The sequence below is a fragment of the Gorilla gorilla genome, chromosome 10, assembly GCF_029281585.2.
Source record: "Gorilla gorilla gorilla isolate KB3781 chromosome 10, NHGRI_mGorGor1-v2.1_pri, whole genome shotgun sequence".
Classification (NCBI taxonomy): Eukaryota; Metazoa; Chordata; class Mammalia; order Primates; family Hominidae; genus Gorilla; species Gorilla gorilla.
Genome location: NC_073234.2, coordinates 70,483,474 through 70,544,421, shown reverse-complemented (window position 1 = coordinate 70,544,421; position 60,948 = coordinate 70,483,474). Strand labels below are relative to the sequence as shown.

Here is a 60,948-nt window from a genome sequence, read left to right as displayed (position 1 = left end):
TAAAGGAAGCCCATGCCCTACTGCAAAACAGAATAGCTTCAAGAAGAATGCATGATTTGGCCCATGGAAAACAGATCAAATGTTTTGATGAATGGCATGTATAATATCAGAGAAAAGTAACCCTAGAAGGAACTGTTATATATGTCTTATTTTAAAATAATAGCATGAGCCCATGAAGAAATAACCATTCAAGAATTATCAGTGATGACTGTTAAAAAGCAGATATTTTACCTCTCAACTAAATGTTTAATTAAATAGGAACACTGAAGGTGCATGTAACTTTATTATTGAGGCACAACAAGGCATTGTAACTTGCCTGGACTTGAGGCAGTCAGTTTAGTAAGCTGAACGTTAATACAGTTAAGGATTAAGTGCAAACAATATACATTCACAGCTTGACTAGCGAGGCTACATCACAATTTATAAAGTGCCAGATTAGTGCTAATTGTCATTCAGCTTGATTTTTCACCTCAGGAAGGAAAACAAAAAAGTAAGGACCTCCTCCTTCCTCTAGGAACAAAAACATTTTCCTAAACCAATCAGTCATGAGGGCAAAGACTACTTTTCCTTCAATCCCACTAATTAGAACACCATCCGTTTATTGTCAATACTGTACTGACTTTCAATCTTGATAAAGAAGATAGCCTGAAAACGTAGAATATTTCCAGCTACTTCCATAAATTGCTCCCCTGTGCAGACGTAACCATATCTGGTCTCCCTGGAAGAGCTGAAGAATTGCATGATTGCTAGCAGTTTCATGGTCTGGAGCACCATCATTGGCATAGGCTGATACCAAGACCTCTTCATTCTTCATGAGGTTGACATACAGTGGCACATTCACTGCCAGCTTTAGCATGTGAAAAATGAAAACATAAGTGCCATTCACTGGACAATTAAATCTACCAAGCTGAAGATCAAAAGTTTCTCCTAAGTTGTTCAGAAGAAGATCAAACACAATAGGTTGGTCTAAAGTTCCAGGGGCCAGATTAGAGGTTCTGGCTGCTGAGAAGGCAACTCGCATCTGCTGAGGCAGAGGGTAGACGTGTACTGGCAGTATGGTGGCTGCTGGATTTGTCACTGGCACATCCACAGGGGTCATGCTACGGGAGTCTCCTTGTCCAGAGTCACCACTGTTAAAGGTTTCGTTGTCTCTTTCTGGGCTGCTCACCTGAGAAGAATCACTCCACCCTGCTGTTTTATTAGCAACAGTGAGTTTCTCATAATGAAGCAGTTAGCTTTGAACACAATATTTAACATTAGTCGGCTACTGAAACAGACAAAGATACATTTTATAGTAAATTCCAAAACAAAGGCAATATATAGCTAGATTATACTTTTCTAGATTTTTCTGGTAATAGGTTTTTACATACTCTTCTAAAGCCAGAAAGGTCCAAGATAATCTTGTCTAATTGATCCTTTTTTAAGATTAAGAAAATGTGGCCCCCAAAAGGCCAGATAACTTAGCAAAGTCTAAAACTCAGGTCTGAACACTTTTTACTTCATCTTCCTCCCATAATTCTTAATTTCTCAGAGATCATTCTACAAAGCACCTAATGTAGAAGGTCTCAAGAAAATGAAGACTACATAAAAGAACGAATTTTTAGAACTACTAGCCACTAGCCATTCAGAGATATATTGATATGGAACTAAGTCCCACGATGATGAATGCTTTTTTTATTTCCAAGTCATACACTTTTAATGTTTTAAGTGCCATACAAAAACACTGCTCAGACTAAGGCAAAGGCAAATTGAATACTAGCTATTTTTTCAGAAGGAAAAGATTGCTTTCCTGTGCCAAAGTTACTCTTCAATGATTTTTCTTCTCCCTTATACAAACTTTTAATAGTTCCTTCACATTTTAAAAAGTGTTATAACTATTCTGCTTTTGTCTCAAGTCACGGTGTCTTAATTTGTGCTTATTTGAATCTATTAATGCAGTGACACTACAGTAAGAAGTACCCATTATTACAAAAACCACCATCGTGAATCATCACATGAAAAATATTTGAAATCAGCATAGTGAATATATAAAGTTAAATATGCTCTAGTGTCAAGCAGATTTTTAAAAAACACCCACCCTTTTAATTCAATTTGCAATTGGTTTCCATAGCCTATCTAGTGGTCTAGTACCTCCCTTAGTACTTTAGTACTACATTCAAGCAAATTGAAAACCTCAACAAGATAAATGCTAAAAAGCAATGTGCTTTGGAAAGAACTTGGTAGAGGATGCAGAAAGAACTAGAGACATGTGCTGGGTAAGAAAACTATTCAGCTAATTACCCTTACCTCTCGAATTTGCTCGTGGACCACCAGATGTCCCTCCTCGCTTATAACACTGCTGGAAATTATCCTAAAGTGAACATATAATATTTACCTTGGCATTAAAAATGCAGGACTGTAATTGGTTATTACACAGGACTACTGGCTGGCAAATAAGATTAGTCCCCTTAGTTCTTTACCTGGCCTTCCCCAGCAACCAAAGAGGCTCAGATGTTTCCAAACACTAAGAAAAACAAAGCAAGGGCAACAGTGGCATTACTTGCTTCACCTGTTAATTAACCTGACCAATCAGATCTGTTAATACCTGAAAAACAACAAAGCACTTGGAGAATACTATGTAAAAGATACAATGCTAGGTAATGAGAGAAATTTTTAAATGTGGCATGGTCCTCTGTCCCTCATCTCAGTATAAAAGGACATCATAAAGCAAGAACACAGACTTTTCTCAACCTTGCTCTATTTATACACCAAACTGGGAAGACTAATACCAACTATGTTGGGGTTTGGGAATTTTTTTTTAAGAAACTGATAAAAAATTATATTGTATAAATATATTTATTGCCTAGAAATATAATCTAATATATTAAGAAAAAATGTTCCAGGGGCAGTACTTCAAAGAAACTCAAGTATGAAGGAAGCCAAACTTCATACAACCCATGAAAAGAATAATTAGTGGTGTAATTATTATATGCAATAAAAATTGAAACAGGACAAGAAGGTCCACAATAAAAATAATAAAGCCTCTTACTCCATACTCCCAGTCGCCCCTTTGCAATAGCAACTAGCATTATCAGTTTCTTGTTCCTCAGGAAAAATGTAAAAGAGCACACAAAATACTGTAATAGTGGTATTAAGAAGAGACAGTTCTTTTGCCTAAGTCTGTATTAATAAACATCCTCCCCTCACATACATTCCCTGAGGATCACATAATAACATCTAATATTTGCACGGCTGATATACACACCTGGCTCTGTAGTGCTAAGCACTTAGGTGCTTTAGTTCATTTAATTCTCAGAATATCTCATGGAGAAAACCTCAGTGTTAGATGAAAAACTAACAGATGAGGAATTAGAGCTCAAAAAGTTTCACTAACTTATCTGAGGTCACATGGCAAGAGAAGTGATAAATGAGGGGTCAAACCCAAGGCATTTAGATTCCAAGATGTTTTCCACTCTTTTTTTTTTTTGAGACAGAGTCTCGCTCTTCTTGCCCAGGGTGGAGTGCAATGGCGCTATCTCTGCTCACTGCAACCTCCACTTCCCAGGTTCAAGCAATTCTCCTGCCTCAGCCTCCTGAGTAGCTGGGATTAAGGCGTGTGCCACCACGTCCCGCTAATTTTGATTTTTAATAGAGATGGGGTTTTACCCTGTTGGTGGTCAGGCTGGTCTCGAACTCCCAACCTCAAGTGATCCACCTGCCTCAGCCTCCCAAAGTGCTGGGATTACAGGCGTGAGTCACCACGCCTGGCCTTCACCCTTTTCAATACTGCCTCTGTGTGGATATCTATCCTACCCCATGTAACTGTAAGTTCTTCAAGGATAAGTATTTTATATATTACCAACAGAACTCAGTATGGTACCATACACATACTCAAAGGCTTGTAAAACTTCAAAACTGAATATGCTGATGTATTATAGATTCAAATCCGTAAGTTCCCAAGTTTTGTTAAAGTGGAATTTCTAACATCCTCTTATGAGTCTTTTACCATATGTAGTAAAGAAAATATGCTGGGTTCTTCAACTAAGTACAAACAACAAAAAACTTACGAAAAAGGGCTTTGCTACATTTGCTATTTAGGCAAGTTAAGCTGAAGGCAATGTAGTAAAGTTAAAATCATGGGCTCTGGAGTAAGAAAGTCACGTTCTAATCTTAGTTTACCATTTCCTGGATAAGTGACCTTAGGTAAGTTATTTAACCTCTGAACCCATTTCTCCTGCGAGGTGGAAGAGCAAATGAGTTAATGCAAACAACATGATTAATAATGTCCTTAACACCTTCTAAGTTCCACATAACAAGCAATTATCATTTATCTTTCTTGGGTAATTGCAAAAACTTCCAACTCAACTCTTCTCCATAGGACTTACAAGTAGTTTTAAAACTAAGAGTGCACTTTCAGAAAACAAATTATGACTCTGCGATATACTTCAATCACCAGCTTAACATCAACAACTGTACCACTATTCAACTATGACAACTATTCTTACTTACCCTTTGGGAATAAGGTGCTCCAGAATACTCTCTAGCTTGGAACTGCAGCTGGCTATAATTTCCATTGGAAATTGAAGGGAGTCCTCTATAAGTATCAAAACCTAATAAATAAACAAACTTACATAAGATTATGGACAAAATCATATTAAACTTTTAAACAGTCTAATTCTATATTGCTTTAAAAGTTAAATTGATTATATAATGCCATCATTAGACTTATGCCCTCTTTAAGCAAACTCTACTAATATTGCTTCCAAAGTAAAACATATTTATAGAACATTGCTGTCTTCAAATAAGCCAGGTTTATAAATTTACTACTGCTAAATGCAGGGTGGGGTTGGGAAAGGGTGGTGGTAGGGCAGTTAGGTACTTAGGGCCTCTGTCTAGGGTTGTTTTGGTGTTGTTTGCTTTTTTATAGGCAGTGCCTCGCTCTGTTACTCAGGCTGGAGCACAGTAGTGAGATCACAGCTCACTGTAACCTCAAACTGTTGGACTCAAGCATTCTTCCCAGTTCAGCCTCCCAAGTAGCTGGGACTACAGGTGCATATCACCATGCCCAGCTAATATTTTTTAATTCTTTGTAGAGGTAGGGTCTCACTATGTTGCCCAGGCTGGTCGCAAACTCCTGGCCTCAATGATCCTCCTACTTTGGCATCCCAAAGTAATGGGATGACAGGCGTCAGCCACGGCACCCAGCCTGTCTAGAGTATTTTTGTTAATAAGTAGTGACTAGGATACTTGGAACCATAACAAAAGTTTAAGAGAATATCACTATTATAGTCTCAAATTCTATATTCTTCTTTGTGACATAATCTAACAAATAACTAGAAATAATTAGAAAATGGGCATCTTGTAAATATGATACACTTTTAGCAGAGTTAAGTCAACAAAAGAAAAACATTACTCAAATATGAAAATTCATCCTTTGTAAAACAATATGGTGAAACTTTCCACTTCAGTAAGTCACAAAATCAATCTGCTTTTCATACAGAAAATTAGTTCCTCTGTTATGGAGAACAGGTATATTAAAAATACTTTATTATCCACAAACAGGAAATTCTCTACTACATTGTAAATGACAAAAGGGAGCAAGGTTAGGTAAAAATGGTTTGAGTCAAGTAAACACACAGACAAAATAATTCAGTATAATTCAATTTTATTCAGGGCATACCTTTATAACCACCAGGGGACCGATAGGAATTGGTTATTAATCTCCCACCACGAGTACATCCTCTAACAGATCCCCGGCTATTGACAAATGGCTGAGTAGGTCTGGGAAATACATTCGTCTGTGCTGGGTAAAAGGCAAGGCTACCATTGCTTACTTGAATAGTTCCATCGGGATGATAATTTGCTGCTTAAGAAAAACGATTTTAGGGTCGAAGAGTTAAATGGTAATAGTCTTTATACTTAAAAGCCAATATATATCAAAATCATTAATACAATTTGCTGCCTTTAAAAATAAACAGGAGATACATGTATTCATGTATATAATTCATCTACATGACTCAAATATGTAATTCATATATATAATGGAATATTATTCAGCCTAAAAAAGGAAGAAAATTTTGACCCATGCTACATGAATGAACCCTTAAGACATGCCAAGTAAAATAAGCTAGTTTCAAAAAAGCACAAATATTGTATACCACTTATATGAGGTACCTAGAGCAGTCATTTTCAGAATCAGAAAGTAGAATGGTGGTTGCCAGGGGCTGGGGGGAGAGGAGGAGGAGGAGTTAGTATTAAATGATTACAAAGTTTCAGTTGTGGGGAGATGAAAAGTTCTGGAGGTGGACAGTGGTAATAATTACACAACAGTTTGGTTGTACTTAATGCCACAGAACTATATAGTTAAAAATGGTAATTTTTTATGTTATGTATACTTTACGACAATTTTTAAAAAGCAGGCTAAATACTCCAGATGAGGGAGTAAAAGAAAATGGATTCTAATTAATACTGTATCTGAGAAGGCACCTGACAAAAATATCCCTTACGTAAGTCACCTGCCCTGTCTTTCAACAGTAGAGGGGAGAACAGAATCAGGTCATCTATGCCTAGGTCCCAGAATTCATATTACTACCTCTTCATCACTTGATTAGCCAAGTACTCAGAATGCTCAATTCATTTGCTCCGACTTCAGTTAAAAAACTCAAAAGGGATCTGAAATACCAATACAAAAAATCTACAAGTGCTTCTTAAATTTAAATTAAGAAATGAGTACAAAGTTACCTATTCTTTCATGATTTAGAACAGCATGAAAGATCAAAACAGCCTCCCATCTCTAAGCAAACAGTACAATGAGCATACTAAGTCATATCTTCACAGTCTTCAATCTTTTATTATAAGATAGAAAAGGACAGATAACCATTTGTTAAAAGGATTAACAGAATGGTTTCAAAACCTTCATATAAGCAGCCAGATAGTGCCCATCTACCTCAATCACCGTCTGCGGTAATCAAAGCAAATACATTTAAAAATACAAACCTACTTCAAGGTTAAATCCGTCATCTAAGTTCTATCTCTACAAAAATTAAAATTAATAGGTAAACTTAACACAAAAAAGGGCATTAGGTTTTTCTCAACACTGGAGGAACATGTGAAGAAATAATGCTTACTGGTCAGGAAAATACTTCTAAAGTGTCACTACAGACTTCCTAGACTTGCTGTCCACTCAATTGGCTGTCCCTCTAAGTCTTCCAAATATCATATGCAAAGATCTTACCAGTCTCTTGAGAATGGACAGTTTGTTCTACATGTATAGATGGCAGTTGGCACTGGGGTGGTGTTTGTGTACTTGCTGTGGTAAAACTTTGATTGTAGCCAGGTGAATAAGGGGATTCTTTTATTTCTTGTTCTTTTCGTGGAGGCAGAGGTGCATTAACGTTAAATACCTTAAAAGACAAGGACACACTGAGTCATTTGGGAAGTTTCAAAGAAAATGCTTAAGGGTGGTATCCAGCAAAATTGTACATTCAAAAACTTCTATTTTGCAGGCAAAGGACTTGAATAGACATCTCTCCAAAGAAGATAAATGGCAAATAAGCACATGAAAACATGCTCATCATCATTAGTCATTAGGGAAATGTAAATCCAAACCATAATGCCATAAACTTTTATACCCATTAGCAGGGCTATTATCAAAAAGACAGAAAATAAGTGTTGGCAAGGATGCGGAGGAACTGGAACCCTCATGCATTGCCAGTGGGAATGCAAAATGGTGCAGTCGCCCTGTGGAAAACAGTATGCTGCCTTTTCAAAAAGTATAGAATTAACATATGATCCACTAATTCCATTTCTAGGTATATACCCAAAATAACAGAAAGCAGGACTCAAACAGATATTTATACACCCATGTTCATAGCAGCATTATTCAGAAAAGCCAAAAGGTACAAACAACTCAATTTCCCAACAGATGAATGGATAAGCGAAATGAAGTACATACATAAAATGGATTATTCAGCCATACAAAAATGAAATTCTGATACACTGTATAATGCAAATGAACTTTGAAAACATTATGCAAAGTGCAGTAAGCCAGATACAAAAGGAAAAATGTTGTAGGATACCACTAATATGAGGTAGAATAGGTAAATTCATAGAAACGAAGTAGAATAGAGGTTAGCAGAGCTGTGGAGGGGGTTACAAACAGGAAGTTATTGTTTAATGAGTACTGAGTTTCTGTTTGGAATAATGACAAAGTTCTGAAAGTAGTGATGATGATTGCACATTATGAATATACTTAATGCCACTGAATTGTATACTTCAAAAAGATTAAAATGGTAAATTCTGTTACATACATTTTACCATAGTAAAAAAAAACAAAAAAACACTCCTACTTGATTCGACAGATTTTACACCTAACAGCAAAAGTTAATCTTCCTGCTATTATGCTATCATAATAATGCTGAGAATAAAAGCTATACAAGGGTAAGGGGTCTTTTTTTCAAAAACTAAAGACGAATGAAATATTTTACCATTTAATGAATCTTTACCACGTGGCAAGCAACGATCTGTCCTTCTATGACTCTCTAGCTCCCTGATTCTGCTCCATTTTTCTTTACATCACACAGCACCTGATATACAGGTATTTGTCTCCCTAGCCCTCCTACCTCCATACTAAAATGTTAAGTTTCCTGAGCATACTTTTCTTTTTTCACTGCTACAACCTCAGTGATTAAGAACAGTGCCTGGTTTTGTAACTATTCTTTAATCAATAAATGAGTAAGAACCAATGTGTACCGGGTAGGATTCAAACAGGCAGAGAAAACAGATTGGCATGAGCAAAAGGTACTGTGACAAGAATATATAAGGCAAGCTCAGGGGACCAGTGTGACAGGTTATAACAGACTTGAAAAGGTACTGAGTGTCAGACAGAGTACTAAATTTCATTCTGTAATGGAACACTGCTTGCTTTAATTAGACAAAAGAAAAGGTAAAACCAATGTGGCTATACTGTGCAGGATGAACCGACAGGAAAAGAGTGAAAGCAAGGAACTATTCTATCTAGAAATAAGATATTCTAAGTGATAAGGTGAGTGAATTCAGCTGTCTGGACTCACCAGCCAATCTCCCGGGGTGGTGCCTGCTTTCCATGCTACTCCACTGGCCCCACTACCACCATCACTCCGAAGTGCTTGGAGTGGGACACTAAGCACCAATAGGAAGGGTACTTATTGGCTCACTAAGGCTTTTTCCCCCCCACAAAGAACTGTTTTATACTAGTCTGTGTTTAGAGAATAAACATATCAAACTAGCTGTAATATTATTTTTTTAAAAAGCCTTAACTGCAATTTGTAGAAAAATACGTAATTCAAAACACCACACAAATCTGAACAAATCTCCAAAAACCATCTTGAGATCAGGATAAAATAAAATGAAAGTTTCAGCAATGACAGAACACCCAAGTGTGTGTCCGGTATTTCAGGTTACTGATGTTAGGGAATAATACTAGTAATGATATTAGTAATGGTTAGTATTATTAAGCTGTTGCTAGAAATTCTGTTTCTCACCCACACATTTTGTTTGTTTAATATGGATCCTCAGCTTTGCCTGCTACTAATTCTAAAAGAAGGAATAATGCTCTGATAAAACACCCATTTAAAATTCTAGAGGCTGTGGATTTCCTATTCTTCTGCCACAAACAAGTATTGCCATTGGCCAAATATAATTCTACCAACCCAAATAAATTTTACAAAAGGCAAACTTTTCACATAGTATCCAATAATTATGTAAGAGAAACAATGGCTTTTAACAGGAATAATGAACTGCAATCATCATTCGTGTTTCATACTCACTGTCTGCATGGCTTGAAAGGGTGCTGTGTTAATGGTTACTGAACTACTACTTGCTGGAGGTGACTGGAAGCCCTGTTCAGAGCCCTTTGCCATGGGAGGATTTGGAGAAGCTAGTGAAGACGGTTGCTTGCCTGGGGGAATTGCTGCCTGGGGAGGAGAAATGCAGCATCAGCCAATCACCTGCCATATAACAAGCAGTTAACTTACTCTAAAACTCAAACTGGCATAAGTCAGCAAGTTCTTTAGGATGACATTTGGACACAGGAATGCAAAAGAATAGCTTTTGCTTACAATTTCAAATCTCAATTGCTGAGGATGCATACCAGTATTTGCTTTGCACAGCTTGCTGACTAAGTGAAAGAGTCTTACCAATAATCAGTCTAACAGATGAGGGGCTGAACTTTTTATATGCACCTAGTCCTTTTCAAACCCTGAAATGGTAGTTTCCAGTTAAGAACCTAATATTATTCAAAATTTATACATCAGAATTGGATTTAAGAAAAAACTTGGGTTAGTTGTTTAGTGTTAATTTTTCTCTATTTTAAAGACTTATTAGTTAGTAGGTTTCTAAGTCAGCTACCTAAAACAGAAAACAACTCTGATCCAATTTAAGTAATCCTTACCTAAGGAAGCCACAAGTTCTTGACATAACAGATTATAAATCCAAAGGCTTAAAAAAAATACCAAAAACCAATCTCAACTAGATTGTGAAGCAGACAGCTGTGAGTTACTTGGTAATAATCACTTCTTCCTCTTCTTAAAATGAGGAATGAGATAATTTAAATTCAGATCAAGTCAGCACCATAAAAACTAAGGATTATCTATATTTTCTTATATTCTATAATGAATACATATTCTTCTATAATAGTTAACAAAAAATACCTGATAGTTGCTAAATTACTCCTCAAAATTCATCCTACTATGTCCATCTCAAGGGTTTACTCAAACTTAGTAAAAACTGTAACTTAGAATTGAAATTGAAAGCACAAACATAATACTGTTAAAATGCTTTTATTTATTTATTTTTTTTGAGATAGAGTATCACTTTGTCACCCAGGCTGAAGTGCAGTGGCACAATCTCTGCAACCCCCGCCTCCTGGGTTCAAGCAATTCTCTGGCCTCAGCCTCCTGAGTACCTGGGACTAGAGGCATGAGCCACCATACCCAGCTCATTTTTGTATTTTTAGTAGAGATGGGGTTTCACCATGTTGGCCAGGCTGGTCTTGAACTCCTGACCTCAAGTGATCCACCTGCCTCGGCCTCCCAAAGTGGTGGGATTGCAGGTGTGAGCCACTGCACCCGACCGAAAATATTTTTGACAAAGTTAGCCAAAACAAGATTGTAACTCATTCCAACTCAATAAGTGCTAATATTAATAAAATAAAGTTATTGAGCTTTCATTTATACAAATAAGACTTTTCTCCTAAAAGTCCTTCAGTGTAAATATAGTGAGAAACTTGACTAAATGCTACCTACACTTTTCATTTTTTTAGATTAAAAATGGACATTTATTGCACTAGATAAGGCAATACCATATTAAATCTATTTATATGGCAAAGCTACAATAAAGTTACCTGTATAAGTTCCAAGATCACAATATCTATAGAAAGCGATACATTAATAAAGTATAAATGTTACATCATTCAACTAATCATGCCTGTAATTCATAAGATAAACTGGTTCTGCTATTCTTTAAGATACAAAAGAAATTAAGACAATTGGTCTTTTACCTCAGGAGTCTCTGAGGTCATAAACTCTGTTTCAGATCCAGAAGAAGCCTGATCGGTAGTAACCAAGCAAGCATTTGAGCTACAAGTAACTGGAGAAGTAGCCTAGACACAGGAAAATACAAAATATTGTAAAAGGCACATTTTGTTCACTTTATATTTCTTGGGCCCTGGCCTTCCTAATATGTTACTCTTACTGAACACGCACATGTGTCAAGCACTCTGCTAAACACTTTATACGTGTTAATATATTTAATCCTAACAGTAATCTGTGAGGTAGGTACTATTCTCATTTTATTGACAATTAAGCAGTGGCAAAGAAAGGTTAAGACATTTGCCCAAGATCATACTACAATTAAGTGGCAGAGCTGAGATTCAAACTCAAGTAGCCAGCTACACTGCCTGTCCAGGCCTGGTCACCAAAACTACACATCTCATCCCATGTTCACTGATTCTTGGCCCTGTAGTAGATAGCATTCACGGGAAGGTGAGCTCTGGGTACATTTAACACTGTAGGCACAGCTCTGCCAGAGATCATAGTAACTGTGCTTTCATGCTAAGTGCTATCAGCATCCTAAAGAGGCAGGCTGAAATATAAATAGGAAGAATAAGCTCTACATAAATCAGAATGGCACCAAAAATTCTAGTGAAAAATCAAGCTGATAGCATATGTAAAATAAAAATTGGGAGAAAGCACATTAGGAAAAAAAGTTGTGACAACTGTAACCAACAGAAAATGAAAAGAGTGGCTAGGAAAGAATTCTATCGCACAACAGGTATTCAAATACAGCAGAGAGACACCCATAAAAATCTGGCAATAGCAAGATCTAAAGTGTCAGTGAATCCACTCCTTTTATCTAAATGCTTCTATGTGGTTCTCAGAAGCCCAAGTAATAAAATAGGTGAACTGGAAACTAATGAAGGGTTACAAAACAGAGAAATTATGTTTCAGTCACCTTCTTGAAGGAGGCATTATGATATGTTGCTTTTTAGGAAGGAGACTGGGGATTGAGTTTTAAGATCTTATGGAAAAAAATATTTGAAATCCTTTAGAACATTTTATATTACCCAAGTAAATAGGCATAACTTAGATCTGGCAAAAATATTAGAATCATTATAAGATTAGAGTGTTTCTAAAACCAGGTCTTTCTTCTGGCTCTGTCATTAAAGTAATGAGACAAGTGCCCAAGAAAAGTAGAACTGGCTGTTGTGGGGAAATAACTAACTCTGTTGCTAAGGGAAGATTCACAGATGCTAAATTAAGGCATCTTAGGCCACTTGATAGTTAATCTTAAAATGGCTTCAATTTCAGTTAAAAGGTTCATTTAATAACAAAGACATTTACATTAGTATTTATTTAGAAGTGATGGCAGTTCCTGCTTCCAAATTAGTGCTTTTTAAGTAGACCAGTTGGAGGTGGGTTATTGGTGAATAAACATGATATTTGAAACCAATGTTCCAAAAAATGGGTATGAAGATTCATCGAGGAAGCTTTTAAAAATATAGGCAACACCCTAGAAAATTCTGCTCCAACAGGTCTAAGGTCTTATCTAGAAATGTATACCTTATGACATATAAAGTGGGATGGCTTCCGATGCAGCCATCCCACAGCCTCCACCAGAGAACTACTAAGCTAGACCAGTGCTTTTCAAAAAATTTAACTTGTCAATTGAAAGCCTTATGTAGAACCCTAAACAGCTAGAACAGAAAATGTAACTGCTTTAGTAAAAGCAGTGAGTGAATTGGAGGAAAGTAGGAAAAACCCCAATATACCCTGCTCAACAAATACAGTTTGAAAATTAAGGCTGAGTGCAGTGGCTCACACCTGTAATCCCAGCACTTTGGGAGGCCAAGGCAGGTGGATCACGAGGTCAGGAGCTCAAGACCAGCCTGGCCAAGATGGTGAAACCCTGTCTCTACTAAAAATACACAAAAATTAGGCAGGTGTGGTGGCAGGCCCTGTAATCCCAGCTACTCGGGAGGCTGAGACACAGAACTGCTTGAACCCGTGAGGCAGACGCTGCAGTGAGCCGAGATCATGCTACTGCACTCCAGCCTGGGACACAGAGTGAGACTCTGTCTCAATAAAACAACAACAACAACAAAAATTAACTTCTTTCTTCAGACACTTTACTATGTTAATAAACTAAATTACTTAAGTAGCTCAAGAGAACATAATATTCTTAGACAAGGTACCCTCTGATTTCTTCAGGCTTGCTCTCTCCTTACTAAAGTCAGCAAACCTGTACTATATGTTTTCAGCATAGTCATCAGGGAATCATTTTAGGACAAGTCGTATTTAATCTACAGAACTAGATATGCTTAGAACACTTTTAATAATTTCATTAGGTACATGAGAATCAGTAAGTCTGATTATTCTTTCCAAAGCAAGAGCTTCTTCCTTGAGCAGCAAAGAATAAAAGATTAATTTGGTAAGTTACCTGTAACGGCTCTTGAAGAAAATCACTTTGACTGGACAGATTTTGTTCTTTAGATGCTGCAAGGAGTAAAATAAACAGTAACTACTGAGGGAAGACAAAAGCTTACGCATATCAACTAGGAGGAAACTAAAGTTTACACTTCACAAAAAAGGCATTAGCTGGAAGGACTATGTCTCAAGTTCATCATGCACTTTCTATTAGAGTTTTAAAAAGAGAGAACTGTAGAAGAATAGAAAATACTATTTCCATCGGTGACACAGAGTGATGCTTTAAGGTTAAATGGGCAAAAGTAGCATTTCAAGACTTCCAAAAGAAAAGAACTAAGACATTTAAAAATAACTGATAATAGTGACCAGGAAGGTAAGACCCAGGCTACCATGTATAGTAATTAACTGATAAACTTAATTTTCACAAATTTCAAAGTCAATCTTATCTGGATCATCCGTTCAGTTTTTTTCTGATTATATATATTAACATACTTTTCAATTATATAGTTTGTTTTGTTTCTTCTTGTTAATATCCCTCACTTTTATTAATTACTCTCTATTTACTCTCACTTCACCCAGGAATTGCTACACCAATCTTCAAGCTGGTGTATACTGCTCACTAAAGCTGGACTAGCTTTATGTCACTCCTCTCTGGAGAGAAACAAATGTGGAGCAAAAAGCCTAAGCTTTGAAGCATCGGACCAGATTTGAATGCAGGCTCTTTTGTTAGTTACTGTGTTAATCACTGTTCTACACTTCACTGTGGTAATCACACCCGTAGTTAAGACCCAAAAGCCTCAACACTAGATTTAGAGTCCAAAGGAGTCAAGCAACTTCTAGTCAGAATTCACTCCAACAACAACATAAATTACAAAAACAGCTATGAGTATTTCCATTCACCCATCCAGAGCCTTTCTCCAAAAAATGAAAACAAGTCAGTTAAGTACACTAATGTCCTAATGGTAATTTACCCACATATAACTGGTAACAGATGGATACAGTTAGAATAAATTAATACACCAACATATTAGGACATCTAAAATAAAATCATTTGAAAAGACAACAACAACAAATAGCTGTTAGCTCAAGACGTTTGCTCCAAGTCTTTAGAATGATTACATACCTACGGGGCTACCTGGAGTAGCTGAAGGCGGTTGTGACGTTGGAATTGCACTTGAAGGTTTGTCAAAGTCCAGAACAGACTCCTAAAGATACGATTTTAAATAAAGAGTGGAAACAGAGATTACTCATTTAAAAGCTATTACCATTAAATTATTCATGATGCTGCCTATAGTCTATTAGCTACACATATCTAGCTACAGCTATAGGTATCTAGCTAATCACTGTCTCAGGATGCCAAAACTAGTCTCCATAGATAAAGAAATTAAGAATTAAAAATAAAATCTAAAGTAACTGCCATAACTTAAGGCTGTGTAGAGTGCTAAAACCACAAGAGTAGGCCGTGCGCAGTGGCTCACACCTGTAACCCCAGCACTCTGGGAAGCTGAGGTAGAAGGATCGCTTGAGCTCAGGAGTTCCGAGACCAGCATGGGCAAAAAAGCGAGACCTTGTTGCTACTAAAAATTTTTTGAAGAATTAGCTAGGCATGGTGGTATGTGCCTGTAGTCCCAGATGCTCAGGAGGCTAAAACAAGAGGATCGCTTGAGCCCAGGAATTCGAGGCTGCAGTGAGCTTTGACCACACCACTGCACCCCAGCCTCGACCAGCAGAGTGGGACCCTGTCTTTAAACAAAACAAAACAAAAGCCTACAATAGTAAATCTAAGGCCTAAGTCAGAAAAGAAACTCTTGACCTTACTAAGGTCCTAAACATAGCCATCAATCCTAGTCTAATCAGAACCCCCATTTTTATTACACCCAACCAAAGAGCGTCTATTTATCTCAACAATTTACTAGCTCATGCTGTTAAAACATTTTCAAGATGAGAAATCACGCTCTTGTATCTGCCTATCTCGGTTCTCCCAGAAAAGTTTCCAGTATTTTGCATACTTAAGCTACACATTTGCAGGGAGCATTTTAGTTCTTACATCTTCAACTAATCTGATGGTATAGGCAATTCCTACATTTTGCAAATAAGTGTTGGAGGTTAAATAAACAGCTGGTAAGTAACAGAATTTAAACCCAGGCCCATATTCAAAGCTCAGGATCTTTTACTAAACAAAAATACTTATTTGACTACTTTAGCCCTCAGTAATCTCATACCATTCTCAAATTCTGTGTATCTCACAACTTAAACATATTGTATAACACAATTTATCATTTAACTATTGATTTAACATAAATTTACAATCTTCTACAACTGGAATATAAATTCCTTGAAGGCAATGAATGTCTTATTTTCTGTATCTGTACTACAATGGTATCTAACAATACCAGGCACAGAGTAGGTTCTCACAGTTCTCAGTACTGATAATCTATAGCAGTAATGATCCTTGAGCAAGTTAAGCTTTTCACATGCTTAATTCATTTTTTTTTTTTGTTCTAACAAACTTAGAAAGTAAGAACAATAATCCTCATTTTTCAAATAAATAAACTGAGGCAGAATCAAGTAATTTGCCTAAACTCCAGGCTAGGAGAGCTAGGAGGCAGCAGAGCCAGGACTTGACAGAATAATCTATGCTCTTAATAATTTCACTGTAATGTTTCCAGTCAGAACCCCCATGAATATCATTTAAGATTTTGTAAATGACTCATACTTGCATAAAGTTACAAGTTCCTTGAATCTGAGTCATCAGATCCTGCAGTTTTTCTTTCCTCAATACTGGATCCTTCGGAAGGGTAGAGGAAGAACCTACAGGCTGATGCACAGGCTTAGGCACCTACAAGATAAACCCATAATGTGTAAGAGTGAAATGCAAATTCAAGAGCCTAATCCAGGAAACAGCTTATCACTACATCTTAAAGGAAAAGAAAAAACAGCAATGTTCACTTATCACAGGTAAAGTATTTTCTCATAAATACCTTTTCTAAATAAGCAAACTTTAAACAGATTTTTCCCCTTCACAATTTTCATGCAACTCTTTCTAAAACACAAAATATTCCTTTTAAAGGGAAGATCCAGCAGAACTTCCTTGTTAAGAGTGTTTTCATTATGGACATGAGTTACCATATGTCCCCTAGGATAAGATGCCACTGACAATGAGACATACCAATGATTTTTTTTTCCAGGGCAAAAATTACTACTACCACATTAAATGTACATCCCATTTTTAAGATGTATCTGATTTCAGAAATCAAAATGTAAATACATATATAAGTACATATATACCCATACCCTAAAATTGAGAGGGATACATATATTTTGTTATAAAGTAAGTACACTCTTGGGGGCTACTGATATTCATCCTAAATTGCTTAAAATTGCTGCACATTCTGAATTAGACCAATTTACAGTTACTTTTTATAGCTGTCAACATGCCAGTCTCCACTAGTTCCTCTTCTCCACCTTCTAATCAAAGAAGACACACAGCTAAGTTTGTCAAAGGTACCAGATAAAATAAGAGTTAAGAGACCGTAAGTGAGTACATATGGGACTCTTTTAGGAGGAAGGTATGAACATCAGTGATTAATTTCATGTTATCTAGTCTTTTGGCTTTGAACTCTATTCTGCACTTCACTGTACTTAGTCAATATTCTAGACTGCTCAGATTCCAAGAAAGACAGAAAAATACCATATTACACATAGAAGTATCCTCTCCTCTCAGTAACTGAAAAACCCTACAACTTCAATATAATGCTATCTGTGCCTCAAAAGCAAATTAAATATGTTTTGACCTTTCCAAATATGTAACACTGATTTTAAATGCAATTCATCAAATAGCATGATAATATTCTGGTATGATAAAGGTTCTGCATTGCTACACCTACTGGAATTTTAAACCAGGTTTTTAAAAGCAGCTTTGAGACATTAAATTGGGTTTTTAAATGTTTTTCAAAATAGTTATATTACAGTTACTGTTGTGTGATATTTGGTTAATAAAATAAAGCTGACAATCTTCTGTAGGGTCAGGAAGAAGCTAAAATTAATATTAGCAACTTGAGAGAGAAAGGAGAGCAAAATAGCCAAATAACTCTAAAATTTTGTTCCCATACAAAATTAAGCCAAAGGTAATTTACTTATAAAATGCAATGCTTTGCTTTCCCCAAGCAAAATGTTTTTCATATTATTATATTAGAGGGCCAATGGTTTATCAGAGAGCCTTTAGCTAAAATGGCACAGATGTGCAAGGAAGACTACTCCATAGAGATAGAGAACACTGGAAGCACAAGTTCACATATCTCAGCAAATGAGGTGGTAACAAGTTTGTATTATAAATAGTAGTAAATAAGTAATTTACAATTTAATAAAAGGCAACCCTAACATAGCACTGTACCCAAGAATTATTCAATGTAAGTGTTATCTACCTGAAATAGGTTATTTATCCTTAAAAGAATGTGGCCTTATGTTTTAACTGAATCTTGTACTCCAAAACCTAACTACAAAATATTTAACGCCAACAGTTTTCCTATCTTTGGAAAAATTCTCATTTTGAAACGGAAATAGAGAACTAATTCAAATCCTTTCCCCAATACTGAAATATCTGCAACCACCATAAACCTTCTTCATAAAGACCTGGGCTAAACTGAGTGACCATAAATGAGTAGAAGAGAAGCAAGAGAATATAGAAAAATATAACTTGTCAGAAAAAGTTATTCGTATAGCAGGTAAATGACAACAAATGAAATACAGTATCTCCCATCCTGTGACAAGCATTTACATTACTCACTTGTTCACATTATGTCATTATGGTCTTATCTAAACTATCTACTATTTTCATATCATGTTATATTGTTAAAATTTGGCATTAAAACAACATTTTATAATTGCAGAAATTTCATCTCAGATTAGGCTTAAAGACAGACTAGATTAACTCCCAGTTTTCAAGGGAAAACAATAAATTTACTCACTAAAGAGGGTGAACTATTTTATACATTAACTTCACATGGGTTTTGAAGAGAACTAAGGCCGGGCACAATGGCTCACACCTGTAATCTCAGCACTTTGGGAGGCCGAGGCGGTTGGATCACGAGATCAGGAGATCCAGGCCATCCTGGCTAACACAGTGAAACCCTGTCTCTACTAAAAATACAAAAAAATTAGCCAGGCGTGGTGGCATGAGCCTGTAGTCCCAGCTACTCAGGAGGCTGAGGCAGGAGAATCGCTTGAATCCAGGAGGCGGAAGTTACGGTGAGCAGAGATCCTGCCACTGCACTCCAGCCTGGGTAACAGAGTGTTTCTCCATCTCAAAAAAAAAGAGAACTAAAAAGTCATTACCACGACACCTTATTTATGCCTACACTGACAGAAGCAGAATGATACAGATCAACTCACATCTTTGGGTTCTGTGTTCAACTTCCTGGGCAGGGGCTGGTCATTTGGTACGAGGCTTGCTGTAGCTACTCCCCAGGACTTTGGAGAAATCTGTGACTGTGATGTTAAAGAGTGTTTTTGACTCTCAACATTGTTTTCCCAGGATTTTGGAGTCTCTGGCTGTTTTGAATCCTGTTCTTCACACATGGGAGTGGTCCATGACTTGGTGGTGTTCTGTTCGCTCTGCACGGAAGGTGTCCAAGACTTTGGAGTTTGCTTCTTTGGATCTTGTTCTTTCTGCAGCTGAACTGGCCACAGCTTTGGTGTCTCCTGTTTCTTTTGTTCCTCTTGAACATACCCTGCTTTGGATTTAGGTGTATCTTGCTTCCACTGGCTAGGAGATGGCTTGGATTTGGAGATCTCCTGCTTCTTCTGCTCTTCCGGCAGAGTAGACCTGAGTTTTGAGGTGTCTTGTTTCCTCTGTTCTAAGGAAACTGCAGGCTTGGATACCTCCTGGTGCTTACCAGAAGCCTCCCAGGACTTAAAGGACTCCTGTTTCTTCTCTTGACCATCTGGTTCAGTAAGCATATCCCAACGTTTTGGGAGATTTGGTTTTCTAGCATAATCTGCTTCCCAAGGTTGCTCTTCGCCTTGTTTGTTTGAATAATCTACTTCTGTCATATAGCGTCTGTTAAGAAACTAGACAGAGAAACAATGCACTTAAGTCACAAAATTCATAGAAGACCTTGGAGGGAATATTCAACTCTATTAGTATTGCTATGTCCTTTGATCTAAGTTGTTGCACTAATATGAAATTTCTGTCCTTATTCTACTTGAAAAGACTTTCCTACTTCTCTTTCCTACTTTCCTACTTTTCTGTCCATTCCTTTTTCCTCAATTAACAGAAATACAGACTTCGATACATCAAAAGTAGCAACTTCTGTTGGACTTGCCTAAGACTGGCAAGAATTGCTTGATTTGGATTCTTCTACCAAGGCTGTTCCGCCTTTGCCAGCCTTAGGACCATTCTCCCCAGTTGACTCCCTCAAACATTAAAAGGCAGAAGATAGTTCAACTTCAAAGTTAAATTATGTAACCTTAAACGTGACATTTCCTAAGTTACCAGTGTTTTCTTTATTTCCCTTATACATCAATGACACTGTTTTTGAATCTCCCACTCTTTTCGGCTTCCCATGAATTTCAATGTCACTTCAGAAAGAGAACAAATACCCTTTTCTGCTACCAATGTGAGTAAATTCTGGAGAGAGCAAAGTCCTGCGCATCTTAAAGTTCCTCTAACACAGGAGCCAAAAACAGCTATCATTTGGGCAGTTCGTGTGCCAGGCCAAATTCTAAGTAATTTAGAATTTAGATCAACCTCTTTAATCCTCAAAATAACCCCATGAAGTAGTCATTAACGTTATCCCTATTTTACATATGAGGATAACAGACACAGCTGGACCAGATTTCTTGCCCAAAGTCCCTAAGCTAGTAAACTGCAGAACCAGGGTTCAAGCTCAGGCAGTCTGGCTCCAGAGCCTTAGCTTCCAACCACAACCCTATGCAAAAGGCTGAAAAATCAACATCAGCAAATTGTCTTTCAGTATCTTACCTCTTGTGGTTGTATCTCTGGCTGGGCAAATTCCATTAGAGATTCTGGGATGATAAAAAGAATTTGAATAAATACTAGGTGAACTGTAAGTTTTTAGACAGATTACAACTATAATTCATTCTAGCAATATATTTCAGAAGACTCGTAACAGAAAAAGGGTAATATAATCAAGTATATTGATGGCAAGAGGAATTCTATTCCTTATTAGTCCAAAGCATGTGGTCTGAGGCTAGTTCAAACTAGTAGCTCTCCTTATGTAAGACACTTTACGAAAGTCAAGTTTCAGTTTAAAACTGATATCTGATTGAAAATAAGACTATTTCTTCTTACCCTAAAACACAGCTTTTTTTCAAGTTAGCATTATAGCTCATGTCCCATGGGGTAAAAATTGGTCATCTCAGCTTGAAATAGAGCCCTTAAAAACCTCTTACCAGCCAGTTTAAGGTTAGGAGGGGTAAGAGAGTGGAGATACTTAAGCACTGCACTTAGTATTAAGAACTAAGGGGAAATAAACATGGAAAATGGTTTCGCTCTTGCTTATGGCTACCAGAACCCTGCCTGGACTACCTCCTGAGAAGAGATATTTCTTTAATAAATCCAACTTTGGTAAACAAAAGCAGAAGTGCCACTTGCTCAAAGTATTTCTTCCCCAGGCAAATGATAATTTTAAAAGTATATTTTCTTTACTGACTTTAGCACTTTTTTCCCCTGAATCGGTATTTCGACCTTAGGTTAATTACATCCTCATTCCACTACCGTACTGGTTTCTACTACAACTTCCACTGTAAACAATTTTAAACAGAATTATCCTACTAGTAGTTTAACAGAGAAGTTTATTCAAATTCCATAAATGGCTCCTTTTAACCAATGTATTCTTTTGGGACAAAGTACAAATTAATATTTCTAATAAGTTTCACTGAGTAAATCATGGTGATAAAGCCTAGAGATGTTTTATAAACCTAGGTTTATCCTGTGGTAAGTAAAGATTTCCATGCATGTAGAACCTAACAAATTAAAATAAGGCAATCACTGCACAATACGTGACTCATTTGGGGTATTAAAAAATGCAACCACTATAAGGATTTTCAGAGGTCACAACAAACCTGACTCTTTGACAGATTCAGTCTTCGATAATTGTGTTTTTTTCTCTGATTGTATTAGCATTTCTTCCTCCAGTGGTACTTCCTTTTCCTTGGCACTTTTGGGAACTGGGATACTTTCAAAATAGCCTGAGTTCAGCAATTTAGACAGTAGATCCTTCAAGTGTTTGTCTAAGAAAGAGTGATTAAGACTTAATTGTCACATGACCTAACTGAAAATTACTGGGAATAGAAATCCTAATTTTATCCTAGTTGTAGTACATTGTTACAACAGTTTACATTGATGTACATAGTACATCCTTACAATAGTTTACAACAGTTTACATTTTCATGGTACTGACTGGAGAACTTGTCAGTACCATGAAAAGTAAATATGCAGTCCATCTTTATTTTATGCTGAATCAATATGAATTTTAATGAGATCAGAATCTCAAAAGTTCAGCAAGTCACTTAAGTTTCTCTGGACCTCCATTTCCACCATTTGAAAAATGACTAAAAATCAGAGACCCTAATCAAGTATGTCACAAAAGCACACATCTATTCCCTGAGATGAGAAATAAGTCATTTTTCCTATCTGCTCCCAAGACATCACAGCTAGCAACCACTCTACCTTCCCCAAGTAATTAAGGCTTTAGAGAAGTAAAAGTCAGTTCCTCAAAATCTATCTATTAGATTGGGTTAGAAAATCCTATATTGGACAATCTCTATTAGATTACTAATATTATTAATCTATTTTAGAAAACCCTATCTTTTACAAACTCTGAAGTATTTTTAAACTACAAAATTCCATCATGAAGATTTTACTCGAGTTATGCTGTTTGTCATTCCTACCACCTGACCATTTGATGATCAAGAAAAACCTTAAAATGATGCTGAGGTCACTACACTACAAATAGGTCTAAAGTCATTTTATTTTAAAAATCCATTAAAAACATAATCCCAAACTAAGCAGTTTCCGTACTTCATTTGAGTCTATTATTCATTTCACAGGAGTACTATGACATAGATTTTGAATCTATTATTCCTTTCATAGGAGTACTACGACAGATTTTGTCTTCTAAAAAAAAATCAGCTTTCAGATATAATTTACAGGCAAAATCCTCTTATCTTAACTGTACAGTTTTAACAGATATTTAGTTGTGTTACCACCAGAACCATGATATAGAGGATTTTCATCAACCCAAAAAATTCCTTACTACCCCTTTTGCAATTAATCGTCCTCTCCTGACCCCCTGAAAACCAATAACCCGCTATCATCCCATTATGTCTTTTCTAGAATTTCATATAAATGAAATCATACAATATGTACTCATTTTATGTCTGGCTTCTTTCACTCAGCGTAATTATTTTGAGATTCATCCATGTTGTTACATGTATCAATAGTTCCGTCCCTTTTTTATTGGTGAGTAGATTCCACTGCATGGGTATACCACATTTTATCAATTTATCAGCTGAATAAAGCTAATATGAACATTCATGTACAAGTACTTATATGAACACATCTTCATTTATCTTAGAAGACTAATTGCTTAGCGTTATAAGTGTATGCTTCATTTTATTAAAATACTGCCAAACTATTTTCTAAACTCATTTTGCATTCTAACCAAGAAATAAATTTTTAATTTTGATTTAAGCTTGAACAAACTTAGAAATCTTAAGATAGTTATAGGTATTTGGATTTTTTTTTAAAAGGAAGCAATCACTGGTAACAAAAATATTTACTACCTTCTAGTGAGTTTTCATTACTCTAAGCTAGTACACAAAGCTATGTACTTCATGTCCAGTCATTTGTATTTGGTCATTTGGCCAAAGTCTATTTAGCAAGCCAAAAGAACTCTCTTTCCACAGACCACTTCCAGATCAATAGACAACAATGTTTCAATAGACTATAAAACCATTCATATATTCTTAGGCTGATCTGGTAGATAAGCCTTGATATTAACAATGTATGAATTTAAGATTCTTAAATAGAACAGGTACTACCACACAGAATAGAAAACTGAACCCCAAAATGATCAAGCTAGTGTTGAAGCCAGTACTTAGCTCTATTTCCAAATCATATCGACTTGCCACTTCAAAACTCTCCCTGAATTCCATTTTAGTGACTAGGGTTATACAATAGCTGCTTTTAACAGAACTAAACAAAGGGATCATTCTCCCAATGAATATAGTGTTGTCAGACATGTAAGTTCTGATGGACTAACACAGTTTAGACCCTCAATATCATACTAAACTTCTAGACATAAAGTTTAGTATTTACTGCATAAGTCCAGAGTAGAGAAAACTCACATGTCGTTCCTACCACTGCTTTCTCACTACCTTCCAAAAGGTCCCAAAAGTACAAGGATGACTGCTCCATCTGGTCTTCAACACTGACAAGGAAAAGCAGCAGCAGAACAAAGTGGCTTTAGAAGTACATATATATGGAGCAGCAAAATTTATGCAATATAACCCATTAACAGACAAGACATTCAAATGTTAATTTTGTCTTTTTGCTCTTTGGAAATAAAAAAATTGAAATGTATACAAGATGACTAAATGCCTGCTTAAGGATTTCAAATGTAAGAATTTTTCCTTAAAACAACTAAAATATGGATTTTACCAAATAAACCCATTAAAGAATAGACCAAAAAGAGTTTAAAGCTGCCAATGCAGTATCATTAGTTCAAGAGTATGCCCTACATAAAAGAACAGTGAAATTGAAATATTAAGAGCCGCATTTGACTTTAAAGAAAGCAGCTTATTTAACAAATTATGTTTTGCTTATATTTCATATATTAAAGTGAAGCTACATTCCCTGAACCCACAAAAGTGAAGGAGGCAATGTATAGATGATGATGATGGAGTAGACTATCAGCAGGAGAATTAAAAAATACATGGCTATATATAGGCAATTAAGAGTTCTATTAGGCTTCTTTCTGATCAGAGACTGATTTCTGGTAACCGTTGAAATCTGACTCTACTTTAGTAGGGCTAACAAATACAAAGCTGGAATAGCCTGCATCTAACAAAGCAAGAGCACAGCATCTGTCCCCTAGCTGATTTACTCCATCAAAACAAAAAGAGCAATGGATCACTGTGAGGGAAAAAAAATCAGACAGCCCCAGTTTGCAGGTTTTGTATTTTAAACTATCAAATGTATTTATCACTAGTTATTCACAGCATAATAAGAACACCAAATAATTGTTACTTTGAAAGTTTAATGACACGGGCCAAGTTAAATATTATTTACTTCTACTTAAGTATAGCAGGAGTAAGAAGGCAACTCTGAGAAAATTACTTTAAAAGTTTTAGAAATAGATATAATATTATACTTGTACAGCATTAAAATTTGATGCTCAGACCTCATTTTTTTAAAAATCAGTATTACAATAAAGAAGCATGTTAATGAGACCATTCACATTCACTTTCCTTCCAGACAATCTGTCAACCCTGTCAGACTCTGGGCCAGCCAAGGTTTCCATATTGAATCAAATTAATACTTTCTTAAGTTCTCTGTCCCCCTAACACACACACACACACACACACACACACACACACACACACACACACACTCTCTCACATACACACACCCCTAAAAAGCTAAAGTGTCAAGTGTTTCATTTCAGGAAAATCTTTTCATTAGCTTACCTCAGACTTTCATTTCTTTCAGGGCAGGTCAGTTTTGAAAACTTAATGAGGTAGTCAAGTTCTTTTGAAGGCAAATACACTGCACCATTCAAACCCCCTTTGAAGTCTTTTTGTACGTGCTCCTGTGTCAAGTTCTGCAATACATACTGAACTTGAAGTATAGTTCGAAGCTTTTTCTTCTCAGCCTCAAGTTTTAGCATGTGCTCCCTTCTCTGGGCCTTCTTCTGCGCTTTTAGTAGCTGTTAAAACAAATGGCTAATTAAGGGTAACAATTCTCTACCATCCCATATTAGCAATACGTATTCTACAAAGTCTAAACCCAAATAGCTGAGATTAGATGATAAATCTCATGACTGTCAAACTACCAGTGTAGTCTGTCTCCTTTTTGAGCTAAAGATGTCACTGAGTAATAAACTGGTTTGTCTCAGGTAACCAGAGCCAAGGGGGTCAAATATCTGACTCCCAAATCCAGGATATGTCTAGAACCGCTAATATCACCATGATGAGTAGCGAAGTACCAATCATTGATGTCCATATTCATTTCAACATTTTACTCTTTCACATTTATGTGTATCAGTCCTTTTTGGACCTTTTAGGATTTTTTTTAAATTTCATATTCCAGGGGAAAAAATATTTAAACTAAAATGGTCAGTTTTAATGAACCAAAGAAGACTGGCTAAAGCATAAGGGATTGAAAAGCTAACAGACATAAAATGTCTTCCAAGTGTAATGCCAAAAACCAGCCACAGCAAACATGTTATTTTGTTTCAGAAGTAAAATTAAAAATTTTTTAAATAATAATTTGCCCTGTCAGTCTGGACAGAGCTATATCCTCCAATATTTAGCTGACAAAACAGATACAGAAAATAAATGGAGCTTAAGTTTTCTCTCAGGCCGGGCACAATGATACACACCTGTAATCCCAGCCCTTTGGGAGGTTGAGGAGGGTGAATCACTTGACCCCAGGAATTCAAGACCAGCCTGGGCAACATGGCAAAACCCCATCTCTACAAAAAATACAAAAATTAGCTGGGCATGGTGGTGTGTGTCTGTAGTCCCAGCTACTCAGGAGGCTGTGGTAGACAGATTGCTTGAGCCCAGGAGGTCAAGGCTACAATGAGTGGTGACAGTGCCACTACACTCCAGCCTGGGCAACAGAGTGAGATCCTGTCCCAAAAAAAAAAAAAAAAAAAGTTTCCCCTCCAACAATTTGTGTATATAGATTGAGCAGCCCTAGATCTACTCTAAAGCTTAGAACTACAATACCTTAAAGTCTGACATAATATTCATGGGTCCCAGAAAGGACTTGCCATTTAATTAAAAAGTAATATCTCTTTCCATTAAGAAACCTAAAAGGTCTTTTCCCTCCATAGTTTTTGATTGTAACGTTTCCATCATATTGGATATTTCGCAAGGTATGAAGATGAAAATACAAAAAAAAAAACCACTAAGATTTTTCCTATAGGTGGGTCAAAGTACTTTGATATAGCATCGATATTTTAAATTATATAAAAGAGATGTTCGTAAATCCTAACAGATTAAAATTAGGGGGAAAACCTCATAAAAAAGATTCACTGTGGCATAATTAATCCCTTCCTAGGGGATGTGGAAGCAACTTAATAAATATGATTTGTGCTACTGCTAGGGACAGAAAGATAGTAAGTGAAGATATAAAATTTTGAGAATGAGAAATAGACTGGTTGAAGGTTGCATGGGCAAGCACATTTTCTCAGATGGGAAAGGCTCAGCAAGGCTTTTTGCAAGACCTCAGTATAGACTGCATCAATAACACTTACCAAAACTACAGGATTCTCTGATCCTGCTTGAGAGAAGAAAAGAGGACGGAGGTGGCACTCCTAGCTCTCCAAAACACTGGAGTTTCTCATGGTATAGGGAAAAGCAACTGATTCGCAGGGCATCTTCAGACAATTATACCACATGATTATCTCAGATTTATCTTTGGCCAGTCTCCCAAGGTAGGACTGGGTGGTCATATGGGCTCATGCCACCTTGAACTTCCCCTATCAAAGTATTTTTGGGTTTTTTGTTTGTTTTTGAGACAGAGTATCATTATGCCATCCAGGCTGGGGTGCAGTGGCACAATCAAGGTTCACTGCAGCTTTGACCTCTTGCGCTCAAGTGATCCTCCCACCTCAGCCTCCTGAATAGCTGGAACCACAGGTACATGCCACCATGCCTGGCTAATTTTTTTTTTTTTTTTAATAGAGATGAGGTCTTTCTATGTTGTCCAGGCTGGTCTTGAACTCCTGAACTCAAGTAATCCTCCTCCCAAAGGGCTAGGGTTACAGACGTAAGCCACCATACCTGGCTATTTTTTATTTATCTGCATCTATGATGACAGGGACTACATCTACTGTTCACCAATATTCACTAACGCCCAGCACAGAGTCTGACAAATATCAGGGCCTCAAATTTTTGTTGAATAAAATCAAGTATCAGGAAAGTCTCCCAGATCATGATCAGGTGTCATGAAAAGTCATGGACAAGAGCCAATTTCTCCTTCTTTAGATGAAAATTAGAAAGGTGGGTTACATTGTTCTCTTTTTCCAGTTGAGGACCAGTTTGGAAAGGAAACCACTCTCAATCAGTAGTACTGAATGATAAAACTGGTTTTCTTTTTTTTTTTGAGACGTAGTCTCACTCTGTCGCCCAGGCTGGAGTGCAGTGGCACGATCTCGGCCCACTGCAAGCTCCGCCTCCCGGGTTCACGCCATTCTCCTGTCTCAGCCTCCCGAGTAGCTGGGACTACAGGCACCCGCCACCATGCCCGGCTAATTTTTTGTATTTTTAGTAGAGACGGGGTTTCATCATCCTAGCCAGGATGGTCTGGATCTCCTGACCTCATGATCCACCTGCCTCAGCCTCCCAAAGTGCTGGGATCACAGGCGTGAGCCACCGCGCCTGGCTGATAAAATTGGTTTTCTTAATCGAGACTCAGAATGATGAATCCCTACCAGGAGACAGAGCTCATGAGGACAAAGCAGAATGTAACAAGGTCAAAAAGAAGGACTTCCAAATTTACTTTGAAGCGAAAAAAGAAAATGTTCCACAAACTGCAAAACTGGCTATCATAGAACATGTCTGACAAAAGAAAAACTTAAAAGAGGAGCCCAAAAATTACCAGGTAAAATTTAAAAAACCTCAAAAGTACTGCCAAGCACCTTTCAGGGTCTTGATTCAGTAAGGCAACCTCCAAAGTACTTTATCATGTCACCTAAAATGAAAGTAAATCTCAAACACAGGCAACTAAAAATAATTTCATGGATATTAACAAAATTTGGTGAGTTGTGAGCTACCTCTAGACTACAGCAGCAAAAAAAAAAAAAAAAAAAAAAAACAGATAAGACACTATATTCACGATATAGAGAAAAAGTACCTAGGGCCATATCTTGGCTCTACCACTTACTGGCCATATGACTTTGAATAAGTTCCTTTTCCTTAAATGTAAAACCCAAAACTATAAAAACCCTGTAAGATAACCTAGGAAATACCATTCTGAATATAGGAACTGGCAAAGATTTTGTAACAAATATGCCAAAAGTAATCAAAACAAAAGCAAAAACTGACAAGTTAGATCTAATTAAACTTAAGGGCTTTTATGCAGCAAAAGAAACCATCAACAGAGTAAACAGACAACCTACAGAATGAGAGAAAACTTTTGCAAATTATGCATCTGACAAAGATCTAATATCCAGCATCTATAAGCAAGTTAAATAAATTTACAAGAAAAATAAACATTAAAAAATGGGCAAAGGACATGATGAACAGACACTTTTCAAAAGAAGACATATATGTGGCTAAAAAGCTCAACATCACTGATCGTTAGAAAAATGCAAATGAAAACCACAATGAGACGCCATCTCACACCAGTCAGAATGGTTATTAAAAAATCAAAAACTGACAAATGCTGGCAAGGTTGCAGAGAAAAGGGAATGCTTACACACTGTTGATGAGAGTGTAAATTAGGTCAACCATTGTGGAAAGCAGTGTGGCAATTCCTCAAAGAGCTAAAACCAGAACCACCATTTGACCCAACAATCCCATCACTGGTTATATATCCAAAGGAATATAAATCATTCTACCATAAAGACACAGGCATGCATATGTTCATTACAGCACTATTCACAAGAGCAAAGACATGGAATCAATCTAAATGCCCATCAATGATAGACCAGATAAAGAAAACGTGGTACATATGTATCATGGAATACCATGCAGCCATAAAAAAGAACAAGATCATGTCCTTTGTGGGAACATGGATGGAGTTGGAGGCCATTATCCTTCGCAAGCTAACACAGAAACAGAAAGCAAATACCACATGTTCTCACATATAAGTGGGGGCTGAATAATGAGAACACATGGACACATAGAGGGGAACAACACACACTGGAGCCACTTGAGGGTGGAGGTAAGAGGAGGGATAGGATTAGAAAAAATAACTATTAGGTACAAGGCTTAGTACCTGGGTGACAAAATAATCTATACAACAAATCCCCATGACATGAGTTTACCTTTATAACAAACCTGCACATATAATATACCCCTAAACCTAAAATAAAAGTTTTCTTAAAAAGAAGAATAAGTCACGCATGTAATCCCAGCTACTTGGGAGGCTGAGGCAGAAGAATCGCGTGAACCCGGGAGGCGGAGCTTGCAGTGAGCCGAAATCGTGCCACTGCACTCCAGCCTGGGCGACAGGGCGAGACTCCGTCTCAAAAAAAAAAAAGAATAAGTTACTTTTGCTCTGAGTCTCAGATTCCTGATCTGTAAAATTGGACTATTTATAGCAACTTCCCAGACTATTGTAAAAATCAAGTGGAACTGCATAAGTGCCTGGCACAAGGTAGGCATTTTTTACACGTTTTTAATCTAAAAAGAAGAAAAGAATACCATATATTAGAAAAATATAGGCCTGAATGAAAAACTAAATTGTTACTGGGTAACTCTGAGTAAAGACAGAAGACAGAAAATTTTAAATATCATAAAAGTATACTTCTAATCATATTTGTAATCCTTCTTAGCCAAGAATTAGGATGGTAAATGTCTCCAGCCTAGAAGAATTTTTCTTTATTCCAGAGGAATGGAGAAGAGAATTTTAGTTCACTATAAAGAAAAATAGGCCAGGGCGACTGCTCACACCTGTAATCCCAGCATTTTGGGAGGCCAAGGCAGGAAGATCCCTTCAGCCCAGGATTATAAGCCTGCAGAGAATTATGATCACACCACTGCACTCTAGGCTGGGTGAGAGAGCGAGCCCTTGTCTCTAAAACATAATAAAAAAATATATAAACTTTTTAATGAAAATATCCAAAAAAATAGAAGAGATTATCTTATGAGGCATGCTCTCCTCTCCAGGAATGAATTTATTTAAAAATTTCCACAATTGTTGGAACTTGACCTTTAAAGGACCTTCTAAGTGCTGAGATTTGAAAAAGTAAAGAATACTTCACCGAGAAGTGTTTAAGGCTTCATATTACTGATTAAATTTGTCAGATAAAAGTTTGAACTGCCAACATAGAGAACCTAACAAGTAGTGAGGCCAGATTTAACTCTATTTAACATGAGTCATTAATTTTCCCATCAATAATTTTCATGCTTTCAAGAAGACTACCAACTCTGTTGTCTCATATGTTAAATAATGTGAAAGAAGCCTATCTTACATAAATTTACAAGCCTATATTCTAAAATATCTTTAATAAATATACCTTGTCAAAAGTTTGATTCCCTGTGTCAATGATTTCTATAATTCTGTAATTAAATAGCATACATTAGATAACTAATGCTTTATTCACAATGTCTCATATTCAGATGCCATTTGTGTTCTCCCTTGAGACTACAGAAATCTGAAAAAACTAGTTCTCCAACAGTTATCCTCAACCTTCCATCATGATAAAATATTAGAAGAATAATAACCAAACACCATTACTAGACACTGACACACTGACATTTTCTCCAAGATCAGTGGTTAAAACTGGTTTCAGGAAAAGCAAAGAAAACATACTCACATCTAGGCTCAACCCAGAAAAGGTTTTTTGAAGCTCCTTGGCAAATTCCAAATTATGTAGCACTTCTTCATATTTCTCTACAGCTTCCTACCAAAAGGATAAGAAAACATCAATTTTGTGACTGTTTAAGTATAAATATGTGAAAATAATGTTTCTTAAATACAGTAGAAGAGATTTAAGATCTTATGGCTATTTACTATACATACACAAAAAAAGTACTTGCCTAAAGAAAAAGGAGAAAGAGTATTAATATCAGTTTTATTAAGTTGCATTTAAAAATTCAATTCTAATGCCAGAAATTCAATTTTTATATTGGAAATATGAGTCCTAATTTTACCCCTATAAAGTCTAAGATCAGAAAGGCCTGTTGGTTTTAACAGCACAGAGCCAATAGGATTTCTCTGTTAATATTCATTCACTACTCAAACATATTACACAAATAGCACGGTGAGTACCAGAGAGATGAACAAGCAACTTCAAGACATTTATAATACAGTGGAAAGATTTAGAATAATTACCTGTAACAGACAAAAATAAATAAGTATTATAACAAACAATATGCAATGTCCTACAGGAAATTTAAAGGAGCAAAACTTTTCTTTAAAGATTTCCCAGATAAACAACATTGACAGAAAAGAGGGGGGCATTTCATGGGACTTTAACTCAAATCCATACGGAAAAGAAAAGACCAATCTGAAACAGAACAAGGTGGAGAACCTGCGCAACTGGATAAATACATATTATAAAGCCTTAGTAATTAAAATAGTAGAGTATTACACTCCAAGGTATCTACCCAAAAGAAATGAAAACATGTCCACATAAAGACTTGTATATAAATGTATACAGCAGCATAATGGCCCAAAATGAAAACAATCCAAATATCCAGCAACTGGTAAGTGGATAAAAATGTGGTACACCCACACAATGGAATACTAGTCAGCAATAAAAATCAATGAAATACTGATACATGCTATAACATGGATAAACCTCAAAAATATTATGCTAAGTAAAAGAAGCCAGATGCAGAAGACTATTTTATGTGAAATGTCCAGAAAAGACAAATTTTTAAAGATAGAAAGTAAATCAGAGCACAAAAGAGAACTTTGGGGGGATGATAGGAATACTCTAAAATGAGACTGTGCTAACAGTTCGATAACTCTACAAATTTACTATAAACAAATGTACGCTTAGAATGGGTTTACTTTGTGTTAAGTATATTATACCTCAATAGTGTTGAAAAAAACAGACTGATATTAAGTCTTTATAAAGGTACAGAACAATAAGAACTCCTATGTAATAATAACAGTATTAGTATAAATTGGTACAATAATTTTGGAAAACAGTTCAGAATTTTTACCTATGAAGTTAATCATGAGCATGTCCTACAGCCTAATGATAGATACGTACTCTGAAAAAAAATCTTACTCCTGATTCTCAGCAACACCTAAAAGATTCCTCAAAGTAAAATTCTTCATAGTGACAAAAAAAAAAAAAAACCCAAAACTTCAAGCATCCATCTATTTAGAGACTAAAACTAAGTAGAGAGAACCAAATAAAATACAGGCACTTGTATTGATATAAAAATACTAAATATAATGAGTGAAAAAAGCAAACTGCAGAATATATAGCATGATACCACTTTCTATAAGGTACAAAAAAAACAACTCTAACAGGGCAGCAAAAAAAAAAAAAATGGTCTTAAAAGCAAGGGAAAACTTCAGGGTCATGGTTACAGGAAGGAGAAGGTACCACACGAGAAAGGAGCCTCAACACTGTTGGAAACATACTATTTGAGTTGAGAGTTGGGATCTGGTGCTTGCTTTATTATGTGTTATAACTTATATGGAATATATTGTTTCAGCCATATATCTTATAATAAAAAGGTATAGAGATCTTCCTGCTACAGAAACAAGAATGAGCAGATAACATTACCAGGATATACAGTCCTCAGAGGGATGTAAAACTATAAAGAAATACTCCATATCCACTCCCAAATGGTATTAACTTTGATTCAAGAAAAGCAGCATCAGCTGGGAACTACCTCAACTTTCCATCATCTAACGTAGACCTATCCTTTCATTTTTCCTTTCTTTACTAAGTGAAGAAGGTATCCCCCCTCCCCCCGCCCCGCCCCCGCTTCTACCTGTGCCCTGGATCCTACGGAATTGTGCCTTCATACAAAACTTTACTTTAGGATTCCGTCTTTGATGTCTTCTAACAAAGAGCTGCTCCCTCTCTATTGATGCTTAAATCAGCATTTTACAAGTTCATGTCATCCCCAATTTAAACAAGAAAAATTAGTTCTTCTGTGACAACTACTTCCCTCTAGCCTTACACAAATTCAAACATGTTTTCAGTCTCCAGTTCTTCAGACCTCATCAACCTGGATTCCGTTTCTACCATTCCACCAGAACTATCTTAGCTGAAGTTAGCAATTGTCGATGCCATCCTTTAAAGCTGTGGATCTTTTATAGCTCTCATTTTGGTTGACTTAGCAGCAGCCTTCAACAAAAAGGCACATTCCTGCTCTACAGACATTTCTTGTTTTTACTAACACTAAACTTCCATTTTTCTCCCATTTCTCCAGCTGCTTATTTACTGGCAATTTTTCCATCAGCTTCTCTCACCTGCTTTTAGCACCTGTAAAATAGGAGTAATAGAACCTACCTCACAAAGATGCTGTACAATTTTAATGACTGCGTATGTATAAAGCACTCAGAATGATGCCTGACCCTAATAAGCACACCGCATTTTTAGCCATTATTGTCCAAACACTAAATGTCAGAATTCCTCAGGATTCTGTCCTAGGCTTCTCTATTGTGCCTTCTATACTCTCATCCAAGACAGTCTTATCTCCTCTAATGGTTTCAAGTAGTGGTCATACAGGTGATATTTCTATCGGCTAAACTTCTCCATGCTCCAGTCTCGTTTACCTAAACAGCTGGTACCAGACACTGATGTCTCCCAGGCACATTAAAATCAATAGTACAAAATTGAGCTCTTTATCCTACTCCATCCTCCCAAAACCTCCTTCTGCCCCAGTGGTCCCACGTTTAATAAATGGTTTTGCATCCATCCACTGTTCAAGCAAGAAACCTGAAACCACTCTCAGCTCTACCCTCTACTCCTACATCCAGTCACCAAGTCATGCTGATTTTACCTCTCAAATCCAGCTACTTGATTCAAGTTCCTCTGCCACTGCCTTAGTAGGGCTCCCATAATCATTCACCTACACTACAAGCAACTCTTTTCTAATTTCCTTACATCCATACACTATCTCCAAACCATACTTCACATTGCAAAGTGATTTTTTTAATTAAAAATCTGTAGTTGTTTCCTGCTTAAACATATCTGTACCATTTCTGATGTCTTTGGGAAAAAGTAATTTTCAAATGGTGTACAAAGACCTACCCCCTCCAGCTTCATCACCCAACCACGTGACCTTTACAGTTTTTGAAAAAAGCTCTTTGTAAAAAACCAAAAATCTGTTCCTTCTCAGAGCCTTTACGCATGCAAGCATCTGCCCAGCCTTCTGTTCTTCTTCCTCCCTCCCCCCTTTCACTGGCTAAGTCTCACTCATATTTTAGGTCTTAACTAAAGTTCTTCCTTTCTTAAGGAAGCTGGCCGTAACTCTCTAGACTAGGATGGATCCTGCATTACAATCCCTTATCATCCTATACTTCACCTTCTTAACATCCATCATATCTGTATTTGCTTATTCCCCACTCTCTTCCCCATTACATTATAGACTCCATGTGGTAATGATCACATTTGTCCCCTAGATATTATAACCCTAATATTAAGTACAGCACCTCCTAGAGTAGATACTTAATATATCTTGTTGAATGAATAAAAGATAGTTCAGATGATCTTAGAGAACATCAGATATGCTCAAGATTCTGAACAATTTAAAGCTTTTGAAAGAAATCATATACTGAGAGCTGTTTCAAGAAAAGGACACCACAGACAATAGGACTGGTGAATTGAAGGTGAGATCCCAAGACAAGGATATCAACTAGGAAGCATATGTAAAGTTTAGGTGGCTTGCCTTGACTATGCCAATAGCAGTGGAATTACAAAAGAGGGAAGATTCTATATTATTTATTGAGTTTACTACAGATGTATGAAATGTAACACGGGATCACAGTTCAGCAGCAAAAACAGGTACCACATTCTAATTCTTTAACAACAAAAACTTTGGTAGAACCAAAGACATCAAGTTCCCTTTGCCTGTTGCTTGAGAATTCACTTGAATCTCAGCTCTTTATTTCAAATCCAGATTGGAACCAAACATACTAAAGTTATAAATGTAACAATTTAAGTTATTTAAATTATAAAGTTACATTAAATTACAAGTTAAAGTGACTCCACAGACAACTTCATTAGACATTCTTTTTACTATTTGAAAAGAGAAACCTATGCTACCAATTTAACATAAACCTTATGTAGCTTAGCCTTGACAGATCCCTTAAGAGTTACTACTTCAAAGAGGCTGCAAGAGCCATATAGAACATTACAAGTTTTATTTACATTATTATAAGTACCTGTTGGGTTAAAGAAGAAAATCAAACTAAAATTATAAAACTTATCACAAATAATATTGAAAATACAATATCAAATCAAATACAACTGAACCAGTGCTTGAAGGAAAATTCAGTCTTCAAGAAATTTTAGAAAATTTTCACAATTTGAAAAAGCAAATAACCAAAAACAAAAAAGCAGAAAAATTTTTAAAAAGTGGAATAAAGTAAGTCCAAAAGCTGATTTTGGGTGGCGGGGTGGAATATGCCCCTAGATAATTTAAGAGTAAACTAAGGAAAGAAAACCACACAAAATTATAAAGTAACAACAGAAACAAGCTGTATTAAAATTTTATTAAAAACTACTTGGCCCTAATCTATGCAAATAAATTTTAAAAACTGAATGAAATAGGTGATTTTCAATTAAGTTTTTAAAAACTGATGCCAAAAGAAATCTAAACAAAAATCAATCTCCAAAGAAAAACATAGAGCATATTTTCAAAGAGGTCCCACCTCATAGAGAACCAGGCACAGATAGTTTCTCACACAATAATTCAACCAAACTTTAAAGACCATGTATAGTGGAAACACTGCCACAATATTAAAAACAACAACAAAAGAATTGGTGAATGAGTAGATGGAGCACAGAGAATTTTTAGGGCAGTGAAACTATTCTGTATGATATTACAATGGTGGATACATTTGCATTCAACAAAACCCATAGAGCTGGGTGCAGTGACTCACGCCTATAATCCCAGCTACTCAGGAGGCTAAGAGGATCACTTGAGCCCAAGAGTTCAAGGCTACAGTGAGCTATGATATTGTGCTATTGCACTCCAGCCTGATGAGAGAGAGACCCTGTCTCTTAAGAACAAACACACACCGACAAAAACCACAGAACGTACAGCACCAAGAGTGAACCCTAATGTAAACTCTAAACTACAAACTTTGGGTGATGACGATGTGTCAACGTAGATTCATAGAAAGTAAAAAATGTATTTCTCTGATGAGAGATGTTGATAGTGGAAGAGGTTGAGCTTGTGTGGGGTGAAAGTGCTACTCCAGTGAATGCATGAATAATAAGAAAACAAATGCTATTGCTGACGTGCACAAGATTTGAGTGGTATTCCCTTAAGTCAAAACCTAGTCTAGAACAAGACCCTAACTCTCTTTTATTCTGTGAAGGCTGAGAGACTGAGGAAGCTGCAGAAGAAAAGTTGGGAGCTAGCAGAAGCTGGTTCATGAGGTTTAAGGAAAGAAGTCATCTCCATCACATAAAAGTACAAGATGAAGCAACAAGTGCTAATGTAGAAGCTGCATCAAGTTAGCCAGAAAATCTAGCTAAGATAATTGATGGAGCTGGCTACACTAAACAACAGATTTTCAATGTAGATGCAAAAGTCTCCTATTGGAAGAAAGTGCCATCTAGGACTTCCGTAACTAGAGATGAGAAGTCAATGCCTGGCTTCGAAGCTTCAAAAAGACATGCTGACTCTCTTGTTAGGGTCTAATGCAGCTGATGACTTTAAGGTCAATACTCATTTACAATTCTGAAAATCCTAGGACCCTTAAGACTCATGCTAAATCTACTCTGTGCTTTATAAACAAAATAACAAAGCCTGGATGATAGCACACCTTCTTACAGCACTGTTTACTGAATATTTTAAGCCCACTGTTAAGACCCATTGCTCAGAAAAAAAAGATTTCTTTCAAAATATTACTGCTAATTGACAAGGCACCTTGTCACCCAAGAGCTGTGATGGAAATACACAAATCAATGATGTTTTCATGCCTGATAACATAACATACATTCTGCAGCCCATGGATCAAGGAGTAATTTTGACTTTCACGTCTTCTTAAGAAATACATTTGGCCGGGCGTGATGGCTCACACCTGTAATCCCAGCACTTTGGGAGGCCGAGGCGGGCAGATCACCTGTGGTCGGGAGTTCGAGACCAGCCTGACCAACACGGAGAAACCCCATCTCCACTAAAAACACAAAATTAGCCGGGCATGCTGGCACATGCCTGTGATCCTAGCTACTCAGGAGGCTGAGGCAGGAGAATCGCTTGAACCTGGGAGGTGGAGGTTGCGGTGAGCCAAGATCGTGCCATTGTACTCCAACCTGGACAACAAGAGTGAAACACCGTCTCAAAAAAAAAAGAAAAGAAACACATTTAGATAAGGCTAGAGCTGCAATAGATAGTGATTTGTCTAATAGATCCGGGCAAAGTAAATTGAAAAGTTTCTGGAAAATATTCCCTACATTCTAGATGTCATTAAGAACATTTGTGATTCATGGGAGGATGTCAAAATATCAACATGAACAGGAGTTTGGGAAAAGCTGATTCTAACACTCATGGATGACTCTGAGGGGGTTCACAACTTCAGCAGAGGAAGTAACTGCAGATGTGGTGAAAATAGCAAGAGAACTAGAAGTAGAGCCTGAAGATATGACTAACTGCTGCAATCTCAGGATAAACTTTCAATAGATGAGGAGTTGCTTCTTATGAATGAGCAAAGAAAGTGATTTCTTGAGATAGACTACTGGTAAAGATATTATGAACATTGTTGAAATGACAACAAAACCTTTAGAATTTTACATAAAGTTATAGTTGATAAAGCAGCAGCAGGGTTAGAAAGACTGACTCCAATTTTGAAAAACGTCCTACTGTGGGTAAAATCCTATCTAACAGCATCACATACTACAGAGACATCTTTCATGAAAGAAAGAGTCCATCAACGTGGCTAATTTCACTGTTGTCTTAAGAAACTGCCACAGCCGCTGCAACCTTCAGCAACCACCACCCTGATCTGTCAGCAGTAATCAACACTGAGGCAAGACCCTCCTCAACCAGCAAAAAGATTACAACTCACTGAAGGCTCGGATGACTATTAGCATTTTTTAGCAATAAAATAATTTTTAATCAAGGTGTGTGCCTTCTTTTTGACACAGTGCTACTGCACACTTAACAGACTACAGTATAGGACAAACATAACTTTTACATGCACTGGGAAACCAAAAATTTGTGTGACTTGCTTTATTGCAATCTTCACTTTATCATGGTGGTCTGAAACAGAACCCATAATATCTCTGAGGTATGCCTATACTGGTAACAATTCTCTGAAGATTCTATTGTTTTTTCCTTCTGACTTATCTGCATTTTCTATATTTTCTACCTTATATATTGCATGTATGAGGTGTGATTTCTCAAAAGTACCACCAACTACGTGCTTAGTTACATCTAAAGACCTAACATTCATTTCATACTTAGTAAATCTATATGTAATAAATATTTTATATACCTACTACATGCTACACTCTATTCTACGCACTAGGAATACAGCAATGAACAGACAAAATCCTTACTTTCATGGAACTTACATTGTAAGGGTAGGAAAGAGACAAAATAAAACTTCATAGCTTGTCAGAGAAGTGCTAACTTCTATTAAGAAAAATTAAGCAAGGAAAGGAGCTAAGCAGTGTGAATGGGGAAGTGGAGGTATAGTGAGGTGAGAACAGATCTCACTGTGGGTACCTTCAAATAAAAGACTGAAGGAGGTTAGGAATTGAGCCATTGAAACATCTGGAGAAAGAACATCCCAAGCAGTAGGAATATCATGTGCAAAAAACCCTGCAGAGGTGTGCCTGGGATGTCTGAGGAGCAGCAAGGAGGCTAGGGTAGGTAGAATGGAGCTAGCGAGGGAAAGAAGAGCAGGAAATGGAGTCATAATGTCAAAGGAAGTGCGAAGGATATTCTGTAGGGCTTTGTAGACACACTAAGGACATTTTACCACCAGACGGGAACAAATGGGGACTTCTGAGCAGAGGAATAACCATCTTGACTTGCATCAGAACAGGATCACTGAGTTTACTACGTTGAACAGACTTGGAGAGGGCAGAAATAGAAAAACCTGTGAGGCAGAAGTAATTACTACTATAATAAGTAACGCAGATGAAAGGTTATGTAGCCTAGATGAAGATGGCAGAAATGGTCAGTTTCCTCATTTATCTTAAAGGGAGAAGTGAGCAGACTTGCTGATGAGCTAGATGTGAGCTATGAGGAGAAAGGAGATAAATGGTAGATGTGAGCTATGAGGAGAAAGGAGATAAATTCTCCAAGATTTTTGGCAACTCCTGCTAGTTGATCAAGCCATCAACTGACATAGCTAAGATTCGAGGAGGAGTAGGTTTTGGGGAACAGGGAAAAATTATGAAGTGTCAGATAGGCAACTGGACACAGAAATATTGAGTTCAGAGGACTGATCTGTTGGCAATATAAATTGGGCAGCTGTCAGCATATTACTCCAGATATCAAAGTTCATACATTTATTATAAAAGCAACATGTGGCTATAAAGACAGTAATGAAATACTGAGAATGAAGTTTGCCTGGCTGGAGCAATGAAATATAGCATGTCCTTAACATTTCTTAGAGAACTATCATGGGAACAATCAATCTCCAACCCCCTCTCCCCGATGTTTCTTAAAAATAAGGAACACAACTCCAACAGGACTCTTCATTCAAGAATATTTACACACAAAAAAGTTTTATCACTTTAAGAGTTATTGAACACACCGTGACTTTAAAACAAAGCTATGCTGAAATGCTGCATGTCCAGCTAAGTCCTCTCCCCAGCTAAGTGAGCGCACCATTTGCAGAGCTCACACAATTCAAATATGTGTCTCAGCAAAATTACAACTTACTACATCACAAAAATTCTGGGTCAGTGAAGAGGAGTCACTATGGAATGGGAAAAGTCCTTGAATGTCAGTATCTATGATGTATAGCCAAAGATTTCCATTGAAAAACATAAAGACAAAAGACCCACAAACAAGATGAAATAATTTTCAAATAAATGTGTCCCTTCTTAGCCAGGAGACATGATCAAGTCAAAATGGCAAACATCCACGAAGCACTGTTTTCTTTCCGCACTGCAAAAACTCTCCTTCACAAATTACATAAAATTTGCAATTACCAGGTATATCATTGAGAAGTTAACCGATGGAAAAAATGCAAGTAGCTTAATGTTTATAGTAAGCTTTTTTTTTTTAAAGGCCAGATATCTATCAGATAATATGCCTCCTGAGAGGGCACACGAAAACCCAGAATAGAAAAGTAGGAAGAGACCATGAAAGGAATTAAGGTGAGGCAGCTAGAGAAAACTAAGGTAAGCTACAGTAAATATTCTTTCACATTCTGGAGCAGAAAGATGTCAGGTTTAGAATATACCAGTGAAGAGCTGAAAGGTAGAGTATGCCTTCTCTTCTCCTTCAGTCCACTCTGGCACATAAGTTTAATTTAAATCTGTATGTTAACTCTTAGTGACAGTCTACACTTTCACTCCTGTTTAACAATCTACACCCCCATGCATACCATCTTCTAGTCAACAGAAAAAAAAGTCATATCTGAGATCTAACAGGCACAAACAACAAAGTCTTCTGAAACAGTTTTGAACAAACTATGGATTTTAACTGTGTGTGTGTGTGCTATAAAGACTGATCGCACTAAATCCATGTAGAGTTTTATTAAGAAAAGAAAACCAGCAAGTCTTACTAAAAGATCATAAGCCACTTACCAACTGGTCTGGATTAAGATGCTCTCCACTTTTCAGGCGATCCTTATAATCCTCCAGTTTGAGCTACAAAAGAGAAACTTGTATCTACCATAGTCTGACATAAAATTCAGAAGCAAATAAAGTAAATGCCAGATCTTGTCTCTAGGAAACAAAGTCCTTGAAGTAAGCTATCAATCTGCAAGACTATCATTTTACTATACGGCATGCAGCAACTGTAGATGAGTTCCAGTCAGGGGAGAAAAAATACACAGAATCACATGAGTCTGGAATTACAAAAGCTAAGCAGTAATAAAACTATTTTCTCTTAATGATTCTATTAATAACTAGACTACTTAACCCATGGGGACTTACCTAGTAAATCATGTGTCCCCAACACAGTAGCTTCTCAACAGGGAACAATTTTGTCCCCCAAAGATACCTGGCAATATCTAGGGATATTTTTGGTTATCACAACTTGGGAGGGGGAAGGGAGGTGAAGAGTGCTACTGGTATCTTGTGGTGAGAGGCCAGGGATGCTGCTAAACATCTTAAAATGCACAGGACAGCCCTTTACAATGAAGAATTATCCTGTACAAAATGTCAGTGGTGTAGAGGTTAAGAAGTCCTACTCTAATCTCATGCTTAAACTATTAGTTCAGTTACCTGTTGAATTATGTGGCATTTTCCTAAAAAGAAACTCCTATTGGAAGTACAGAAACACAAAGAATTCTTTTCTATCATTAGAGTAGGCTCATCTTGAAGTTATTTTTCATATTATATTTGATACTTAAGGAAATTATGAAAAATAAATTGCATTTGTTGGCCCCATAATAATGACATAAACCCACTATGGTATTCTTTTTTTTTTTTTTTTGAGACGGAATTTCACTCCGTTGCCCAGGCTGGAGTGCAGTGTCGCAATCTCGGCACACTGCAACCTCCACCTCCTGGGTTCAAGCGATTCTCCTGCCTCAGCCTCCTGAGTAGGTGGGATTACAGGCACCCCCCACCACGCCTGGCTAATTCTTTTTCTATTTTTAGTAGAGACAGGGTTTCATCATGTTGGCCAGGCTGGTCTCAAACTCCTGACCTCAGGTGATCCACCTGCCTTGGCCTCCCAAAGCGCAGGGATTACAGGTGTGAGTCACTGCACCCGGACCCACTATGGTATTCTAAAAGCATTTTTTAGGTTCCTCCTGTATTGGCTTTAGTGGAAAAATTCTTTCCCAGAAGGTTGAAACAAAAGTACTCGTACTATCAGGTATTCAAAATTAAAGAGGTACTATAGGTAAGCTAGAGAGCATAAGCATACATATATGTAGTTCCTCCACCTGAGGGAGGCTCCGTCAATAGATCCTGCTTTGACCATTTATCACAGTGATGGGGAATTTGTGCTGACCTGGCACACTCACCTTACCACACTTGTGATCAACTGTATACATTAAAAAGATAAATGGTGAGAGCTACAGAGAAGCTACTAGCAACTTTCCCTTCTTTACTTTCTTAGGTAAAAAAAAAAAAAAAGAGTCAACCAGACTCTAAAGAAGTCTCTTCACACTCCTCCATTAAAAGCAACTTTAAGGTTTAACTAGGTCTTGGCACAAAAGTATTTAACAACACATAGGTCCAGATAGTCACTCAATCTCACCTGTCCAAAAGCAGAAGAGAAACGTAATACAGCAAAGCAACGTGCAGTCTGTTTCACAGGCTACATGACTCAGGAAATGAAGAAGGATTTAGATCTTTACAACAGCATTTTCTGTAGCTAGGCTTAACTCCTGGGTCTCTTTACAAGGCTGACTACCACGCTTTCACCTAGCAATCTTAAATCTTCACCTAACACCACAAAAGTAAGTGGTAAAACATTTTGTAGTTCTACTACGGTTAAACCTTCCAACGACTGCAGCAGTTATACTGCAATATCAACTGCTGCAGAAAGTCACAAGGAAAACAAGCTAAAAAATCAGCTATTAACACATCTATGAAAAGAAACATTAATACTACATAAGGAATTAATCTGACCTAAAATAGCTAGCTCTTAAAGTATTTCAACAGCAGCATGCATAATTTAACTATGAAGAATATTTTTATTCCGTTGTTTTGACAAATGAAACAGAAAATGTTTAATATTTCCAACATGCAACCTGCTTGTTTAAAGCAGCTAAACCTAAGGTTAGTTAAATTTTTAGTAGAGAACACCTATGAGCTCTGAAAGAAAAATGTCAGCTCCTTAATCTTTAAGATCATGCAACTACAGGACTGGAAGAAAAAAAGTTACCTTCTTTTTCTCGATGTTTCTGATTTTGTGTTTAAGGCATATGAGTCCATTTTCAATATAGGTCTCATACGCTTGGGAAGGAGATGCAGCAGAACTCAGAGTAGACTGCAGGGGGCTCAAGGCCCGCTGGCTTTCCCCATGCTGACTGTGGTTCACTTGGGGCTTGGCTGACTTCATATTCCCCTCTCTTTCCTCCTCTGAATGGCCTGAAGGTGACTGGTAACCAAAAGGGGATGAAGAGAGTTGCACCATTGAAACAGATGAGGCTGAAGGAGGTGGGGGAAAGTTAAGTATAAAATTAGGACTAGAGGGACACAGCCAGGCAATAACTTCCCTGGAAAGTCTAGACCACTCCCTTAAACTCTTTTCCACAGAAGTGAGCTCGAAACCCAATGATGCTTGAGATACTTGTACTTCCATCCTACTTTTAAAGTAATTAGTGCCGCTAGCCAATAAGGATAGCCTTTACATAGGCAAAATCTCCAATATAAAGGATGTTTCCAGAAATTCGATTTTCCACATAGGGCGGAAGAACTGCAGTGGCTTCAGAGCTCCTTTCTTCTCATGAGGGCAGATCACATTCTAAATAATTCCCATGGCCACGTGATGACACCAAAAGAATAAGCTTTCCACACCGGGACCTAAGGCTGAGCCACTCAAACCTCTTTACATGATCCCTCACCACCAGCCCTAACCTCAATCCTGAACGTTTGGAAGAAAATCCCAAACTCACAACATTCTTTTATAGCTCTAAGTGAACCAGCAGCTTCTTGAACAAGAATGCTAACTTCCCCGATTGCTCTGGGGCCTACAAGGCAATCCATCACTACTGGACATTTGCAGACAGGTACTCTCTCAACCTGCAGGAACCCCGCGTTTATTCTCAGTTGTTTGGTTTAGACTAGCCCAAAACCGCTTACACCCAACCAGTTTAAGAGCTCATTCTAGCGAGCCCTTCCCGTGCCCTAATCAGTGGCCCTTGCGCACTTACGTATCCGACTCTCGTACTCCAAGCACCCGAGGTATCCCTTTCTCCCCCCTTAGGAGCATCCCCAAACCAAGGACAGAACAGGCCCCATGCACGCCAGCGCGCACCCCCTCAAGTCTCCGGGGGAGCCTGAGCGAAGAGCACCTCTCCCGAGCGGCCAAGGAGAGCCCTGCAGGCACCGACCCCCACCCTTCCCACAGCCGCCCCGGGTACGCAGAAGCCGCTTCTGCAAGGCCCCGGGGGAGGCTGACCTGCGGAAAACGCACCGGCCGCGGCCCTCGGGAGCCCCGCCCCGCCCCGGGGATGCCAAGCCGCCCCTCCACCTCGCCGCGGCGCCGGCCGCCCAGACCTGCCCACCCTCGCCGGGTCAGCCGCCTCCCTCCGCCGCGCCGACCGAGGCCGCCGCAGCCCGACTTCACCTCCCCAGGCAGCCGAGGCCGCCGCTGCCGCAGCCCGGGCCCGCCTTCCAAAGCCGGGGGGAGGCAGGAGCGCTGCGGAGGTGGACCGGCGCCACCCCGCACTCGCGTCTCCTCCTCCTGTCTCCTCCCTCTCCCCTCCCGGTCCTCGCCCGCGGCCTCTGCGGCGCCAGGGACCCCGCCGACTCAGCCGCTCGCGCCCAGGCCCGCCCACCGCGCCGCGCGTGGCTTTTGTAGGCCGCGCCCCGCCCCGGCCCGCTCCGCCCCCGGCCGCCCCCGGCCGCCCCGCCACCGCCTCCTTCCGGTGCTCCTTCCCGGCTGCAGCTGGCCGCCTGCGCTTGTCGGGAGTTAGTTCCGGGCCCAGCTTGGGCTGGTGGTAGGTCGGGAGAGGGCGCGGTCTCCCAGCCTTTGCGCAGATTGCGGGGCACCAGGTGGGGCCGAGGCGACGCCGAACGCCGGCAGGCCGGAAACCGCGCAGCCCCGCTGGACCTCGCTGATTGCCGGCGGCACCGGTGGGTTCGCGACCTTGAACAGGTGACTCCAATAGCTCCAGGAGGGCAGCGAGCCCTTCGCGGAACTGCCAGATAAGCCAAGCTTGAGGCTGTCGTAGCCTAGTGGGTAGTCGTGAAATGCAGATGCGCCTTTGCCCCTCAGATAGCATCTTTCATATTAGGATGGGGAAAAAACACCGTTTCCTTACAGGGGAATCAGCCTGTAAGAGCAGAATGCCCCAAATCAGCATCGCCATAAAAACGGAGTAGGTGACTTCGCAACCTGCAATAATAGGATTGAGTTTATTCAAGCTGTATTATTTGTTCATGTGAAACACATTAATTGACTGGCACGCAGAGAAAGCTGTAAAAAATCTTTGTAAGGTTACATAAAATTAAGAGAAAAATCTGGAAATACGTAAAAGTTTATTGAGGAAAGGAAGGTGTTTCTGATACCAAATAAGAAACACACACACACACACTCAGCAATACTTTGCCCCAACATATGTTTACTTATTACACCAAGTGGAGTTTTTTAGGTCCTGACTGTCCCTGACGCTCTGATAAAAAATAGTGAGACTAGCAAAAGAACAGAAAATTCAGAAGAAGAATCAAGGAAACAAAGGTCTAGTTTTAAAAGCCTTGGTCAACTTCACACAAAATTAATTTTAACATTACTTAATACATGTTTTTGGCATCTATTATCTGTGTTCTTTTCGGTCCCTGGTGACATAATGTACCCTAATGTTGCATTTTAACTTTGAATCTCTGAATCCCATATGTGTTCTTCAGGGTCAGAGAAATACTAGATTTTCCCTTTTTCTCATTGTTTATAACCAGAGAAACGCAGAAGATGCTGAACATGAGGAGAGGAAGGCTATGCCTTCACCTTTGGTAGCACAAAAAACAGTGGCCATAATAAGAAAAAATGTGAAGGACACACTGTTGGATCAATGAGTTGACACAAAGTTACAGCACAGCCTGAGTTGTAGTCCGAGCTAATGATGAACCTAAAAATGGTATTTCAGTCAGATTAATCATGAAATGTTTGCCCCCTGCCGAGCGCAGTGGCTCAAGCCTGTGATCCCAGCACTTTGGGAGGCCGAGGCGGGGTGGATCACCTGAGGTCGGGAGTTCGAGGCCAGGCTGGCCAGCGTGGTGAATATCCGTCTATACTAAAAATACAAAAATTAGCCGAGCGTGGCGGCATGTGCCTGTAATCATGGCTACTCAGAGGCTAAGGCAGGAGAATCGCTTGAAACCCGGAGACGGACGCTGCAGTGAGCCGAGATTGTGCCGCTGCACTCCAGCCTGGGTGACAGAGCAAGACTCTATCTCAAAAAAAGAAAGAAAGAAATGTTTGCCTTCTAATCGGTCAGGCAAAAAGGAGGCCATAAATTTTAAATTTTCTACTAAATGGATATTCTTCTAAATGAATAAATCCATACAGATTTACTTCTCAGGAAGGATTATAAAAATGCATCACGAAAGAATGCAAAAGCAAAAATAATTAAATTTCAAGTCCAGTAAGGTACAGTCTGTATACGTATGGCGTGACATTTGTAGGAGAACATACCACAGTAGATACTCTTGAAGCAATGTCTTCTGAACAAGTTAAAAAGATGATTCAGATAAAAGCTTTTCTGCGATAGGAGATCTTTAAAGTCAGTAAGTCTGGCTTACTTTGAAAGCACGTGTCCCCAAAACTTTTATTTGTCAGGAGTTTAGTTTATTTTACCCTCTCCCACTCCCTATTTTCTGTAACACCGTGACTTTTCTTGCCAACTGTGAGGCAGTATCTGTGGCATGCCACCTCCAAGCTTAGCAAGGAATAACTATATTGGAAATATGATAAAAAGTGTTGTCTCAAATCATTGATAGAAGAATATATTCATTTATTCATTCAACAGATGTATACTTAGCACTTGCTATGTAGTAGGTGATAAGGCATAATGGTGACTGAGACAATATAGCTTCTGCCTTCGTGGAGCTGAGTGGGAATTCAGTAAAAGCTGTAGATGTAAATGGCAAAAACAACCAAATCAAAAAACCCGAAGACAAAAATACTAAAGACTTTAATAATGGATGGTTTGATTTCTACAAAAACAGCCAGACTTTACATCCTTTGAAAATGTGAAGGTGTTAAATATGCACTGTCTGACAAATGTTCAATTGCTGCAGGGATGGTTATGCTGTAGTCACTTAAAATTAATATAGCTTCATATTGTTGAAACTGGAAAGATAAATCCACCAAAGGATGTGAAACCTGGTAGCGTGTTAGTAGAGATATGAGAAATTATCTTAGACACATGGTTGTGGGTGATAGAAGTCTGTTTCTTATTGGCTCTACAAGACTTTGTGGAGAATTGCCACCAAGAGACAGAGAGAGAGGGAGAAAGTCACCAAGAAAAATAATAAGAAGGCTAAGAAAGAAAAAGACAGGAACAATAACATAAGGTTGTTAAAAAGATAGTACTTTTGGCCGGGTGTGGTGGCTTACGCCTGTAATCCCAGCACTTTGGGAAACCAAGGCGGGCAGATCACCTGAAATCAGGAGTTCAAGACCAGCCTGGCCAACATGGCGAAACCCCATCTCTACTAAAAATACAAAAATCAGCCGGGCATGGTGGTGCGCCCCTGTAATCACAGCTACTTGGGACACTAATACAGAAGAATCGCTTGAACCCAGGAGGAGAAGGTTGCAGTGAGCCAAGATTGCGCCACTGCACTCCAGCCTGGATGACAAGAGCGAAACTCTGTCTCAAAAAAAAAAAAAAAAAAAAAAAATATATATATATATATAGTAATTTCACATACTTGCTGATTCATAGAGTATCTATTCAAATATTTGAGAAACTTTTTATGAAAGTAAAGAACTGAGAAATATAGACCTCAGGTAGGAAAAAAAACTTGCCATAATAGTTTAGGGTATTTTTAGAGAAATATCTAGTTTGTAAGATTAATAATTTGGTAGGCTTATTTTTTCATAAAATTATACATTCCTATTGGTTTTGTTGATACTGTTTTTCTGATATTGAAGTTAATGCATTAATAGTGCTCCACCATTAAGTACCTTTGAAATAAAAGTTCTTTAGAGGAGGAGTAATCAGTGTAGAACTTGTGAATGTGTGTCATTAAATCAATAATATCAAGCCCATAAAAATATGATTTCTGTCCAACTTTGAAGTATTATAAAGTGTCAACAGCATGGGCTTTGGAGCCAGACACACATGGATTGGATTCTTGTTCCTGCCCCTTACTAGCTGAATGATCTTGGGCAAGTTACTGAAATTCTGTGGGCTTCAGTTTTTTCAGCTGTAAAACTGCTGATAATAAAACAAACATAATATTACCTATTAACAGCATTGTTAAGGATTTCATTTCGTTTCTGTAAAAGCATCTGACTAGAGACTAGGCCATGAAAACGTATCCTCCACTGAGATACCTGTATTTGCTGCTTTTGCCATAATACGAAGCCCAGCATTTCTCCTAGTAGCCAAGGAGAACTAGAGAACTGTGGAATTTATGGCTAAGGAATCCCACCCCCCTCTTATTTGAAAGGTAAGGTATATAAAGCTGCTGGACATTTGTGAGTTTTCCAAGACCTAAAGAATCTAGGTCTTCTGCCCTCTAATGCAACATGCACTCCAGGCCACTTCATCCCTTTCCCTTGCTGCTTCCATGGAGTAAATAAAGTATAGAAATAGGCAATTAAACTTGAAGATTGAAACCAAAAAGAATAAGCAATTCAGTGTTACAGTGTCTTTAAAGGAATTCATTCAGGAAGACATTTTAAAATATTCATATCTTTTGATCCAGTAGCCTTTATTTTAGGAATCTCCCCTATCAAAACAATCAGAGATGCAAACAATCACTTATTTATGAAAATGCTAGGCACCACATTTTTTTAAGTGGTGGGAAATTGTAAACAACAACCTAGACACTCAACAATAGAGAAATGGCTAAATAATGTGACTCTAAGCCATGAATTTTAATTCAAGTAGTACAAATCATCTTTTCAAAGAATATTCAATGACATGATATTATATGAAGTGAAAAAAGGGCAGGATAAAACACGGTATAAAACATTTAGTAAGATTGTGACTTTGTAAAATATTTCATTTTAAATATGCATGGAAAAGGCTGAAAGATGTTTTCACTTTATTTTTATAGCATATGTTTAGTTTTTATACCAAACCAGAAAAAGTATTTTCCCAAAAACATGAAAGCTGCCCCCTCCATCGATTACCATTATTAACTTTTTGCTTATATTCTTCTAGACTTATTTCCAAGAAAATATCTGTATAATTTTTTACAAAAATGGGAATGTACTAAACATTTTGCAATTCTGCTATTTTGACTTAAAATATAGTGAGCATCTTTTTATTAAAATAAACTTGGTGTGGTGGCTCACGCCTGTAATCCCAGCACTTTGGGAGGCTGAAGCGGGCGGATCATGAGATCAGGAGATCGAGACCATCCTGGCCAACAGGTGAAACCCCGTCTCTACTAAAAATACAAATAATTAGCCGAGTGTGGTGGCGGGTGCCTGTAGTCCCAGCTACTTGGGAGGCTGAGGCAGGAGAATGGCGTGAACCCGGGAGGCAGAGCTTGCAGTGAGCCGAGATCATGCCACTGCACTCCAGCCTGGGCGACAGAGCAAGACTCTGTCTCTAAATAAATTAATTAATTAATTAATTAATTAATTTAATTAAATAAACTTTAACTTTGAATTAGCTTTGGGAGGTAGAATTTCATATTATTTTAATTATATTCTTTTTACTTTCTGTGAACAAGTTAGAACTAACATTATTTAACAGAAATGTTAGTTATCTAAATAGGAATCACAGCAATATAATACACCAGTAACTATTTGAATAAATGGTAATCTACATAATTATTCTTTTTGTACAAGGACAAGAATCCTAAATGAAACACAAAAAAGTGACTCTAGAAAGAAAGCCTAAAGTGGTACAAGTTATTTTGTGATTTGAAAAAAATACTTCTTATTCACCATCACTTTGTTAGCCTAGAATTTTTCACATAAACGATTTACTCATTTTTGATAAACAGTATGTTTTTAAAAAGTTCTGTTTCTTAGATATGGCATCAAAAGCACAAGCAACAAAAGAAAACAGATAAGTTGGACTCCATCAGAATTGAAAACTTTTGTGCTTCAAAGGATGCTATCAAGAAAGTGAAAAGACAGCCCACAAAGTTGGAGAAAATATTTGTAAATTATATGTAAGATACTTGTACGAAAATATAAAGAACTCTCTTAGAACTCATTAATAAAAAGACAGCCCAATTTAAAAATGTGCAAAGAATATGATAGGCATTTCTCCAAAGAAGAGATAAAAATGACCAATAGGTACATGGAAAGATGCTCAACATCAGTAGTCATCAGGGGAATGTAAATCAAAACCACAATGAGATATCATTTCACACCTACATAGGTGGTCATAATAAAAAAAGATAATAGCAAGTGTTGACGAGGATGTGGAAAAATTGGTTGGAATCCTCATACATTGCTGGTGGGAGTGTAAAATGATGTAGCTGCTTTGGAAGACAGTCTGGCGGTTCTTCAGTTAAATATACTGTTACCATATGACCCAGCAATTCCATTCCTAGGTATACTCCCAAGAGAAATGAAAACACATATGCACACAAAAGCTTGAACACACATTTTCATAGCAGCATTATTCAAATCACTGAAAAGTAGAAACAACCAGGCCAGGTGTGCTGGCTCGTGCCTGTAATCCCAGCACTTTGGGAGGCCGAGGTGGGTGGATCACGAGGTCAGTAGTTCAAGACCAGCCTGGCCAAGGTGCTGAAACCCCGTCTCTACTAAAAAAAAAAAAATACAAAAATATTAGCCAGGCTTGGTGGCGGGTGCCTGTAATTCCAGCCACTCAGGAGGCTGAGGCAGAGAATTGCTTGAACCCGGGAGGCGGAGGTTGCAGTGAGCCAAGATCGCACTACTGCACTCCAGCCTGGGCGACAGAGCGAGACTCATCTAAAAATAAATAAATAAATAAATAAATAAATAAATAAATAAATAAATAAATAAAGTAGAAACAACGAAAATGTCCCATCTACTAATAAATGCTTAAATAAAATGTGGTGGTATATCTGTACAATGGAATATTATTCAGCCATTAAAAGGAATGAAGTACTGATACAGTATGTACGAAATTTAGAAACATTATACTAAGCGATGCCAGGCGCAGTGGCTCACATCTGTAATCCCAGCATTTTGGGAGGCCGAGGCAGGTAGATCACTTGAGGTCAGGACTTGGAGACCAGCCTGGCCAATGTGGTGAAACCTCATCTCTACTAAAAATACAAAAATTAGCCAGGCATGGTGGTGGGCGCCTGTAATCTCAGCTATGGGGGAGGCTGAGGCAGGAGAATCACTTGAACCTGGGAAGTGGAGGTTGCAGTGAACCAGGATCATGCCACTGCACTCCAGCCTGGGCAACTCCATCTCAAAAAAAAATAAAATAAAATAAAATTATATTCCATCTCAAAAAAAAAAAGCCAGCACAAAAGGCCACATACTGTATTATTCCATTTATACGAAATGTCCAGAATAGGCAATCTATAGAGACAGAACATGGATAACTGGTTGCCTAGCACTTGGGGGAGTGTTGCAGGGAAATGGAGAGTGACTGCTAAGGCGTACAGGACAGGGTTGCGTTGTGGGGCAATGAAAATGTTGTAAAGTTGATATAATGATTGCACAATTCTGTGAGTATACTAAAAACCATTAAATTGTATACTTTAAATGGGTGAATTGTAATGGTGGTGTGGGTTGATTTGTGTCCACTAAAAAAGATATGTTAAAGTCCTACCCCTGTACCTTGAATATCACCTTATTTAGAAATGGGATATTTGCAGATGTGATCAAGTTAAGACGAGGCCATACTGGATTAGGATGGGCACCTAAATCCAAGGACTGGTGTCCTCATGAGAAGAGAGAGATTTGGGGTCGGGCGCGGTGGCTCCTGTCTGTAATCCTAGCACTTTGGGAGGCCGAGGCGGGTGGATCACGAGGCCAGGAGATCGAGACCATCCTGACTAATACGGTGAAACCCCATTTCTACTAAAAATACAAAAAATTAGCCGGGCGTGGTGGCAGGCGCCTGTAGTCCCAGCTACTCTGGAGGCTGAGGCAGGAGAATGGCGTGAACCCGGGAGGTAGAGGTTGCAGTAAGCCGAGATCCCGCACTACTGCACTCCAGCCTGGGTGACAGAGGGAGACTCTGTCTCAAAAAAAAAAAAAAGAAGAGAGATTTGAAGACACAGAGGAGACACAGGGAAGAAGGCCATGTGATGACAGAGACAGAGTAAAGCAATGGAGTAAGAGCCAAAGAACACCAAGGAGTGCTGACAACCACCAGAACATAGAAAGGAGGGAAAGGATTCTTCCCCAGAGCCTTCAGGAGCATGCCCTGCCGACATCTTGATTTTGGATGTCCAGTCTCCAGCACTGTGAGAAAATAAATATTTTCAATAAAATAAAACAATATTCTGTATATTCTGTAAATGTAAAATAAAATAAAATTCTGTAAATATTCGATAAAATAAAACAATATTCAATAAAACAAATTCTGTTGTTTTAATGCACCCAGTTTGTGGTAATTTGTAGCCATATAAAATTAATATATATGGTATGATATGGTATGTGAATTATATACTAATAAAGCTTTATTTTTAAGGGCTCTGGCTTTATTTTTGTTTTAAGTGGAACTGTGTATACTCATGGCAGAGAGCGTTGGAAGTCCAGAAGGCAAAAGGTGAAAAGGAGGCTCTATTCATGCAGATTTCTGGGGGGACAGAAGCAGGAGTGAGGGGAAGGCATAGGCCAGAGCCCTTACTGGGGTTCTGCAGCAAATGCAAGGCAGAACAGGGGAAACAGTTTAGGACTGGCTAGTTTGAATAATTCCAATAGGCTTTGGGCTATAGGGGTGATATCTAGTTGCCTGATACCTGGCCCTGTGATGATTTAGGGCAGGGCAAACAGTGGCTTGGTATGTGAGAGTTAGATAAGAAGGTATGTGGAGCCACAACCTTGGTTCAGGTGGTCTGCACATGAGTTCCCGGCAAGCCGACTTACAGGACAAAAGTAAATATGGTTTACCATATTTACTTATGGTTTGACCCTGCGATAAGTAGATACCAAATAGACATACAGAATCTAAGAAAATGCAGTTAAAACAGGTAGCCTGATACCATTTACCTTCAGATTGAGTCCCCTACCTACTCAAGTACATTCCCTGACAAGTTAATAGCTGAATACTATTCCCTGATTGGCCCTTTGGCCCTGGGAACTAAACTTTTGTTGCTTCTCTATCCAGTCATTCTCTCTCCCTTTAGGCTCCCTGAAACTCTGCATCCCACCCAACTGCCTGTCCATCCCAACAGGTCTGATCACATATTCAGTGAAAGATTAAAACAAAATTTAGCAGGTCCCAACTGCCCCCAAGATGCAATGTTCTTTGTAAATTATTTACATTTTATTTTTGAGTAGGTAATGGAATACAGTTGCTATACAGAAGGAAAAGTATCCCCTCACTCTTGTCCTCAGTTCCCTTCCTCCGAGTTAACAAGTGTTAACTATCTTCGGTGGGTCTTTCCATAGATTTTATGCACATGTAACAAATATATTCTCCCACCACCATCACCATTTTTTTAATCCAAATGTTCACTTACAAACACTGCTACATCTTGCTTTTTTCTCCTAACAGTTTATCTTTGCAATCAACCCCATACCATTATACAAGGAGCTTCCTCATTCTTTCGAACAAGCACAGTATTGCATTTAAATGTATCATAAATTACTTAATGGGCACAATGTAAGTTGTTCAGGAAATGAATACCCTGAAAGCCCTGACTTGATCTCTAGGCAATCTATGCATGTAACAAAATTGTACTTGGAACTCATAAATGTATACAAAAAAATAAAGGTACCATAATTTAACCAGTCCTCTAGTGAAAAATATTAAGGATATTTCCAACCTTTTGCCTTACAATTATGCAATTAATAACCTTATTCATACATCATTTTGCACATTTATGAATATATCTGTAGGAGAAAACCTTCAAAGTAGTATTACTGGATCAATTATGCTTTTGATAGGTGTTTCCAAATTGATTTTCATAGAAGTAGCCACATGTAAACTCCCATCAGCAACATATGCAACCTGTTTATCCTCCCCATCATTAACACAGCATGTGTAGCATTTGCTGCCGGTGCCCAGACCTGTCAGTGTGTTCCTGTGACTTCCGACTGTCAATATCTGCTCAGTCTCTGTGCCTGAGAGTCCCATCCCCATCTGAACAAGGCGTCTTATGGGATTATAGGAAGGTCAAAAGCACAGAAAATGAACACCACTACCTTCAACCCCCCACCATACACACAAGGCACAAGGAGCATTCATCCCTGACTTTCCAGCTCCATCATCCCTCTAGTGGGATAATTCTGAGGTTTGTATGTTACATTACCTCCTAGGGTTTTTCCACATGGTAGCTGGTAAATAAAGTACCTTCACTGGCTGCCTTACCATTTCTATGGCATTTCCCTACTTCTCTTTCCAGTCTCCCCTCCCAACTGCCCCATCTGAATTGCCCTCCTCAGATTCTTTTTGTTTGTAATTAGTATCAGGAAGCAAAAGTTGGTGTCAGCAACGTTTACCTTCCAAAGATAATTGAGCTCCTTATTTGATCTGAGTGTTCTACATCTGTTTCATCTTCATCATAATGTTGACATTTTTTGGGCTATTGGAAACTAGTCTCTTTAAAGCCATGCAACATTAATTAAAGCTTTAAAGCAGATGTCTGTGCCAGAAAAAATTCAGCAAATTATTTACTTTTAGAATAAGAATATTTCCATTAATCTCAGCAGGAATCCTGAGAGCATGCATATTATTCATGTAGGTTGGCACTGAAATTATCTTGGGGCCATGGAGAAGAATGGAAAATAAACATGTTGATTTTCATAGGAAACTTTAAAAGATATATACTTTTAAAGGCTTCATAATTTTTTTTTCAAAATGCCTAACAACTAGTAAGTAAAACAACATGGGGGAAAAAAGACTAAATGGAACTTCACTTAAATGCTGAATGTTTCACTATTGAGGCAAATTATTTTTTTCTAGGAAAGTTACCTTCAGATGCAGGTAAGTAAACTACTAGCTAATAAGTCAGCTTCTTAGAGCTTTAGTTTTATTTCCTCTGAAATAAGATTATAATTCATAGGAGTGTTTTGATGATTAAATGAGCTAATAGATGTAAAGTACTTAGCACATTGCCTGTCATATCATACTCAGTAATTGGTCCTTATTCTTACAAAAACAGTTTCTGCTCATGAGCCATTATCTACTCTAAAAGTAGCCAAGGAAGAATATATGCCATGAAAGGATTAGGACAGCCTAGGGAAAGGAAGTAGGGCACTATATAAACAATTCATAAGACAAAAACCCCACAACTCAGGACAGCGCAAATCAAGAAGACAGCATAGTCTCTTTTCCCATGCTGGGTAGCTTGGGCTACCCAGACTTCTATAAATATGTAGAGGGGGCATCACAGGAGCTTAATGTAAATGCTGGAGTAGGCATGTTTTCTCTAAGATCATTGCTTTTGCTACCCCTACCTGACACTATCACTGTTAATGTTACCAATTCTAAAAACATTATTTAGAGTGGCAGCAACAATACATCTTCTTCAGAGCAGCCTGTGCAATGGTTATTTGTTTAAAGCAAAATTTGAAGGTAAGAGGTAAAGGGCAGGCAATGAGAGTTGGTATAGAGAGGACGTACTGGATATATCATGCATCTATAATGGCATAGTAGAAAGAGAACGGGACTAAGAACCAGGCAGGCAGAGTTCTAATTCTAGCTCTTCGAATTATAGTTTGTGAACTTGGGCAAACTACTAAATTTGTCTGTTAACAGTCCCCCAATAAATTGTCAGCAAGTGCTATCAACTCTACCTTGAAAGCATATCCCAATTCTGTCCACTTCTCTCTATATACACTTCCATTGAAGCCAGGCCACTGTTTGCTCTCTACAGCAACAGCCTCCTATGAATTTCTTGTTTCCCTGCTGACCCCACTACAATTTCTCTTAGACACTGAAGCAGAGGGATAGTTAAGAATTTAAAATATGATATAATCTCCTGCTCAGGTCTCCTAATGATTCTCTACCTCACTTAGAAAAAACAAATTCATACTATAGTACTTAAGATGGTGTTCATGATATAAGCCCTCCTGCAACCTCCACCTCTGTTTCCTCATTGTGGCTGACAGTCCCTAATGTGGTTCCCATGATTCCCACCTCCAGGTATTCATCCCAGTGTAATTCCCTCCCCTTGAGTGGGCAGGACCTGGACATGTTTTTAACCAACAAAATACAGCCAGGGTGACGGGCCATCACCTCTGTTATAACCTTACACAAGACTGTAACCTCTCTTGCTGGGAAACTCTCTCTCCCTTGGTGGTGTTGAGGAAGCAAGCAGCCATAATGGGAAGGCCCCCACAGCAAGGAACTGAAGGCAGCTTCTAGCCAACAGCCAGCAAGAGGTTGAGGCCCTACAGCCAAGAGCCTGCAAAAAATTGAATTCTGCCAACAACTACTTGAGCTTGGAAGCAGATTCACAGATGAGCCTCCCATGAGAACCCTACTTTGGCCAATACTCTGATTGCAGCTTTGCAGAGGACCCAGCTAAACTGTGCCAGGCTGCTACATTTGTGGTAATATTGTTACATAACAATAGATAATGAATACACTTCTCTTCCATTACACTCCTCATCTCTACACTGGACCTTCTTGCTGCTCTCCCCATAAGTCAAGGCTATTCCCTCCTCAGGGCCATTGCACTTACCGTGTCCTCTGCTTAGGAGGCTTTTAACCCAGCTCTTTACCTAGCTGACTTTTTCTTGTCATTCAAGATCTTAGCTGTAATGTTTATTCTTATCTAACAAATCTAAATAGCCATTCTGACACTAGCACATCACAGTGTTTTCGTTCTCTGCATAGGACTTTTTATTACCTGTAAAAAATGTCTTTATTCTGTTTCTTTACACTAGAAAGTGAGCTATTTGAGAGCAAGGACCTTGTCTATCTTGTTTCCCACTATATGCCTAGAAACTAAAATAGTAGCTGGTACTATAGTAACATTCAACAAATACTTGTTGATTAACACTGAATGAATATTGGGCAGTATTTAAGCTCCTTCCCGTGCTCAGATAGTCTCAAGTCCATAGTCTCAGGTCACATATGTCCCAAGGGGACATATGCAAAGATGTACATTGTAACAATATTTGTGGTACAGTGAATAGATAATCTTGGTGTCCATCACTGGAAGAGTAGATTAGCAATAGATCAGATTTGCACATTGCAACATGGCTGAACTTAAAGCATAATGCCCAAGACTAAGATGTATATGATGTACTTTTTGTAAACAAAAATACACATGCATACAAAGATATCTGTTTTGTAAGCACGATATAAAGAAACAAGCAAAAAAAAACCACATTAAAAAGACTAGAATGTTTGCCTATAGGAGAGGAAGGAGATGCAAGTGGGAAATTGGGTTAATAGGTAATAAATAAAACAAGAGAAGGACCTTGCTCAGACTAATGATGATAATGTACTAGGAATCGAGCTGTGTGATTAATTCAATCTTCATCAGAGAGCCAAAATTAAGGCAAAGCAACATTGTGTGATTCAGAGATCATAGGCAATATCCAAAGGTGTCACCAGCTTAAAGATTAAAAAATGTTGGATTAAATATTGGAAGGTGACCTGCACTGGGAGTCTCACATCATTCTTCACTCCTACCCTTCCCTCGCTCTCCTTATGGAACCCAGGGTCTGGGAGCTTCCAAATTTTCTCTCAGTTTAGTGTCCACCCATCTTAGGTTTCCATCATGATTAGACTTAAGCTTAATTTTCTTGACACTGCTGCTTCACAGCTATGCTCTTGCCATGCTCTTGCAGTAGGATGTACACAATGTATGGTTATCTCTCTTTTGTGATGTTAGACCTATTAAGGACCAGTGCCACCAGTCTTTATGTCAATGCCTCTCTAGTCATTTTGCTTATCTGAGGCTAATTTTCTAGTACATTCCTCAGGAAGAGTTCATGGGAGCAATATTCCCTGAGATCCTAAATGTCCATAACAATTGATCTGTAGGCCTTATACTTGAAAGTCAACTAAGCACAATATATAAATTCTTGGCTCACATTCTTTCTGCTAACACATATCTTTCAGACTTTTATGTTACAGCTTATACCTTTCTACATTGGAATGTTCTTCCCACTCGTCACCTGTCAAACTCTATTCATCCACTTATACCCCGTTGCAGCTTTCTACTACTATGAAACCTTTCCTATCTCCTCCTGACAGGGTTAAGTTCTACTTTCAAAAGTCTTCTTATGCAGCTTTATATATTTCTCTATGGTATTACTTAATACATCTTATATAGGTTTTTTTTAAAGAGACAGGTTCTCACTATGTTGCCAGGCTGGACTCACACTCCTGGCTCAAGCAATCCTTCCAAGTAGCTGGGACTACAAGTGCATGACACTGAACCTGGCTTGCTTACATATGGCTTTTAAAAAGTCTCATTTTTTCTTCATGAATGCAATAGCTTCTTTTATCTCTCTGAGACCATAACTCCTAGGTCCTAACTTTTCTGATTCCTTTATTGTCTCAGTTTCCTCTACATTCTTTCCTGTTTGTTTTATCTCTCTTTCTTTATGCTGGAAACTTTCCTCAAGTGTCTGATGATTCTTACCTATTCATTTATATCTAAAAGTGAGGCACTGAAACCTAAAAACAAAACCTTTGTGGAGAAGTACAATGTATTGAATTATAGTCTTATTGCAGAATGATTTGGTAGGGCCCCAGCTATTCCCTAGGGAAAACCTCCCCAGAAATGTGTCAGCATATGTAAGTCTTTTTTCTAGGTATGGCCATTTTCCTCAGGAGAAATTCTCCTTCCAGTTTCATACTTTGGTGGGTGTTATAGATGCCAACATTCTAAGCCACGGTAAGGAAGGAGGCTTTAGAGTCTTACTTTGAGATATATCAATTTCCACTTATTTCCCCTACTTTCTGCAGAGCTTCCTGCCTTTCACCTATGCCTGAGTTTGAGTTCCTCAATTCAATACTTTTCCATTTTCTGCTGGGCTGGGTTACTTGTCTGCCTATGGTTGGAAAGGGATATAAGGGTCTAACTGCTTCATTCACAGATATTCAATCCATCCTTCTGTTTTCAGCCTCACTTTTCACCCCTACCTTCAGAGATGACTAATACTACCTATTCCTGAGATTTTCCAGGGTTTTAAGGCAGGGTTTTTCTTTTTGGCTTCCCTCTCTGCAGGCAGTATTGTTTCAGCTTTCTCTGGTCTGCTAGATCAGTTAGCAATTGCAAACTGATTTGGAGGCTTCCAAAATTTAATTGGCATCTCTCAACTGTTCTTCTACCCTCTCCTGTTGTCTCCCTTCATGTTCTTTCTCTTAGATTTATGCCTTTTAAAATCCCTTTAGTGTCATCTAGGTGAAAATTCAGGAAGGAACAGAAGGAAATGCAAGTCTCCAATCTTTTATGTTTAGCAAGAAAACTGTGCTTTTAACTTCTCTGTTATGCTGTCTCTATGTATAGTTTGCATGGCTATCCCCCACATAGATAATGATTTTCTTGAAGGCAGAGACTTGAAAATAAAAAAATTCCGACACTCCTGGGAAAAGATTAAACGTGCTGCAGTTATGGCAACAAGTAACCACCAGAACCAGTTCCAAACTGGTTTAATGGGCTGGGCATGGTGGCTCACATGTGTAATCCCAGCATTTTGGGAGACTGAAGTTGGAGGTTCACTTGAGCTCAGGGGTTCGTGGATGCAGTGAGCTGTAATTGCACACTGTACTTTAGCCTGGGCAACACAGTGAGACCCTGTCTCAAAAAAAAAAAAAAGGAATAAAATAAAATAATCTGGTCTGGTGGGTTGATGGCAA

The 60,948-nt window shown here is 38.1% G+C and overlaps 1 protein-coding gene across 50 annotated transcripts; it reads right to left on the bottom strand.

Moving 5' to 3' along the window:
• Positions 1-264: 264 nt before the first annotated feature.
• CAPRIN2 (caprin family member 2) lies at positions 265-45,641 on the bottom strand. 50 transcript variants are annotated; one of them, XM_055357979.2, is made up of 19 exons: positions 45,441-45,619; positions 44,034-44,299; positions 41,777-41,839; positions 31,679-31,765; positions 25,653-25,891; positions 24,312-24,394; positions 22,026-22,193; positions 20,923-20,966; positions 19,332-20,009; positions 16,657-16,779; positions 15,064-15,145; positions 13,954-14,009; positions 11,516-11,617; positions 9,786-9,932; positions 7,214-7,382; positions 5,660-5,842; positions 4,489-4,589; positions 2,287-2,350; positions 265-1,235 (listed from the first exon to the last, which is right to left on the bottom strand). In XM_055357979.2, exons 2-19 carry the CDS (start codon positions 44,283-44,285, stop codon positions 1,165-1,167), a joined length of 2,712 nt encoding a protein of 903 aa, XP_055213954.1. In that variant the 5' UTR covers positions 44,286-44,299; positions 45,441-45,619; the 3' UTR covers positions 265-1,164. The 50 variants fall into 50 exon arrangements, with proteins under 50 accessions (XP_055213954.1, XP_055213935.1, XP_055213959.1 ...); XM_055357960.2 differs by having other exon boundaries at positions 265-1,191; XM_055357984.2 differs by having other exon boundaries at positions 5,660-5,845; positions 44,034-44,249; positions 45,441-45,575.
• Positions 45,642-60,948: the final 15,307 nt, after the last annotated feature.

Coding starts and splice junctions, on each gene's coding strand:
- CAPRIN2 (XM_004052917.5), bottom strand. CDS start 44,453: ATGGAAGTACAAGTATCTCAAGCATCATTGGGTTTCGAGCTCACTTCT. Junction 41,840..44,033: donor GAAACATCGAGAAAAAGAAG/GTAACTTTTTTT, acceptor TCTCTTTTGTAG/CTCAAACTGGAGGATTATAA. Junction 11,618..13,953: donor TTCTTCAAGAGCCGTTACAG/GTAACTTACCAA, acceptor TCCTGTGTCTAG/GCTACTTCTCCAGTTACTTG.